Source organism: Abrus precatorius, unplaced genomic scaffold (assembly GCF_003935025.1).
Source record: "Abrus precatorius isolate BTA unplaced genomic scaffold, Abrus_2018 Scaffold1, whole genome shotgun sequence".
NCBI classification, from domain to species: domain Eukaryota; kingdom Viridiplantae; phylum Streptophyta; class Magnoliopsida; order Fabales; family Fabaceae; genus Abrus; species Abrus precatorius.
Window position 1 is genome coordinate 6,662,633 of NW_020874291.1, and position 72,089 is coordinate 6,734,721.

At 34.8% G+C, this 72,089-nt stretch overlaps 1 pseudogene; it reads right to left on the reverse strand.

Moving 5' to 3' along the window:
• Positions 1 to 3,314: 3,314 nt before the first annotated feature.
• LOC113855454 lies at positions 3,315 to 29,476 on the reverse strand (annotated as a pseudogene).
• Positions 29,477 to 72,089: the final 42,613 nt, after the last annotated feature.

A 72,089-nucleotide genomic window follows, 5' to 3' on the forward strand; every position in this document is an offset into this window, starting at 1 on the left:
GTCATTGTTTTCTCCATCGAGTCGATGCGCGTTTCAAGTTCTTTCACTGTCACCATCGTTGCCAGACTAGCTGATACCAATTGTTGAAGTTTAAAACGTAATAACTCCAACTCACACTCACTCTCAACTTGACAAGTTTACGAGGAACTAAAATTCATACTTGTATTCATATCTTTTAATGGGTGTACAAAAGGGACTTATATAAGATTGTAATCAACCACCTATTTCCTCCCATTCTAACAACCTGCGCTAACATATGACAGTTATAATGGTTTTTGACAATTAATTTCTAATTTTTTTCCTAATTAGTCCCTGAATATTTAATCTGTTACAGTAACATCTTTTTTTTTTCCAGTTAAATAATAATAATAATAACTATATTTTTTATAAATTTATTCTAACAATTTTATTTTATTTTTTGTTATTAAAGGAAAGTAAGAGTTCAAAAAACAACACATGTTATAAGCTAAATTGATAATTGAATAGTGACATAAAAATAGAAACGAATGGTTCTATGTATTATGATTTTTAACGTGTTTCTGAAAAAGGAAAAAAAGCTATTAACACCAACAGTAGCAAAAATTACAGAGGCCACAAAAAAAAATGTGTCAAGAGAATATTTAGAGAAGAAGAGTATTGTTCAATCCATCCACAACATAAGTATTTTCTGCAGGTGTCATAAAGTGAAACTAAAAAATTTCTACCAAGTGAAAAATGTGTTAATACTAGGAATAGATAAGTTCTCATATAGCCAATCAGATAAACTTGAAGAAAAAAAAATAAACCCACAGAAGATAAAATGATTTTGAATGCTTCTTGCATAGTAACAATCCATCATCACATACATTAAAGTTTTTAATGCAATATAACATTTAGGATTATCATCTAGATCAATTATGCCCCTCTTAACTCTCTCCTCATTAATGAGAAGTCTATCATAGGAGATTTTCCAAAGAAAGAGGACTACTTTAGGAGGGCTATCTCATTTCCAAATATGTTTACAAGCATTAAAGTAACGAATTAGAGAACTAGGGGACTGAGATATTAATTTATATGCAGATTTGATGGAGAAGAGACCATTGCTAGAAGGGCCCAGGAGACTAAATCTTGCTCCCTGGATAGGTTAAGAGGCTGAACTTTAGCAATTTCCTCACAGATATGCTTAGGAAGTAAAGAATGAAGTTTGTCCCAATCCCAATTACCATGAGTGGAGAAAAAAGTCACAGGGATGTCCAAATCCCGCACAAGAATAAGGTGTAGGGATTGGGATTTCAGGTTAGGGCAACTAGGAACCCATTGGTCCATTCAAAACCAAACAAAAAGACCATTTCATATTCCCTAAGATAGAATCTTACAAAATAGAGGCCAAACAAATGTAATATTCTTTCAAAGGGAAGAAAACATGTGATTAGTCCTATTTTGACTAATAGAAAATTTATTTTTACATAAAACTTGAACCCACAGGTCACTAGGAGAAGAATAAAAACTCAAACAAAGTTTCATAATATAGGCTTTATCAAGCGTGGAAAGAGTGGAAAGATATCTGAAACCTAAACGCCTTAACTTATAGGTCTATAAATTTTACTCTAGCCAATAAAATGACATTTCCTAGTACCTAAGGAGCCCTAGATGAACTTTTTACAGAGGCTATTTGTAACACCTTAATTTAATTTTCCAAATAACTAAATTTCGTAATTTAGAAATAATAAAAATTTTCATTCAGATGGTTCCCAAGTACAGTTCAATAAAATATTTTGAAATCAGGATGGATTACAAATTTGTATCAATGATTGCTATAGGACTTAGTTAATACATCAATTTTCCAAATAAATTCCTAAGCCCTATAGCAGTTTCATCCATCCTTCACTAGGCCCGGTGCTGATCGTCTTGGTCACCTGAAAAATAAATGTAAAGGTGAGTACTCTACACCATTACACACACATAAACAAGCATAGAGTCTCACCTTACCCATTCCACACATTTTCTAATATATTTAAAATCATACATCAACAAGTATAGTACATTTCATTCTCAATCACAAACAGGTGCGTTCACTACACCATTAACTAACCCACACACACACACGTGCGCTCACTATGGCACTGTGATCATAGTTTCTCTTATGCCCTCAATCTCAAGGACTTACTCAGTTCACACCATGGATGGCTGCCGGATAGCCTTCGCTCCACAGATACAACATGTGTGGTATTGAATCCCCCAAGCAAAGGTGTTAGTGAGAGGCCGAGTCAGGAAGAGAGTATGTGGTCTGTGGTGCAACTACGCTCACTGTTGGTGTCACCACCATCCTCTCTTCCCCAAGGTATTTCTACCTCCCCCATCTTCCACACCCCCAATGTATTGTTGAACCATTCATAGTTTTTGATAATGGATGTGGTGGTCAGGGCTTCCTTAAGCATATTAAACGCTTCTTTGCACTTTTCGTCAAAATTGAACTCAGCCTCCTTTTGCAAAAGCTTAGACAGGGGAATGACAATTTTGGAGAAGTTCTTAATGAATCTCCTGTAGAACCCTGCATGGCCAAGGAAAGCATGAACCTCTCGAATGCAAGAAGGGTAAGGCAATTGTGCAATAACATCAAGTTTTGCAGGATCTACTTCAATTCCCTTTTCAGATATGATATGGCCTAACACTACACCTTGCTCTACCATGAAATGGCATTTTTCAAAATTAAGCACAAGGTTAGTATCAATGCATCTTTTCAATACTTTTTCCAAATTATTCAAACATGCAGAGAAAGATGGGCCATACACGGTAAAATCATCCATAAAAACTTCTATACAATGCTCCATTAAATCAGAAAAAATGCTTAACATACATCTTTGAAATTTTCCTGGAGCATTGCATAAGCCAAAGGGCATTCTCCTATAGGCAAAAGTGCCAAAAGGACATGTAAAAGTGATTTTTTCCTGGTCTTCAGGTGCAATGCAAATTTGGAAATAACCGGAAAAACCATCAAGAAAACAATAATGAGACTTACCAGCCAACCTTTCCAACATCTGATCAATGAAAGGCAATAAGAAGTAATCCTTCCGGGTCGCTTGGTTAAGCCTTCTATAATCTATGCAGACTCTCCAACTATTCTGGACTCTGGTGGGTATCAACTCATCTTTTTCATTCTTCACCACAGTGACTCCAGATTTCTTTGGGACCACTTGGATCTGGCTGACCCAAGTGCTGTCTGATATAGGATAGATAATCCCAGCTTGCAGCAACTTGGTGACCTCCTTCTCCACCACGTCTAGAATAATGGGATTTACCCTCCTCTGAGGCTGCCTCACTGGCTTAGCACCCTCCTACAATATTCTGTGCATACAAAGAGAGGGGCTGATTCCAGGAATATCAGCAAGGGTCCAGCCTATAGCTTTCTTGTGCCTCTTAATCACTTCTAGGAGTTTCTCCTCTTGTTCTACATTCAGCTTGGTGGAGATTATCACTGGAAGCTTCTCATTTGCCACTAGATAGGCATATTTCAAATGTTCTGGTAAAGGTTTAAGTTCCAGTGCTGGAGGTTGCTCCACAGAAGGAAGTGGTTTAGCACTCTCAGTAGAAGAAATCTCTGCAACATTCAAATCAAAGGGGTTAGATTCAATTATACTTGCTGAATTCAAAACATCACATTCTTCACCTATCAATTTGTCAATCTCTTCAATATTAGAATTTGCAGAATTCACATTCAAAAAGTCAGAAATACAAGAGTCACACATAGAAGAATTATTACAATATCACAAATGGAAATATCAATACATTCAGTAAAATCAAAAGAAAAATCTGTTTCTAAAAATTCAGAAAATTGTTCATCTATCAAATCATCAAATAAATCAATTTGGAAGACAGAGTGTTCTTCATATGGATGCTTCGTAGCATCAAGTATGTTGAAGCGCACAATGCTGTCCCTAAACTCCATGGTAAGTGTCCCGGCATGCACATCAATTTTCGTTCTTACGGTCTTCAAGAACGGTCTTCCCAATATGATTGGTGCAACACTCTTCATTGACTCTCCCTCTTGCATGTCCAAAATGTAAAAGTTAGCTGGGAAGATGAGATCATTCACCCTGACTAGTACATCTTCAACAATCCCAGCTGGGTTTGTTATGCTTCTATTGGCTAACTGAATAACCACACCTGTAGGCTGCAGAGGGCCAAGAGATAGTGAAGTAAAAATGGACAAAGGCATGACATTTATAGATGCTCCTAAATCTAGCATGACATTCTCAATCCTATTATTACCAATAATGCATGGGATAGTGAATGTTCCTAGGTTCTTACATTTCTCAAGCATTGTGGACCTTTGTTTTTCAAAAAGTGTAGACACATTCCTACCCATATTTACCTTCTCATTACCCTTAAGACGCCTCCTATGGGTGCATAAGTCTTTCAAGAACTTGGCGTACTTGGGTATTTGCTTGATTGCATCTAGTAGAGGTATGTTCACCTCAACCTTCCTAAAGGTCTCAAAAATCTCTTTCTTAGCCTCTTCAATCTTTTTACTTTGCTGAATAACCCTCTGAGGGAATGGTAGAGGAATTGGCCTTTCAACATTTTATGCTAACTTTGGTTGGGTAGGAGTAGGTTCTGGTTGTTTTTGAGTCATTTCCTCTCCATTTTGACCAACTGTAGCTGGAGTACAGCTTGAGTTTCCTTCTCTTTGGGCATTGTTGGCTCTTGCATCACTTTTCCAGATCTCAGGGTGATTGCACTCACATTTTTGGGATTCGCAACAGTTTGTGCAGGAAGGTTCCCTGAGCCTTGAGATTGCATTTGGTTTAGAGAGGAGGCTAACTGTCCCATTTGATTCTCCAAAGTTTTGATACTAGCCTCGGTTCTCTGCTGGAAAGTGATGTTGTTCATGGTCAATTGCTTCATGAGCTCCTCCAATGATGGTTAATTTTTCTGGGATGCACTTGGTTGTGAAGAAGATGGTTGATGATTGATGGTCATATTTTAGTACATCTTTCTCTCCATGTTTTTGGTTTAATTGAGCTTCATTAGTGTATTATTTTGATGTGTTAGTTTAGATTTGTGTAAGTAAGTAATTTAGGATTTAAATATAAATCTTTCTTAATTCCCGCCATAATTTCTTATTTTGACACAGTTTCTTGCAAAGACCATATCGGGAGCTACACTACTCAGAATTGGACAAAATTGGTGTCCCTGAAAAGATAAGACAGAGATCTACAACTTCTCTGTTGGGAGAAAAGCCAAGTTCGAGCATCTTCAGGTCCAAAATTGCGTCAGAATGTTGCGTCCCTGCACTGAAATTTTCAGAATTTGATTTTATTGTTGATTTTACTTAGTTAGGTGTTTAGGAACCTCATTAGGGAATTGGGCCTTAATTAAGCCCAATTATTTTATCTTTAAATAGAGGTTATGACTCCACGTACGAATCCTTGTTTTTCTTTTCCCGCAATTTTTTTTAGGATTCAGAAAGTCTCTATTTTAAATTCTTTCTCCTCCTCTCTTTTATTTTTGTCTCTCTACCTTCCATTTTTTTCGTATTTTTTGGTTTTGGCCGAAGCAAGCATGATCATGAAGCAAGGCTAATCCATCAATCGGTTCAAGGTTTCAAGAACTACATTACATTTGAGTTTCGGGTTAGGCTCTATCGAATTCTCGCTCTTCCTCCTCTTTTTTGATTAGGATAATTACGTTTTTCATGATATTGAATTTTCGTTTGCATTCTAAACAGAGAATGAGAATTTCAGATTTGAAATAAATGAATTCACCTAATTCAATAAATCAATTTTTTTGAATTTCGTTAGAGCATTGGATTTGCAATTGCAGTTCTTGTTTTGATGGAATTTATAATCTAGATTTAGATTTTGGGTTATTAATGTTGTATTGAATTAGTGTTGATTGGAAATTCGTTAGAATTGTATTCATGTAACAATGAGAATTGTGTTGTAGTGATTGAGATCTTGATTTGGTTGAACTTCATATTTCGTTTCGTTAGAATTATTCTTTATTCTTGTCTTTTCTGTTGTTTACAATTTAATTCAAAACAATCCATCCCTAAGCTAATCTGAAATTACATGATGGAACCAGAAACATAATGTATTTTATGTCCTTGTGAGATGACCTAGGTTTACTCCTTTTATTACAAATTTTTTAAGAAAATCTAGTTTATTTGATACCATTGCAACGTGGTTATCAATGATGGTGCTGGGCTTGTTGTGGTTGATGTTGGGATTGATGGGATCTATTTGGGCCAAGATGATGTGCTTGGTATTGAGTGCCTTACTGCTAATTGTGTTGTTGAGAATTGCTTCCCCATCTTAGATTTGGATGGTTCCTCCAGTCTAGGTTGTATCTATTGGAAGATAGATCCCAATTGAGTTGTTGCTGCGAATTTGGAAAAGGAAATTTATTAGTGTAAATGTTTGCAGCATAAGCTTGAGGATTACCTTCTAGTGTGTCAGACTCTTGTAGTGTGGGGCAGCTATCAGTGTAGTGGTCTGTAGTTGAGCAAATACCACACAACATGGCTGGGATGGATGGTGGAGGAGGTGAAGATGCAACAGCACTCTTTTGCATGGAAGCCAATTGCTTCACTATGGATGCTAATTCATCAAGTTTGTGTTCCAGCTTACTAGATTCAGCAACTTTTACTTCACTCACATGTCTGGTAACACAAGAATTTTGCCTTGTTACAAATTGTTGGGAGTTGGCAGCCATGTTCTCAATCAAGTTGCGGGTTGCAACCGGAGTTTTGTCAACCAACGCCCCTCCACTTGCGGCGTCTATCATGCTTCGGTCCATAGGGTGCAGTCCCTTATAAAAGTATTGTATCAACAATTGATCACTAATTTGGTGATGGGGGCAGCTAGCACATAGTCTCTTGAATCTTTCCCAATATTCATAAAAGGGTTTCTCTTTCAAGCTGTCTTATCCCACATATTTCCTTTCTTATGGACACAGCTCTTGATGCTGGGAAAAATTTCTCCAGGAAAAGCCTTTTCAAGTTGTCCCAACTAGCAATGGATCCTGGAGGGAGATAGTAAAGCCAATCCTTGGCTGCATCCATCAAAGAGAACGGAAAAGCCTTTAATTTGACATGTTCCTCAGGCACATCTTGTGGCCTCATGGTTGAACAAACAATGTGGAACTCCTTCAGGTGTTTGTGTGGATCCTCACCTACAAGGCCATGAAATCTTGGCAACAAGTGTATTAGTCCAGTCTTTAGTACAAAGGGAGCATCAATATCAGGATACTGTATGCATAAAGTTTGATATGTTACATCCGGTGCAGCCAGTTCCTTTAATGTTCTTTCATTGTTAGCCATTTTTTTAATTTCAAATTCTAATGAATGAGGTGATGAATAGATAGATGAAGGAGATGAAGACTCCTCAAAATGTTCAAAACTATTCCTATGTGTTCTAATGCTACTATGAAATGTCCTATCAATCTCTAGATCAAGTGGATACAAGTCTCCAGGATTCGATCTGGTCATGCACTAGAGATTAACTATGAACAATGGAAAGAAGTAAACTAAATGAAACAGCAAAATTTGTAGAAATATTCAGATGGCAATTATGCAGAAAACTAATAACTAAGTGCAGTAAAATAAAGCATTAACACCAAACAGTAAAAATAGAACAAAGTTGCAAACTATGACACGAAAATATGCAACACACAAGCACAAATTCTGCAGAATTCTATAGAATTTTGAAGCAAAAACAGAACAACGGCGCCAATTTGGTGAACGATAAGTTTTCATTTCATTTTGCAAAAAGATTTATGGTCAACCTTCATCAAAATATGCAGAAAAAGTTTGTAGTATCTAGGGTGCAAGCCTAGGTTGTCTCCAATGACTTTGGTTTGTAACATACATTGAACATGTTATGAACATTTACTATAAAAGCAATTAAAAACAAGGGGGGTTTGTGTAATTCCAATTTTAATGTAAAGACAAGTGATGAAATTAATAAATCCAATCAATGAAATCTGCAATCCTTAGTTTGTTCATGCAATTCTATCCTTATCCCTCTCAAGATTCAATATTTTTCCTCTTCCTTTGAATTAGGGTAACTCAAAAAGCAAGAATTAACCCTAACATCCCATACAAATTAAGCAATTTACATGGGCTCCAATCTCTTATTCCCAAGATAACGCTACCTTAGAAATTAACTTAGGATTAAGCAAACTAAGTTAAGAATTTCATTAAAATGAATTAGGATTAATTAAGCAATATCCCCCTCATTCAACCATTAATTCAATTCAAAGAGTTGGGAAATGTAAATTCATGAGAGAAAGGAAATTATATTGACATTCATACCCAGGGATTCAAGAACCCATGAACTCACTAAGGATTACAAGAAAGTTTAGCCCTCCATAGGGATGGGTCTTACAAATTCAAGATGGAAACAAAGGGAAATCAACATCATAATGCAAGAATTAAAGGAAAATGAATGGAAATTGTAAATCAAACCCTAAGATTAGCCTTGGCTGTCACCCAAGGATCCTAAGCTCTACAAAATGCTCCAAAAGTGGCAAAAGAATCTAAAGAAATGTCAAAAAGCTCTGTACCCTAATTTCTCAAATTCTATTTATAGTGCAGAAATTTTCTCCCAAAGTGACTACTATGGTTTCATAGTGATAACGCGCAGCGTTCTGTAGTGTTCACGCACACTCCATAGTGATTACCCGTGAGATCTGTGATTAGGGCCTCTCTGGAATTATCACTTTGGCTTCATAGTGATAACGTGCAATGCCCCAAAGTGATTACTCTCGCTCCATAGTGTTTACGCGCAGGTCCTATGTTTTTGCCCTCTCTGGAGTTGTCACTTTGGCATTAGAGTGATAACTTTGGCTGCTCCAGAGTGTCTACTATGGTTCCATAGTAGCTACGCGCAAGTCTTGTACTTTTTGGCCTCTCTGGAGTTGTCACTATGGATTCATAGTGATTACTTTGGTCTGCCCTTCTGGAACTAGCTTGCTGTAGTGTTCACTATGGACTCTAAAGTGATCACTTTCACCTCAAACTTTCTCAAATGCTAAAAATCCATGGAAAAAGTCTAGAACCTCCTGCACAATTATTCAAATGATCAAAATTGCAAACTATATCTATGCAAATCAATGTAAATTAACCAAAAATTAAGAAACATATGATATTTGACCAAAATTATGTTTTTATGTTATTTACAATTCCTAAGTTTACTTTTTCTATTAAGAAACACTAAAATGACAAGTAAAAAACTAATAAAACGTGGACTCATCAGTTTTCCAACACATTCACACACATCCACATTCACATTCAACATGCCATTCCACACACATTCAATCATTTTATATCATTCAACATCAACCAATGGTATATCTAAGCATTTTCAATCAAACATTTCACGTCATATCATAATCAATATCAATCACACTACATTTCACCCACAAGGTCCCGATTACACTTCAATCATAGTCAAGTCACTCCATCACACACATGAACAATATTCGTTTCATCATGCCCAATCAAGTATCCTCTATCAAACACGCCTATCCTACATTATATCTTAACTACATTACATTTTTTATCAACACAAACGGATTAAAGACTCAAAGAGATAGGGTAGAGTCTCCCCTTACCTTAAATTGAAGACCCACAACGAAATCAATCAATAAAAGCGTTCCCTCACACAGATTTCATCCTAAATACATGGAGAAATTCTACGAGAACTCAAGAGAATCAAGAAAGCAGAGAAGATGGACATAAACCGAAACCCTAGCCATTGAAACTCACCTCCAAAAGCCCCAAATGTGATTACCACCTTCAATCTAGCTTGCCAATGGCTTTGGAGGCTGTTTAATCGGTAAGAATAGGTTGGCAATCGAGAGAAATGATAGAGAACTCGAAGGGAGAGGTGGGAAAATGATTTTTCCAAACCCTAGACCCCTTAGAAGAAATTGCATTCTGGTTTCTACAGAATCTCGCTACAGTGAAACTATCTCACTACAGCAAGACAGCACCTAAAAATGCACCCCTCACTGTCGCTCTCTCACTGTAGCGAGGGCCTCTCACTATAGCGAGAAGGTGACAATCTAGCGCCTTCCTCCCAGGGCCCTCTCGCTACAGCGAGACTTCTCTGCCTACAGCGAGAATACCCCTACAATACACACTTAGCCTGTATTTACAATCAGTTCAGTCCAAACACAAATCAAACATTACATTTCATTCCAACCACACTATACGGATTTCTCATAATCATATTTACACATTCATACATGTCCATGTCATTGCACACATATACACATCATCATATACATAAATCAAACATATAACATATGAAAATCTATATATACCCTTACATTAATATATCCAAATATTATTACAAAAATCTAGGGTGTTACACTATTAATTTGCTCAAAGACGACAATAGGAATGATAGTGGTTTGTGTTGTTTGCAATCTAAACACTAGCAAGTGCACTAGGATTGCAGCAAGTAATGAGTAAATTTAAGATCCGAGTATCGTCTCCACAGGGAATTAGGAACTCAATTATCACTTCACAGAAAAATAACCATTTGAGCCATACGAATTTGGGAAGAGAGTTGTATCATATAAAAGCAATAATCAGAGCAATCAAAAGTAAAGAACTTGCAGAAAAACAGAGTATAAGATTTGTGATGAAATGAAATAGCAATGAAGGATAGTTAGGAATTTACTTCACAAGAATATCAATATCAATCCAATTAAATCCTCTGAACATTCAAGCAATTGAATAATTGACAATCAGTTTCACATATACCTAGCCAAAGGTTAATTCCTTAACTTATTGACCCTAACAATCCACTAAACCTCCCTAATCCCTTAGGTGAGATTCAATTTCAGGTTGCATTAAGAATTAGAACTATAAGATTGCAGAATTAGGTCTCCTTATCCCTAAGAAATCCCTAAACTCTGGTTGCCAATTCAGATCAGAGCAAACAATCCAATTCCCATTGGTAAAGATTCCTCTTGATTAATCAAATGAATTTCCATTCAAAGATTGCACGAAAAGCAGAATTAACAACTCAATTAATCCAAGAACTTAAAGTTCAGAAGATAAAGTCGAATCAATACATCAATTCGAGTTCCATAAACCCCTAACTATGGGAAATTAAGCACACATTGCAACAAAAATAGAGAAAGAAGAAGAAGAAGATGAAGAAGAATGCAGAGCAGCCATGGCCACGAGCTCCAATCCGATCCCTCTTCTTGGAGCTTCAAGCTTCGACCCCAATCTTTTCTCCACTCTCTCTCAACGAGAATCTAACTAACAAAACAGAAAATGAGCAAAAGACCCCTAGTTTCGCGCTTCAATCATGTATTTATGAAACCCCAGTTCTGCGCGTTGTCACTTTTCTTCACAAGAGTAACCACGCAGAAGCTTTATGTAGTGTGCGTGTTCACTTTCAAGAGCAAGAGTAACCACGCGCAACTTGCAGAGTTGAAGGCTTCTCTGGAACATTCACTTTAATTCATAAGAGTGGCAACGCAAGAGGGCGAGAGCTACGCGTGATCACTTTCGTGAGTAATAGTAACCACGCGCAAGCTGTCCTGATACAAGTGCCTCTGGAATGCTCACTTTCGTTGGCGAAAGTGACAACGTGCAGCTCATCAAGAATAAAGTCTCTCTGGAACGTTCACTTTCGCCAACGAAAGTGATAACGCACACTGCAACGCTCACTCTTGTAAATAAAAGTGATTACGCACAGGCTCCTCTTCTCATTTAGGCTCTGGAATGATCACTTTCACTAACAATAGTGATCACGCCCAGCCTGCATCCCATAATTCTTGTATTTTGGGGTCCAACATTGCCATTCTTCCTCTTCCTTTCCATTGATAATCCATTTCCATGACTTTTGCTCAGATTATTCTTTCAAAAACAAGATAAATTCCTTAAGAACTAAGCATAAATTCTACAAATGCGAAAATAACTACAAATTGAAATAAAACTTTCAATCATTCTCTTTTTCTGAGTTTTTCTGCTTTCTTCACATATTTTCCTTATTAAATGAGCTAGAATTATGCTAAAATATCAGTAAAAATATGGATTCATCACCACCCCAAACTTGAATTTTTGTTTGTCCTCAAGCAAATCAAACTAAACCAAGGGTAAGTTCCTCTATTTTCAAATTCAGTTCATAAACTGCTTATTTCAGATTTTTCTAATTTCTAATTCTATGTTTTCTGCAAAATTTTCAATCAAGTTGTTCATCCAAATACTCATCATGATATTCCTACTGCATAATCATCATTGAGTAAGAATTGCTACCTAAGTTCATATTTTTCATCAAAATTCATGTGAGTACAATTAATCAATATAATCACAGCTTACTTGGAAGTGTTTCTCTCATCACTCAACAGTGTTTAGGTGCTGTTTTCACTCTAAATCATCAATTTCACTTTAATTGAAGGCTTCTCTGGAACATTCACTTTAATTCATAAGAGTGGCAACGCAGGAGGTTGAGGGCTACGCGTGATCACTTTCGTGAGTAATAGTAACCACGCGCAAGCTGTCCTGATACAAGTGCCTCTGGAACGCTCACTTTCGTTGGCGAAAGTGACAACGTGCAGCTCATCAGGAATGAAGTCTCTCTAGAACGTTCACTTTTGTTGGCGAAAGTGATAACGCACACTAGCAACGCTCACTCTTGTAAATAAGCATAAATTCTACAAATGCGAAAATAACTACAAATTGAAATAAAACTTTCAATCATTCTCTTTTTCTGAGTTTTTCTGCTTTCTTCATATATTTTCCTTATTAAATGAGCTAGAATTATGCTAAAATATCAGTAAAAATATGGATTCATCAGTTTGCATGACATAAGAAGGTATGCTAGCTCATAATGCAAGATTGAGTCAAGACAATCCTACCACCTAAAGATAGGGTCTTCATCTTCCAAAGGGAAAGTTTCTTCCTAACTTTATCAATTAAAAAGGAGAACTGGGACTTTGCAGGTTCGTGGCAACTAATAAGAATGCCTAAATATTAATTTGTAGGCCATAAGCTTGACAGAAAGAATTTATAATATTCTAGATGATAGAAGCTTGAAATAGGTCAGCCCTAGTGATTAGGATAATATCATCAGCAAATAGAAGGTGGGAGATACCCATATCATGGCACTCAAAATAGAAGGGGGCCCACTCATTCCTGATAATACTGTCTTGAATAAGATGGTTGAGTCTCTCTATACATAGAAAAAAAAGAAGATATGGGAAAATCGGGTTCCCTTAGGGAATACCTCTAGTAGGCTTGAACTAATAATACTGTGATTCCCTTTTATTTCCATAGAAGGGGAAGTAATGCAATAATTAATAAGATTAATCAAATCAGGATTAAGGCCAACCTTACCTAAGGTATCAATGATACAATTCCACCAAAGCTTGTCATAGGTTTTCTCTAAATCAAGTTTGACAATCATGTAACCATTATGCTCTTAAGGTTACGGAAAGAATGAATAATTTCTTGAAGAATAAGGGCATTGTCAATTTCATGTCTTCCAAGAACAAAACTACACTAGTTGGTAGAAATAAGATGATACAAGGATTCTCTTAACTTATTAACTATTATTTTAGTTACAATCTTATAGCTAATATTGCATAGAGAATTAGGTCTAAACTCTTTGATGGACTTAGGGTTATCAATTTTGCAAATTAAGGTGATGCAAGTCTCATTAACATCCCTAATTTTCCTAGCGTCTTGAGAAACAACTATAACAATATCATAAATATGTTGACCCAAAATGTGCCATTGGTTTTTAAAAAATAAGGCATGATATCCATCAAGTCCTAGGGACTTAAAATTGTCAATGCTAAAGAGCGCAAACCTAACCTTTTCTATAGAGACATTTAAAGAGTGAAACAACAGCTTAGAATCTGATAAAGGGGGAAAAGTGGTTAGGGTATTAAGTCTGAAAACCTAAGGATTAGGATCAGAGTAAAGAGTATCAAAGTAATAACAACCAGAGATTCCACCTTAGAGGTATCATAGCCCAGTTCTGATTGTCATATTTAGGAGCTTTAATCATATTTTTGGTCCTCCTACCTATGGCAGTTCTATGAAAGAATCTAGTATTCCTATCCCCTAGAGACATCAAATTAGCCCTATAATAGTGATACCAAAAAACTTCCTCTTAATCAAGAAAGAGTTGATAGTCCTTCCAAAGAGTTTTCATCAGATTAATAAGGAAGAGGTTAAAACTAGACCCCAATTTCCTAGAGATATCTTCTATTCTACAGAGCAGACATTTTTTCTTATGGAGGATATTTCTAAAGACAGATTTGTTCATCAAAGGTGTTCACTCTAAAATTAGTTATATTGTTAGCCTAAGAGTTAGAAAGCAACCATGAATTCTTCACTTGGATAAGGAAGTCAGGGTGGGACAACCAAGGGGCTAGGAATTTGAATCTGCTATTATTCTAAGTATGGGACTGAGTATCTCCAATTTTGACCCGAAGGCCAGAGTGGTCAAATTTTAAGAGGGGAACGTGGATTACAGAACTATTAGGAAATGATAGATGTTAAGAGTCATCAGAAACAACTTTGTCCAACCTCTTTTTGAGGTTTTCCCTATACCAGGTGAAAAGGTTACCCTTGAAACCTAAATCAGAAAGGCCACACTAAAGGAGATAGTTAGCAAAATTAGCTAGAGTCCTAAGATTAGTGGATCTACCCCCCACTTTCTAGAAATTAAAGAGAATAGAGTTAAAATCACCAGCCAAACTCTAAGGGCAACTAAAAGAGGAACTAAACTCTAAAAGTTCCTTCCAACAACTAGCCCTAAGGTGCTCTTGGGGACTGACATACACAGAGGATAAAATCAATCAAACTCTCATCCTATACATACATACTTACATACACACACACACAGATATATATATATATATATATATAATTTTCTATTGTTCTATTATATGATTTAGTAAGCTATAATGTGCTGGAAAATATTTATTTATATTCATTTTTTATTATTTGATTATTTTTGAGCTTTTATGGACTATGAATGATACCCAATGTATAGATGTTCATTAATGATAAAGTGCAATTTCATTTAACAATGTATAATGCTGTAGCAAATATTTAATCATATTTTATTTTCTTACCATTTAAAATATCATCAATATGTGGCCCAAGTATCATCCATAAGGATCTTATTTTTTAATTACCACTTCACAATTTGACAATTAGTTGAGTTAAACAATTCATTTGATAGATTTGTAACATTAAAAATAAGAAATAACAACAATAGAAAGTAATAAAGGTGTTGTAAAAGTAGAATACAAATTTGTATTAAAATGCTATATGGAAAGTAGTTAGGAATCACTTCACCAAATTTTCAATTGCAATATAGTCATGTTTTGGACTCTTAAGATTTCTAATTGATTAATAATCAATTTCACTTATTTAACTAAAGGACAATTCCTTGCCTCATTGATCCTAATATCTAACTAAACTACCCTAATTCCTTAGGTGCAATCCAATTAAACATTGCATTAAGTTCTAGAAATTATAGGATTACTAGGTTATGAATGCTTATTCCTAAGATATCAATAACCTAGGTATACGATTTAGATCTGAGAAACTAACTCAACTTCCATTGATGAAAATTCCTCTAGGTTCAATTCAATTGAATGATCAGTCCAATAATTGCATTAAAAATAGAATCAAATGTTTAATTCAATTAAAACTTCAAGGTCCAGATCCAAAATTAGGATCCATAGATCCCTAACAAAAAAAGGTTTAGAACAACATTACAAGTTGAGAAGGAAAAGCAAGAGGAGAAGAAGAAGAGGAGCAGGAGAAGATCTTCAAAAATCTAATCTTCACCCTGATTCCTCTAGAAATGAATGTTGAAAGTTGCTCCCAATCTCTCTCTCTCTCTCTAGCTCTCCTAAGAATTTAAAATGAATGGAAATGAAAAAATGACAAAAGATTCCCAAATCTAAACTTCCAACTGCTATTTATTTTTTTCTACCACTCTCTGCGTTAACACTTTAATCACTTGAAGTTGTAATGCAGAAGGCTTGCTAGAAGCTTCTAAGGCTGAAGTAGGAACTTTAAACGCCCTAAGTTGACACTTGGAGGCAGTTTCCCTAATTCTATTATTGCGCATTAACATTTTAAGATTATGAATTGGGATAAAATCTAAAATTCTAAACTATTTACACAATTATGAATATAAATGCAATTTTTATTGTATTTTCATGTTTATTTATTATTTTAGTACTTATTTACTACTAAAAACTAAGCTAAAAATGCTGTAAAATGTGGATTTATCAGTTATCTCATTTCATTAGACCATATGCTTATATCATCTTGTAAGGTCTGATGTCAACTAATCTCAAGCCTTTGTACTTACTTCATCTCATAGATTCCCATGCCTTCTTCATCTCACAGGCTTTTGTACTTACCCAATTCATAGGCTCTCATGATTTCTACTCTCATAAGTCCATATCTTGCCTATCTTATAGGACCTTTTGCGCCAACATAGGACCCATGCGTAATTATGCCTCTGTGCTTATGCACTCCTAAGCTTGCACACCTCATCGTTTTCATGCTTACACCACTTGATACGCCTCACCTGCTCACATTATAGGCCCTTATACCTATTATGCTTCATAAAATATCGTGCTTTCTTCATAGACTTTCATGCTTGTGAGATTTCACAAGCTTTTGCACGTATATATCCTATAGCTTCATGCTTGTTGTACCTCATAAGCTATCATACGTGCACTTGTTCACCTAAGAGGACAACATATCTATATCATTTCATAGGCTTTAGTGTCAAGTCGTCATGCTTGCTTTAATCCATAAGTCTCTGGACCTTCTCCATCTTACAAACTTTATGTTTCTACATAGACCTCATAGGTTCTCATGCTTTTTAAATCTTATAGGTCTTTAAGCTCGTGGCATCTGATGGAGTTCTACCTACCCACCTTATAGGATTTCATGCTTGTTGCTTTAAAAAATTTATCTCTTGCCTATCATAGGTTCTATGCTTATGGACTCCTAAGCTCATTATACCTCATAGGTTAGCATGTCTATTTTTACCTGCTTACCAACTAAGTCCTCATGCAAGTTCATCTTATAAGTCTCTACGTATGCTTCATCTCCAAGGTCTTAGTGCCTATTTTAAGTTTAGGCATAGTGCCTATTTCACCTTGTAGGCTTTTTAGTGCTTATACATCTTACAAGTATCCATGTTCACACATCCCTGGGGCCTAAGCCAACATATGTGCTTTCACAAGCTTTATGCATTTTGTGCATCAAAGAATCTTGTGCTTGTTGCATCCCACAAGTCTCATGCTTCACATTTCAGAAGCACTTGTCCCTATTTTTCTTAAAAGCCCACAACTCATTCAATCACTCATGTCTCTTATATCTCATAAACATCAACTCTTATTCTAGTTAGATCTTGCGATGCTTTACATATGCATTATCTCACATACCTATGTTCTATGCCTCATTTTGTAAGCCTTGTGCTTATTCATTTCATATACTCTCATGCCTAGCGTGTCTCATAGACCTTTGTTCCTACTCCCTTTCCAAAGCTCTCGTGCCTTTCCTTATATCCAAAATCAAAACTTGCCCCTCTTTACTTTCTTATTAAAGCTCATAATCTAGTTGGCCTCCATTTACTTATACAAACATCCAAAAGTTGACTAGCTGCTATACTTTCCTCCAGAATCAGACGACACCTTTATGTTTTTTCAAAGTCCAGAACCTGACTAGCACATTCACCTTTATCAAAAGTCTAGAACCTGACTAGCACCTTTACTTTCATCAAGAGTCCAGAACCTAACTAGCACATTTACTTTCATAAAAAGTCTAGAACCTGACTGACACTTTTACATTTTCCAAAAGTCCAGAACCTGACTGGCACCTTTACATTTTCTCAAAGTCCAGAATCTGACAAGCACCTTTACATTTTCCCGAAGTCCAGAATCTAATTGGCACCTTTTACATTTTTCTAAAATTCAAAACCTGATTGATTTCCCTTTCCAAAACCTGATTCGTGTACAATACTTGTGTTACATAGGACCACAGATAAAATCGATTCACTTCTTTACCTATTACTTACTATAATAATATGAAAACTTTATTATTCATATTATTTAGTAAAAAATGATTAAAGAGGGGCAACTGTGAATAGCCTATTTTATATGGGTACCTTTCAAAAATAAATTTCAAGATTAAAAATTAAATATAATGATTCAATTTTGTAGGAAGTTAAGAAAATAGATAAAAACTAATTTAAAATTCAAAATTCAAAATTTCAACTTTTTAAATTTAAAATCAGATTTAGAAATGGTCAAAGTAGTTAGTACATTTTTAGGAGAGTGGATGAGAAAGGAAAAAAAAAAAGCTGATTACTGGTCATCAGAAAATAAGGAATCATGAGATGTTGGAGCCCTTATTAAATAAAATAATAATAATTGCATATTAAATGGGATCTAAGGTTTTAGAAAATGTCTATAAATAGGAAGCTTAGGTCTTCAGAGAGGGAAAGTTTTATCTTTTATGGAAAACAAAAAGAGATAGAACCAAACTCTCTTGGAAAGAACGAGAACATTGACCGTTTAGGAAACAAAGACAGAAGAACATAGAAAGAGAATTGAGGGAATTTGGGAGACAAAAAATAGTGAGAATTTAAGGGAGCACGACGAGACAAAGAGGAGAGAAGAGAAAAGGAACCAACGGAGTTGATAACGTGTTAGAGGTTGAAGGAGACAGCTCTAATAAAGAAAGCCTAAGCCACCACAAGAGAGTCGACAAAACAAGTAAGGATTTATTTTATCTTTTTTTAATTCTTCTTCTTTGTGTGTGTTCTTTCTTTTTTTCTTCTCTCTTCTGCTTGCTTTCAATTCTTACTCGTTCATGCAAAATTCAAAAAAAAAATCTAATCTCGTGAAACCCTAAAAATTATTTTTCCTTTGTTCCTTTCTTTTTAATAAAAATTATATTTTATCAAACCCTAAAAAACCTAATTTGTAAAAAATCATCCATTCTTCTTGTCCCAAAAGCCATAAAGTTTTTTTTTTATGCTAAAAGGTCATTCCTTTTGCAAACCCTAAAAGAAGGCCTAATTTTTTCTTTTCAAAAATCACTTTTTGCAATGATAAACCCTAAATATTTTTTAACCCTAAAGCCTTAATTTTTCCCCTAAAATTCATCCTTTTTGAAAAATCCCAAAAAACCCTAATTTTTGCTCCAAAATTTTTTCCCTTTTTTTTTTCTTCTTAAAAACCATTCTCTTTGAAAAACCTTAATTTTTCCCTAATATCCTTTCTTTTTTTAAAAATATCATCCTTTTTGTGAAACCATAAAAAAACCCTAATTTCTTTTTCAAAATCCTTTCTTCTTTTTTTTTCTCTTAAAAATCCCTTTTTTGCAAACCCTAAAAAACTTACTTTTTTTTTAAAAATTCCATTTTTTGCTACCTAAAAAAAAGTCCTTTTGAGAAATCCTAAACCCTAAATTTTTTAAACCCTTAAAAATAATCCCTTTTCACAAATATAAAGAAAAGTATAATTTCTTTGTAAATCCTACAAAAAAAATGATCCCCAGACTGAGCAAGGGTTATTTCCTCATTACTTTTGTTTGCGTATTTTCGTGCTCTTTTGCATTTATTCCACATGTTGTTCTTTATTTCCTCTTTAATGCTAAAATTATACCTTTGTTATATAAAAAAAAAATCTTTTGAATCCATGCAACGATGAAGCAATTTTGATCAAGTAGTGGATCCACCTTCAACGTTATTTGGATCATAAAGATTTATTAAGTAACTTGTGCTAACTTGAACCCTGTGCAAGATTTGATTAACTTAAAAAAAAATCAACAACAAAGTAAAAATTAAATTTTCAAAAAAATAAATTTGCAACTTACCCAAAATTCAATATAAAAAAAGTTTCACTAAAAAAAAAAAAAAAAAAAAAACTAAGTTTCGCAAAAAATCCTTGCAACATTTACAACTTATACTAAACTTAATTTCAAAAAAATACATGGCTTTGATTCCTCCATTGTATGCGACAGGTACGTAGAAGTGGGAACCTGACTCGTTATGTCTAAAATAATTTTAAATTTTTTTCCCAAATCTAAAATTAATTTTTTAAAATTTTTTAAACTAAGAGTAATTTCAAATAATTCTCTTAAAAAAAATAAATTGTTATGTTTATTTCACAAAAAGAAAATAAATAAAATACTAAGATAATTTTTTTTTAAGATACATTTCTTTAATACAAAAAATGTAAAAAAAACTGGAATAATATTTTATAAATAATCTATTTTGCAAATTTAAATTAAATTTTTTTAAATGTGTTTCTTTGCTTAAAAATAAATAAAAAATATATAAAATCAAATTTTTACTTTAAAGAAAATAAAATATCAAGTTGACATTTTTATAAATTTCATTAATACAAAAATACAAAAAAAAGAATAATAGTTGATAAATAATTCATTCCTTCAATTCAAATTAATTTTGTAATTGTTTCTTTTTATTAAAAAATTAAAAATGAAATTATTATTATTTTTTAAATAAAGTTTCAAGACAAGTTCCCTTTTTAAATACATTTCTTTAATACAAAAAAAAAATTAACATTTTCGTAAATAATTCATTCTTTTAATTCAAATAAATTTTTAATTACATTCATTATGTAAAAAAATATAAATTTACAAAAATCAGAAATAAAACAAAAAAAAATAATGACAAATTTTAAAATAATAAAAAATTTTAATTGTTTTCTTTTTGAGTGAAATAAATATTTTAAAAGTTAAAATAATTTTTGCACGATTAATTACAAGGTAATCATTTTAAACAATGGTCGTCATAAGGTGCTAATACCTTCCTTACGTGTAAACGATTCCAGAATCTAAATCTGGTTTCGAAGATTATTTTTTAAATTTTTTTTGAATGTTTTCTTTAATAAACTTTGGTGGTGACTCCCTATCATCAGTTTTTTAAACTGATTACATCCATGTTTCTTCATATTTCCTTTTCTCTAAGCAATTGTCGTCGCGTCATGACCTCAGTTGTGACAATTATGATGGTCAAAATCAGCAAAATCTTTGGCTGTTTACACCTTGTCACTTGTCTCATCTAATGCTTACCTAGTCATATCAAATTCCACATCATGCAATCATTTTTCATGCATTGCTGCCCTAAATCTTTCTTTTGCATTTTTGCAAATTTTGGAAAAATGCTGGCCAAAAGCTATGTGCACCCTTGCTTGTAAATCTTTCCAATTTTCATTTGCAAACAAAAGGAACCGTGTGTACACTTAGGCATTTGGCACTTAGCACTTTAGCATTCCATTTAAAAGGAACAAAATTCATTTTCTCTCACTTTACTTCCAAAAAATTGAGAGCCTTTAAAGCCATTTTCTCTCATTTTCTCTCATGTTCTCTCAAGGAAACCAAGAGCTTCCAACCCCTAAAGCCAAGTCTTCTTTCATCTTTATCCTACTTTCTTTCAATCAAAGCGTTCCTCCATCCTTCTCTTCAAGAATCTATGAGGAACAATTTAAATTTGGCAGACGATTCAAGCACTTTTGGTGGACTTCTTGCTCGATCCCGCGATGAAGCCTTAGAGATTGTAACACCCTAAATTTCGTCAGCTTAGCTAATGGCTCTTAGATCTTGTTTATTTGCTATTTCCAACTTGCTAGTGTTGGAATAAGTAGCTTTCGGCCAACCATGTTTTGCTAGATTGCCAAAGCAAGACTTTGTCTTTTAATCTTCCTAACTCAATTGATTTAAATAATCTTGAAGTTGAGAATTTGAAGGTCTCAACTACTCTAGCAAGTGACTCATTCTCTAGAAAGGTACAAGCATATGTAATATTAGCTACATTATATGCCAAGGAAGGCATTAAGGCTAGATAATCTTCCTGTAGTTAGCGAATTTCCTGAAGTGTTTCCAAACGATATTCCTGGATTACCTCTGCTGAGAGAGATTGAATTTTCGATTGGTCTAATGCCTGGAGTAGGTCCAATCTCTGTAGCACCTTATAGAATGGCACCTGCAGAATTTTCTGAATTAAAGACACAACTAGAAGAACTTTTGGCTAAGCAACTAGTGAGACCTAGTTTTTCACCCTAGGGAGCTTAAGTTTTACTTTTTAAGAAGAAAGATAGAAGTCTGAAACTATGTGTCGATTGTAACACCTTATGTTTAATTTCAATAAATCTTAATTTTGCAAATTATGATAAAATAAATTTCATTTCAAATAAGATTCTCAACCCTTGTTTTCATTAAATATTTTAAAATAAGAAAAGGGGTTACAATTTCTATCAAGTCACTACTACAAGATCCATTCAAATACATTAGTTTTAAATTAAAAATTCTAGTCCTATAGCAGTTTCATCCGCCCCTTTTCACTGAGTCCGGTGCTGATCGTCTTGATTACCTGAAAAATGAATGTAAAGGTGAGTACTTTACACTACCAAAACATACAATAAACATAGAGTCTCACCTCCAGAACTTTTTCTAATACACTAAACAAACACAATCATGAGTAGCATTCGTAAGTATAATTCATAAACCCATCCACATGCACGCCAGCCACATTCACTACAGCACTGTGATCACAGATTTTACATCATCAATGGTCGCCGGTTAACCCCGCCTCACGGATACCACGTGGGCAGTCACGCGTCGCTCAACAAAGGTTGTGGTCAGAGGTCTAGTCAAGAAGAGAGTGTGTGGCCTGTGGTGCACCCGTTCCACAGTCAGTGTCACCACCACTCCCTCTTCCCCAAGGTATTTCTACCGTCCTTATCTCCCACACCCCCAGTGTATCACTGAACCATTCACAGCACATTACAACGGCGTTACACCCCCCATTCACATACATTTCATTCACGCATGCAATAATCATGCTTACACATGGCACACAGCCCACATTGCATTCAAATATACGGCACTAGACCCACATTCATTTCACATTACACGGCACATAGCCCACATTTTATCCAATATCATTAATTCACCAATCAATGGCATTCCATCACACACAATCATCCTTACAGTCCAATTATTCTATCACACATCACATTGCATATCAATTTCCATCAAACACATAATTTCTACTCCCTATCTTAGCCACATAGCATTAATCATCAAAACACACAAGAATTACAATACATTGAGATATGGTAAAGTCCCCCTTACCTTGGATTGATGACCCACGTCCGAACACAACCACGGAAATGCTCCCCACACGGCTTTCGGCCTAAATACATGGAAGAATTCCATGAGAACCCCGAAAATCACCAAGAACAGAGAAAGGGGAGGAAAACAAAAACCCTAACCGTTTAAAACTCACCTCCAAGCATTCCCCACACAAATCCAAGCTCCAATCTCGCTCCCAAACGGCTTTGGAGGCAATTAATCGGTGGAATAGGGCTTTGGGAATGAGAGGATCAAAGGGAGATAGAGAAATAACTCTCCCCGAACCCTAACCCCTTTTAAATCCTTTTCTGGTTGCGACACTCTCGCTATAGCGAAAAAACCAGAGAAAACTGCACTCTGGTTTCTGCAGAATCTCGCTATAGCGAGACTGCGCCCAGAAATGCACCCCAAACTATTGCTCTTTCGCTACAGTGAGAAGGCGACAGTCCTGATCCTTCCTCCTAGGGCCCTCTCGCTACAGCGAGAATACTTTCGTTGCAGCGAGAACAAATATACATATTCACAACATGTATCTGAAACACACATATGAAAATACATTTATTTTTATATAATTATCAATAATTAAGATTATAAAATTTGGGACGTTACATCGATTATTGATAGTTGAACAAGGTTACTATCAAGAACAAGTACCCATTGCCTCAGATTGAGGATTTGATGGACCAGCTTAAAGGAGCAGCTGTATTCTCAAAGATAGACTTAAGATCCAGTTATCATCAAATTCAAGTTAAGGAGGAAGACATACTGAAGACCGCTTTCAGAACTCGGTATAGACATTACGAGTATCAAGTTATGTCTTTTGGTGTAACAAATGCGCCCGCAGTTTTCATGGACTACATGAATCGTGTATTTCATCCTTTCCTAGATTAATTCATTGTAGTGTTCATCGACCATATCCTCATCTATTCCCGCAACCACAAGGAACACTCTGAACACCTGAGGATTGTTCTTCAAATCTTGCGTTAGAAGCAATTGTACGTCAAGCTCTCTAAGTGTGAGTTTTGGTTAGAGAAAGTTCAATTTCTAAGGCATGTGATTTCGAAAGAAGGCATTGCTTTAGATCCTTCTAAGGTTGAAGTTGTCTTGAAGTTAGAGCCACCTAAGACAGTAACCAAAGTTAAGAGTTTCTTAAGACTCGCAGAATACTATCATCGTTTCATTGACGGTTTCTCGAAGATAGACATGTCTTTAACTTGCTTGACCCTTTCGAGTGGAATCAAAAGTGTGAAGATGCTTTCCAAAATCTAAAGATGAGGTTGACTTCTGCACCAATCTTGATTCTTTCCGATCCTCAAGAGAAATTTAAGGTGTATTGTGATGTTCGCATCATGGACTTGGTTGTGTGCTGATGCAAAATAGGAAAGTAGTAGCCTACGCGTCTTGTCAGTTACGCCCACATAAGAAGAATTATCCAACCCATGATCTTGAACTTGCGGCTATAGTTTTCACACTCAAGATATGGCGACATCATCTCTATGGAGTGAGATTCAAAGTATTTAACGATCACAAGAGCTTGAGATACTTGTTCAATCAAAAGGAGCTCAACATGAGCCAACGTAGATGGATGAAATTTCTCAAAGATTATGATTTTGAGCTGCATTGCCATCCTGGCAAAGTGGATGTTGTAGTTGATGCTTTAAGTCGTAAGTCTCTTCACATGTCATCCTTAATGATCAAAGAGTTAGAAATGCTAGAATCATTTAGAGATCTTAACTTAGCGAGTCAATTTACTCTTACTAGCGTGGTATTGAGAAATCTTAAGATCACTAATGAGTTCTTAGAGAAAGTAAGATTAGCTTAAAGGGATGAAAAGTATTTGCTAGAAAGGTTGGAAGCAAAGAATAAAGGAAAAGAATCTCATATTTACCAAGATGATGAAGGATTGATCAAGTACAAGAAGCGAATTTGTATTCTTGATAAAGAGGATTTAAGAAAAATGATCTTGGAGGAAGCTCATAAAAGTGCTCTTAGTATTCATCCTAGATCCACTAAGATGTACTAGGATTTAAAGAAGAGTTTTGGGTGGCCTAGAATGAAAAAGGCAATAGCTGAATTTGTAGTTGCATGTCTAACATGCCAAATGGTGAAAGTGGAACACCAAAGACCAGCTGGACAGTTGCAACTGCTAAGCATTCCTAAATGGAAGTAGAGTGACATCGCGATGGATTTTGTCTCCAGATTCCCAAAGAATAGAAACAGATGCAACGCTATATGGGTTATAATGGATCGACTCACTAAATCAGCCCATTTTCTCCTGATAAACTTGAAGTACTCTTGGAGCGACTGACTCAGAGATATATCAAGGAGATTGTACAACTCTATGCTGTGCTAGAAAGTATCGTGTCAGATAGATATCCTCGTTTTACTTCTAGATTCTAGCAGAGTCTTCATCAAGCTTTAGGGACAAAGTTAATGCTTACCTTTGAGAATCTTGTTCAAAAAGACAAATTTTGTCTTATTTAAAATATTGGAGAATCATAATTATCTGACTTGAAAAAAGTGAGATTTTATAATCATTGCACTAGTTTTTTAATTATTTATTAATCGCCGTAATCATTACACAAAATCTCACAAAATCTAGTAATTATTACTCCATATCTTTCCAAATCTAGTATTGGCCACTAGATTTTCATGCAAGACATTCTTGTCCCCTAAATTTCAAACATCATGATTATCCAAATCTTTTCAAATCTAGCATCAGCCACTAGATTTTTATGCAAGAAATTCTTGTCTCGCGATTTGCAAGCATCATGATTCATAGAACATTCTTTCCTTGTCTTCCAAATAGCCAACACCATGATTACCCTAATTAATTGCATTTCTTGAAGTTTGCACCATGTCAAGTGTCTTGTCCACATGTCAACCAGTTATGACACGTTCTGTAATGCCTCATATTTCTTTTTCTAAATATATGATAAATTTTCATAAAAATTTAAATGGTAAAGTAAATTTTCTTTCAAAAACTCTCTAATGGAAAAGAAACAATGAAATGATATAAGGTTTATAGAGTAAAATTTCATTAATTCATAAGTACTTTAGAAAAATAAAGATTCTAAAATTTTCATCAGCAACAAAAAGAAATAGTAGTTTTACAACTGTTTCAAAAGAATGCTATAGAATTGAAAATATCCATTACATAACTCAAAATAACTAAATCCTATAGCAGTTCTCATCCATCCATGCACTGTGAGCTTGGTACTATTCGTCCTGGTTTCCTGAAAATGTTATGTAAGGGTGAGTCTTTATCCTACCACTCATACATAACACATATTCATCACAAAACACATCTTATCACGATTGAAGGAAACATCATGGCGTTACATATCACAGTGTCATATAAAGCATGTTCTCATCTCAACACATATTATATTCCACAGATTCACAATTTCTTTTTAATATTTTACCCCGCGCTTACCGTGCCCTGTGGCCACAGATATCCGATGCCTCTATCCCGAGGTCTTACACATTCATGTAAATAGTCGCCGGATGACCCAATGCAATACGGATACAATGCATGCAATAGACAACCCCTTAGCAAAGGTAATGGTCAGGAGTCAAGTCGGGAAACGAGTGTGCGGCCATGTGGTGCATTCGTACACAATATTCCGTGCACAATCCCGATTGTCACTCACCACCCTGCATTTCCCAAGATATCCCATATCGTCTCCATCTTCCACTCCCCTAGTGTATCTCTGTAACTATTTACATCATATCCTTTTTCCATCTCATATTTTTCAAAGTATGTTCACATATGCCATTTCTCATGTTCACACATATTTTTCATTATATTTCCACATACTTTTCATGATATACATCAAACCATGGCATATTCACAATACACATCATTTTTACATGAAACACAATATATTCAAACATGAAACATCCATCTCTTTGTATATTTCATACCACAAAATCATATCATCCATCCTCAAAATACCTTATCATGCACTATTTGAACATAATATTACATTTTCACCAAATATTCATCATAAAATCACATAAAAAAACCAATTATTCTCACTTTTCACCAATTATTTTTCATAAAACAAGGATTATTCCACATATAATCACATACATGCCAAGATCTATGAGAATACAAGTAATAAACATAACAAAATGGTAAAGTAGAGCCCTGCTTACCTCAAAATAGAGCTTTTACAAAGACTTAACTGAAGATTTAACTCTAGAACGAATTTTTTCCTAAGAACACCATGAACATCTATAAGAAAAAGTGATGAACGAAAGATTTGTCGCGAATCCTCATCAAAATATAAATAGACTCTAATGTAATACTAGGGTGCTAACCTAGGTCGTCTCCCATGAATCATTGGATGAGTAACCAAATATCAAACATGTAGTGTGCAATGTATTCAGAAAGCAAGTAAAAAGAGGGGTTTTGTGATTTCAAGTTCAATCTACTTAAGCAGAAAATTAAATTGCAAACTTCAATCAGGAAAATTTAGTAACTCCCTAGTTCATTCATGTAGACTTTATCCCTATTCCTCTCAAGATTTAATACTCTTCCTCTTCTCCTAGAATTAGGTTAATTTAACAAGCGAAAATCAACCTTATGTTTCCATACAAATTAAGCAATTCAATGGACTCCAATCTCTCATCCCACAATTACGTAACCTTAGAAATAAACCCAGAATTAAGCAATTCAAGTTTAGAATCTCATTAAAACGAATTAGAGTTAATTAAGCAATGTCTCCCTCATTCAAAAATCCATATGAACTCACTAAGGATTACAAGAAAGTTTAGCCCTCCATGAGGATGAGTTTCACAATTACAAAATGAAAGTAAAGAGAAATCAATAACATCAAGATGAAAAATTAAAGAAAAGTGAAGAAGAAATGAAATTCAAACCCTAAGTTGGACCCTTGGCTGTCACCCAAGACCACCCTAGGCTCTGCAAGTGTTCCCCAAAATGGCAAAAGAAGCCAAAAGTGTGTAAAAAACTCTGTACCCTAATTTCTCAAATTCTATTTATAGTGCAGAAATTTTCGCTCATAGTAACTATTATGGTTTCATAGTGATAACGCAGTGCTACATAGTAGTTACTATCACTCCATAGTAGCCACACACATGTCTTGTGCTTTTGGCCTCTCTAGAGTGTTCACTTTGGTATCAGAGTGATTACTTTGGCTACTCCAGAGTGTCTACTATGGTTTCATAGTGATTACTTTGGTCTGCTCTTCTGGATCTAGCTTGCTGTAGTGTTCACTATAGGATCCAAAGTGGTCACTTTATCTCAAACTTTCTCAAATGCTAAAAATCCATGGAATATGTAACACCTTAAATTTTATTTAATAGATAAATAAATTTCATTGCGAATAAAAATTAAGTTCATTTTGAATACATATAGATTTAAAAATTTCACTAAGGATAATTCCAAAATGTTCTTTACAATCGAAATTGTTCGAATATTTAAATTCTAAAACCTGACATTGAAATCATTTACACAATTTAGTTGTTCCAAGATACAATTTGAACAATTAGTATAATTTTCCAGACAATTCTAATCTTTATAGAGCAGTCTTCCCTCCAACACCCTCGGATTATGAATCTAGAACAGCTGCATATCTTTATTGCTTCACATCCATTTCCTGAAAATATTAGTAAGGGTGAGTATCTCTCACCCCACTAAATCTCAGATCTAACATAAATAATTACACATGCATAACCAATACTCCATATTATCAACCAACGAGAACTAATTCAACAATAACACTCAATCACGCCACTTACGTACACTTAAGTCACACAGTTCACTAGCACAGAATAGTTCATACATAACAGGCAACCAACCATATTCATAGACTTTCTCAATCATGCATTATACCACGTCGATCGATGTGTCATAATACATGTGTCCTAATAGCACCTGTCGATGCATTACAACATGTATATTGTAACAACGTCAATCGACATGCTACAATGTATATATTACAACTATACAATCTCAATACTACACCATGCACACCACACTTTCACAATTATTTCATAATCATATTTAATGCCCCTGGGATCCTTGAGGACTTCACAATTTAGATAGCTGCCGGTTAGTCGTAGCAACACGGATACACGTCTATCGACCCAGCCCCTTATAGCAAAGGTATAGTCAGGAGTCTCGTCAGGAAATAAGTGTGTGGCCTGTGAATGCTTTTCATTTTCAGCAAATCATTGTGCACTATCCACACAAGCATTCATTACCCTCATTTTTCCAAGATTTCCCAAATCTTCTTCGGGCTTTATACCTCCAGTTGTATCACTGTAGCTATCTAAACTCACCACCATATTTCTCAATCTTTTCCACACTCTTTTATAGAGTGACGTGTTATGATACTTGAGTCTTGACCAATAGCTTGGTGTATTACAATACATATATTATGGGTACACCCCTTGGGTTGTACCGCAATACCTGTATTGCAATCACATCTATTCATTTACTCTGACTCCTGTATTATAATCACTTTTTTAGCATTCCATTTTATTCTTTCACATGTGCGCTCACTGCACATAGCCACGCTCACTGTGGCACTACAATCACATTATATAGAAAATTCTTTCTTTATTTAAAATATTCGCTCACTTGCATGCATAACTTATTTTCACCCATTTATCATACCTAATCATCCAATATCATAAATATACCATGTCTCAAACGTTACAATACTCAGCCATTCATAGAATATTCATTCAACACAACAAAATCATCACACAACATACAGTTAATACAATGTGCCGGAGGTCGGACACCTCCGGACTCAGCCCAACCGTACATTCCATCATCCACACTTTCCAATTCATCAATAATAGTATCGTTTATCCTAGGGTTTGCATATCCCCGTCATTCCCAGCCATGTTTGCTTATTGAAATCATAATATTTCCTTGAAAATAATTTCCTTTATAGTCTTTGTTATGAATTTCATTTAGTGAGTTATTTAAATAGTCATGGATTCCCCCATTTCGACTACCCAAGAGAGGTTAGGGTTTGGGATTTACTCCCCCTTACCTTAAATGATGACCCACCATGAAATCAATCGGTAGAAACACCTCTCACATGTTCCTTTGCCCTAAAAACATGAAATGATCCACGAAAAATCGAGATAGATAGAGAAAGAGGTCAAAACTGAAACCCTAGCTCAAAATACTTACCTTAAAACGTTCCAAATGTGAATCCAACCTTCAATCTGAGCCACGATCGGCTTGAGGGGCACTTTAATCGGTGAAAAAGGCCTAGTAGTCGAAGAGGCCGACGAAAGAGAAGAGAGGAAAGTGGGAATCCCCCTTTCCAAACCTTAGCCCCCTTAAATACACCTCTGATCATGACACTCACGTTACAGCGACACACTCTCGCTGCAGCGACGCACCCTGTCGCTACAGCAAAAATCTCAGAGAGAATTACACTCTGGTTTTTGCAGAATCTCGCTGCAGCGAGACATTCTCGCTACAGTGAGGCGGCAACTAGAATTGCACCCCTCACTGCCACTCTTTTGCTACAGCGATAGACTCCTTGCTAGAGCGAGAAGGTGACAGTTTCACGCCTTTCTTTCAGAATCCTCTTGCTACAGCGAGAATACTCTAGTTTTACATACTTTACTCATTTCTCATGCACTCGCACCATTAACCAACACACACTATTATCATACAATTTAATCATGCGACACATGGAAAAACCTCATATACATATATATACATAGTAATAAAATATTATTATAAAATCCTGGGCGTTACAGAATAAGTCTAGAAATTTCTGCACAATTATTCAAATGATCAAAATTGCAAACTATATCTATGTAAATCAATGTAAATTAAGAGAAAATTAAGAAACCTATGATATTTGACCAAAATGATGTTTTTATGTTATTTACACTTCCTAAGTTTACTTTTTCTATTAAGAAACATTAAAATGACAAGTAAAAATCTAATAAAATGTGGATTCATCAAAAAGAAGAAGAAGAGAAACGAACGATAAATCTAACTTCAAACTTAGAGAAACTTACTTGAAATCCTTTAAAACGGATGTAGAATCAAAGATCTGAAGAGAAATATAAGTTTATGGGGGTTTAGTATGAGAGAAAATGATGAGATATAGCCTTAGAACCTTTCGGAAACACTGTGCACGTGTATTGTACATGTATGTGACGTCAGGCATGACGTCATGATGACGTCATCGGTCAATGTACATAGGTGGTTTTACTATTCACTGACAGTGTTCATAGGCGGTTTTATTGTTCACATTTTTAAAAAAAAAATATAAATTCTATTCAAATCTATTCCAATTATACTTTAATAAACCTTGTTCTATTTAAATCAAAGTACAGGATGTTACACGTTCCTTATCAACCAATCATTTTTATGCAATGTTACCCAAAATCTTCCCTTTGGAATTTTGTGCAAATTTTGGGATTTATACCACCGAAAACTGTGTGCATGATATTTGCAAACCTTTTCAATTTCTTCATTTTTCTTACCAAAAACCTAAGTGTGTTTGCTTGCATGTTTTTCTAAAAATCCCTATTCCAAGACAAGGATCCGTGAACATTTTCTTGTGAGCTTTCTACCCTTTTCACTTCATTTTCAAATTTTAGAACCATGTGCATTTTGAACATATAAGCCTTGTGTCTCCAAAATTCCAACAAGTCAAAACCATGTGTGCATCTTGCATTTGGCACTTTGCATTTTACACTTCATATAAATTAAACAAGTTACTTCATTCTCTCACTTTTGCTTCAAAAAATAAGACCCCTCTCTCTCATTTTCTCTCTCACCTTTGCTCTCTATGGACCATGAGCTCTAAACCTTTCACTCTCTCAAAATTTCCCATTTTTCTCTAACTTCTCTCAAGCAAACCGAGAGGTTCTAGCCCAAAGACTCCACACTTTTCTCATCCAAACCTTGCAAACCCTTCACCATTTCTTCACCAACATATTCCTCCATCTTCTCTTCAAGTTTTTGTGTTGAAAAAGCTTGCTTTAGGGGAAGGATTCAACCCTCTTGGTGTATTTTTTCTTAGTTCAGTATTGTTTCCTTGGAGATTAAGTGTTTCAGCCCTTTCTTCTTCATTTCACGTTCCAAACTCAAAGGCAAGGAAGAGTTCTCACTTAATTGTCTCTTATTTGCTTTCCCTTGGCTGCACTTTGTGAAACCTTTGAAAAGTTTGTGTTTTTCTATTCAATAACTCTTGATAAGGTGAAGTTATTCCTTGCATGTTAATCTTTTCTTTTGTACTCCATTTTTTTACTCCTTAATGCTCGGTTTTGCTTTTGGATGAAATGATCTCTTGGAAAGCTTGAATCTTTGGTACTTGCATGTTAATTTTCCCTTGTGCATGTCTCGGATTTACTCTTCAATGTTTGATTCTTATGTTTAAATGGCTTTCTACCTATGAAATGATAAATCCATGAGCTTGCATATCAAGTTTCTCTCTTTGCATGTCCATTTTATGCCTTGAATGTTTCAGTTTTCCCTTCCTTCAAACTTGATCTTCATTTCTATGTAAAACCTTGTACTTGAATGATGAAACATTATGTTTGCATGTTGGTTTTCTATTTTGCATGCTACGGATTCTAGTGGAAAGGAAAACATAGTGCTGGACATATTTGAGTTCTACTAAAAAGACTAGAGTTTTCTTAAGCTAATGCCTTGAGAAGGTTGGAAAAAGTTTGCATGAACTAGGGAGAGGAATTACACAAAGAGGAAGGCTAAATCTAATTGGACTGCCTCAGTATTGACCTTAAGATATAATAAAAATCTGAATTTCACCTTGCATGTCTTGTTTTGTGTAAGGAAGTTAAATAAAAGTGAAAGAGTTTCACCCTTGGTTTGATTGATTGAATCCGTGCTGGACTATGCATGTTTGAATGGTTGTTTGTTGCTTGTAAACTTGGATGATTGACCTTGTATGAAAATGAGTGCATGTCTTGATTTTTACCTTCGTAAAATGTTGGGAAAATTCTGAATTTGCTTGTGTGTGATATGCTGGAAAAGTGTGAATGATGTGAACTAGAACACTATTATTCTTGGTTTTTGCAACTAGAAAATCGTGAGGAGACATGATGTGATGCATGGCTGAAAAATCTATGTTACTTGCTATTTGCTATAAATGTGCCATTTAACTACTATCTAACTAGAATCCCATGCATACATCATTTCCATTCTACTATGAAAGACTTAATGATCTATGCTAATGTGCAGCTAATTTGATTCTAAAACTCTATGAACTTGATGATCTAGTGCCCTTGGGGCTGTTTGAACGAAAATGGTCTATGACTATGTATGGACTTGATGGAAACTCTATGATCTAGCTATATTGTGAGTAATTGAATATGTGGAAATAAAAATCAGCATAAATTCTATGAAGAAAAGAGAGAAAAATCGAGAAGAAAAAACCTTGTGGGTTGAGAATTAATTCAATCATTTGATGGTTTAGAAGAAGTCTAAGTTTGATTGAAAATTCCCTAATGGAGAGTGAAAAAATCGAGAAGTAATAACCTTGTGTGCTTGAGAATTAATTCAATCATTTGATGGTTTAAAAGAAGTCTAGGTATGATTGAAATCCCTTAATGGAGAGTGAAAAAACCGAGAGGTAAGAATTAAGTGAGTTTGGATCTATTTTGATTATTTATTGGTTTAGAAGGAGTTAGAGGTTAATGAAAAAGGGTAGAATGATTAGGATGAACTTGGATGGCAAGATCACATGAATTGAGTGATGAAATTGGACTAAATTAAAAGGACTAGACTTGTAAATATGAAAGGAACATAGTGAACCGAAAAGGAGGATATCACTAATGATAGGATGGATTGCTTGAAGGAATGATGAATTGTATGATTTGACTAAGTTATGATCTGGATTACTAAATGTTGCACTAAAATGTCTTTGAATATCAAACAATGAAACCCATGGAACCTATCCATGCTACTCAATGAAACTCATGAAATTTATATCCATGCTACTCAATAAAACTTATGGAATCTATCCATGCCACTACATAAAACTCATGGAATTTATCCATGCTATTAAGCCCTATGATGACTTCTATTCTACTGTGCCTTAGCCTCAAAGCAGCTACATGAAACGAGAAAACTATCAAAGAAAACTAAAAAATACTACTTCATGCATCATACTATTTTTTGAACGGCTTGAAGGTAATTACCGTGGAACAGCTTGGAGGTGTTTTAGGTTTAGTCCTGAGTAGACCTACTGGGGTGGCAAAAAGGGGGAACAGTCTACCTAAATGGCAACAGTGAAGCGCCCTTGTGGCCTGGTCATGACCCATTGTAAACCTTAGCCAAACTTGACAAGGACTGCACATTATATGGTCATTGAGGTCCATTCCCGAAGAGACCTATCTTGTGGGCTAAACACCATGGTGTTCTACTAAAGCTAAATGTTATTTCTATTCTATTCTATTTGTGCTAATCTAAATGCAAGGATCAGAGTCCTCCAATCACCTTACGACTTGAATATATCTATCTATCTATCTATGAGACTCTATGGTAAAAGTTGGGCAAGTCGCTAGTCATAATGGAATGGGAATCCCTATACATCATTGCATACTATCACAACATGAGAGACGATATTGGGTGAGTTGAGACTTGCATTCATGCATCATATGCATTACTACTAGGAATGATTGATTGATTATGAAATTGGTAATGAATATGAATATTGCTTATTGCTCTACTATATTACTGAATACTTGATGATGATGAATGCTGATTAGTGGAATTGTTTGTGTTTGTGACGTCGCCTTCCTTGGGGTATGGCAAAGTGATTATTATTTGTGTATGGACAACTTACCCCTTTGAATTGTTTTTACATTGTGTCATTCTTTCTCTTACCTAGATAGATAGAGAGGAACAAGGTGAAGGTATAAATCCTTCCTTTTGAGGAAGACAAGTGGGTATTCGATGCTGCAGCTCAGTAAAGTATATTTCGTGGACTAGCTCGTGTGATTCATGGACCAGAGAGTGAAGGCTCATGGATCACTTAGTTTGTTGCTGATACCCCCTTAGAGATAGTGTTTTCTGTTCCTCCTAGTGACACTCAGTTACCCTACCTTGCTAAAGCATGAATTAATGCTGGGAATAGTTTTATGTTAGAAGTATTTTTACATGAAAATATACATGTTAATGAGAATAATCTCACTGGTCTCATGTATTTTTGATGAGAATTGAATTTATTATGAATTTTACAATATGCTGGCTGTTTAGTGAAATAATCTGAGAACAACAGAGGGAAACTGAAACTTGATTAATTCTTTGGAAGCTTTTGTATTTTGAATGTAATTTTATATTATAATAGGCATTTAAAGGAAGAAAACCTTGGTGATTTCATGATGTTTTGACTTGTATCGAATTAGTTATGAATTTTACAAGTTAGTTCATGAAATTTGGAAAATTTTGATTGTTAGCCATGTCCATGTGATGAATCCACATTTTACTAAATTTTTATACATCATTTATTACTTTTTATAGAAAAGAATAGACTTAGATAGTGAAAATAAGATGAATATTCCAATTAGGCTAAATAATATAGGTTTCTTAGTTTTTGGTTAATTTACATTGATTTATATAGTTTATTTTACATGTTTTGATCATTTGAATAATGTGGCAGGAATCCCCAAGCTTATTTTGAAGAATTATTGGAATTATTGGAATTTGAGGTGAAAGCAACTACTTTCAAAATTGATAGTGACAACTACAGCAAGCCATTTCCAGCAAAGGGACCAAAGTGATCACTTTCAAAGCTTAAAGTGACAACTACAGCAACCCAGAATCCACTAAACCTGCGCGTGGTTACTATGAATATTCATAGTAGTCACTCCAGAGCATGCAGAATTGAAGGTGCTGCGCGTAGTTACTATCAAAATTCATAGTGACAACTCCAGAGAGTCCAAATTGTCCCAGTGCTGCTCCAGAGAGGCAAAACGAAAGAATGAGAGTAACTACTTTGGAGGGCGCCAGTTTTAGTATAAATAGATTTTTACCAAATTAGGGTAAGGGAGTTCTTACACTTTTTGAACTTTTTTTTTCTTCTTTACTCAATTTAGGATATTTTCCAGAGCTTAGGGCAACCTTGGGTGACAGCCAAGGGTCCAACCTAGGGTTTGGTTTCTCATTTCTCTTGCTTTTACATTAATGTTAATGAGTTTTCTGCATTTCCCAACTGCGTTTTTGACCCCCATTTCCATGGAGGGCTAAAATTTGTGTAATCCTTATTAAGTCCACATAGATTCTTGAGTTCCTTGAATTTAATGATAATATAACTCCTTTCTTTTCATGAATTACTTCTTCCTTGTCTCTTGAATTGAATTAATGGTGAATGAGGGGGGTATTGCTCAATTAACCCTAATTTCATTTTAAGGAGATTCTAAACTAAGGATTGCTTAATCCTAGGTTTAATTCTAAGGTTGCGTAATTTTGGGATGAGAGATTAGAGCCTAACAAATTGCGTAATTTCGTTGGGACCATAAGGTTGATTTTCGCTTGTTAAATTAACCTAATTCATGGAAGAGAGGATGAATGTTAAATCTTGAGTGGAATGAGGATAGAATCTTTGTGGATGAACTAAGGATTGTTGCTTTCTATTGTTTGAACTAATTAAACTCGTTTGTTTGTTACTCTTTATTTTGATTTGAAACCACAAAACCCCGCCATTTTAATTGCTTGTTCAATTAATGCCTTCAACATGTTTAATGAAGATTAATAGCCAATGTTCACGGGAGACAATCTAGGGTAACCCTAGTACTACATTAAATTGTTTAAATTTTGATGAGGATTTGCGACAAATCTTTTAAACACCTCAAAAATAAACCATCACCACCATGTAATTGATTGTTCTCTTGAAATAGAGATGTTATAATGTGCCTGTTCGACAATTAATGGCTATGATATTATTTGTGTTTGTGATTGTGAAAGAGGTTGAATACGCCACGGTACGAGCGAGGAGCAAATAGTGTAGGTCTTACCATAGGAGATAGGAGAGTGCCCAAGACTTACAGGAGACCAAGTCTAGCTAACTTGTGTCATAAGCAGTGGGAAATTTGCTAGCTTATCCTGACAGACACTAGAGCATACCAAGATTGGTTTGAGTGTGGGCTGCTGGTAGTGATCATAAAATGAGAATTGTGCACTTATGTTCTGTCTCTGGTAAAGGGAGAAGATGTACCTATGACACTAGCCGAATTCAGACACGAAACATCCAATCTCAACCTGAAAATAAAATGTTGGATAATTATTTAATTACTCCATGGATAATTCACGGACAAAAGGTATTGAATGATTGTTTCTTGATGCTTGAATGTTGTTTTGTTCATTTAAGCACAAGTATGAGGATGCTTGTTATCGTTGATGCCTGAATGATGTTTTGTTCATTTAAGCATATGTATTGCCTTGTATTATTATTTATGAATGTTTGTACTCACCCCTTTTCTTTATTTTGTGTCTTTTGACAATGTTATGGATACAGAATGACTCTCCTCTAGATGGACCAAAGGAGTCTATACAAAAATAGAGATAAAATAACGCCACAGAGAGAAATTAAAACGAAATTGAATCAAGGAACACTGCTCCTAGAATACTATTTTCATGTAGCAGAAACTTAGAAAAATCATAAATAAATCAATTTAAATCCAAAAAAAGTAAAACCAGTGGGAAAAGTTTCAAAATATAATTGTTTAGGCATATTTGTGAATAAAATACTAACAAAAATTTTTGCAAAGGTTTTCTTGTATGTTACATTATTTGTAGTTTAGTCCTTTTACTTTATTTTAATTGCAAAAAGGTCCTTTTCTCAATCTTTTTGGTAATTCTTAGATAGTCCAGAATATTTCTAATCAGCTTATGGGTCTTAAATCACGTCTCCACAAGTTCTAAAATATTCTCTTAGTTCTACCACAAGTGTGGTCAAGCGCCTTCCACTTTTAAGGTATATTTTGGTCCAAAATCTTAGTCCATCATCATGTCAAGGTTCAATCTTTCAAATTTATTCTTAGATCTTTGTTTTCATCATATTTCTCATATAGTCCAGAGGTTCCAAATATGTTCAAGGTTCCATAGGTCCTTCTTATAGTAAATTTCCAATTTTAGTCCATTTCTTATTAAAGTTTCATATGAAAATCTTCAATAATGTCCTAAAATAACTTTTTAACTCCAATATAATCCAAACCAAGGAGAAAATTATATATCTTACTTAATTATCCTCAAATAAAATCACACAACATAGTTCAAAGAGAAAAATTTCAGAATACACCCTTAGAAACAAATTTTACAGAAAACCCATATTTATCCATGACAGAAAATATGCAATTTCGTAGAAAATACCCAAAGTCCATCTAATCAATTCCAAAGCATAAATCCACATGAATATATCATGGATTCATGAAAATAACACATAGCAAACAAAATCATTAACAAAATTCTATTAAAATATTATTTTACATTTAATTTTGATTTTTCTGCAAAACTTTCCGTTTTTGCTATTTTAGTGGTTTTCTTATGTATTCTTTCTCCAATCAATTTTTATTTCATATGTATACCAAGACCACGAAATTTTCATCATACAAAAAGGGTTAAAGGCTCCCCTTTGACTCAAAAGTTCATTTAGCAAAGTATTCCCTTAATTTATGAAATAGTACTCCCCCCTTACTTGATTTTTGGTTGATTCTTGGCTTGATCTTTGGGAAGTCCTCTTTCTCTCCTTCTCTAACTCTTTTACTCCTTTTGGAATTGATCTTCCACCGACTTTGGTCTCCTCTTCCACATGATCAAGGCTTCCATCACAAAAGTTGATTGCTTTGTTGATTTTGTGGGGTTTATTGTCTACTTTAGAATTTTTATGGTTAGTTGATGGATGATTCAACTTGGTGGAGTTTAAGAGACAGGTGTGGAACTGATTGTAGAAGTGTTTGAAGGTTGTTGAAGATTGTTAAGTTTGGAAACTCTCTCTCTCTTGCGTGGTTGCTCTATTCTTATGTGAAATGGCACTTTACTTTGAATGGGTTTCTAAAATTTTGTCTTGGCTGAATTGTTGTGGGTGGCTTGTGACTAAATAGAAGAGTCTTAGGAAATTATTTTTATTTCACAAGGTGGCCTCCTTATCGCTTCCCATCTATATTCAAATTGCTCCCAAAGTTTCAAAGCATGGTTAGAAAATTTCCAAGTCATAATGTCATGTTTTATGACTTTGTACTTATCCAATTTGATTCTAGTTCTTTGGTTTGCTAAGTCTAGTTTATTTCCTCTTAATTCCTCCAATTATTAGTTTCTATGGAAGGATTTGGTCATGATTTAATGAGGAAATTTGGCAAGGGATAATGTATTGACTTAAGTCAATATTCCTTCATCATTTCTTGAAAGTTTAGATGACTTAAGCTCTTCTCTTATTGGCTCTTTCTCTCTCTTCTTTGGCCCCTCATGGTTACTCCCTCTTGTAACAAGTATGGAGATTTAATTTGGGGTCCAATTAAAGCTTCTCTCATAAGCCTACATATTGACATCTTTCCTAATGCCAAAATTGCCCTCTGTCATGATTCTTGTCCTTAGATTCCTTATCCAATTGTACTCAAATCCTCTTGGTTGCTTTCTAATTCTTTTAGTTACTTTAGAATGTATCTTCTAGTCCCATTTGGCTAGGTAGTCACAGTTCCTAAGTTCAAAATTAGATGGAAATTGAGTCTTGCACTTATTCAAAATCTTAATCATGAAACCTTGACTTGCTTGACTTGCCTTTCTATCTTATTGGCTACTTCCTTCCAGCTTCTTTCATGCTTCATTTACTGGTCAATTGGCTTCTCTTTCAAGCCAAGAAAATGTGCAAATTAAATTGGGTTGGGTATGTTACAAATTTTACAAGTTTTTGGTACAAAATGGGTCATTTTCCACATCATATGTGGGCTTTTTTGTGGAATTTGGTTTGAATTTTGTACTTAAATTTTTGGCTTGATTTTTAATGTACATAACCCTATTTGGTCCAATAACTTACCATAAAAATTTCAAAATTTATCTCATTCATTTGCTTGCCCAAAAGGGGCCTCCATTCTAGGTGTTTTTAGAGATAGTTTGGTCATTTTGGTCAAATTTTGCAATTTTATTTATTTTCTATTTTTGGATCTTTCTAACCCTCTTATAAATCATATAAAACTATTCTAGATTATCTAAAAAAATATACATATTTATTTCCTTTTTATATTACGCGATTCTTTACCGATCAGACTCATTTCGGTAAATTTTGTTAAAAAAAATTTTAGTTCTAGAGTCTCTATGTTTTACTTGTATTTTATTCAATGAGGTTGATATAATTCAAAAATTATTTATAGAGTGAAGGAAATTTAGGGTGTTACAGTTAACAAGCATATTATATTCTACATTTCATCATTCCATAGATAGGTCATTATCCCAAACATCTCATTATTAGTAACATAATAGAGCAAGATTAATCACGGTTTCATAATCTGAAAATACTCCCATATATTAAGATATCAGTTGATCCAACTAGTCAAATAGTGATAGCTTAAAATAAGATAATATTATCAAAAAACAATAACATAATATAATTAGACTCCCTAAGAGTAGTTCCCCTAATACATAAACATATAGATCATATCAGTTGTAAGGAGAGTAATCCTCAATGGGATCAGACTCCTCAAAAGAAGTAGGGGAAGCAGAACTAGAAGCAGTAGCAGCAATAGAATCTCCATCGTTCTTCTCAATCCATCCAGTAGTGCGAGGAGGTGAACGAGTAGAAGTAGAGGGTGATAAGGTAGATGGATAAGCAGGGTGTATATAAGATGGCATAACTTTGTACCTAATAGAGGATTCCACCACATGGACATCTTTCTCAGCTAGTACAGGTGGGGAAACAGGGTGCATAAAAGGAAATGACATAGGTGCAGGAGTTGGCCTAGAAATAGGAGTACAAGGATCAATTGACATAGGAGTCAAGGTAGCAGACAAAGCAGGGTAGGGTAACTTAGTGTCACTAGGAGGAACAGAAAACACTATCTCTATATGGGTATCAACATCAAACTGAGTGATCAATGAGCCTTCACTCTCTAGTCCATGAATCACACAAGCTAGTCTACGGAAGATACTTTACTGGGCCATGGCGTTGAATACCCATGTGTCCTCCTCAAGACGAAGGATCTATACCTTCACCTTGTTCCTGTCCATCTATATAGAGAAAAGAAAGAACGACACAATGTAACACAATTCAAAAGGATAAGTTCTTTATACACAAACAACAATCAATTTGCCATACCCCATGGAAGGCGGCATCACAAACACAACAATTTCAACAATCAACATTCACCATCATCAAGTGCTCAGTAATATAGTAGAGCAATAAGCAATATTCATATTCATTATCAATTTCATAATCAATCAATCATTCCTAGTATTAATGCATATGATGCATGAATGCAAGTTTCAACCTCGCCCAATATCGTTTCTCATGTTTTGATAGAATGTAATGATGCATAGGGATCCCATCACTCTATGACTGCCAACTTGCCTAGCTTTTACCATAGAGTCTCATAGATAGATAGATAGATTCAATTCGTAAGGCGATTGGAGGAATCCATTCCCTGCATTTAGATTGACATAGTATAATATAATAGAAATAACATTTAGCTTTAGTAGAATACCATTGGTGTTGGGCCCAAGATGGGTCGCTTCGGGAATGGACCTCAATGACCATAGAATGTGCAGTCCTTGTTAGGTTTGGCTAAGGTTTGCAATGGGTCACGACCCAGCCACAAGGGCATTTCACTATTGCCACTTGGGTCAACTGTTCCCCCTACAACACCTCCAAGCTGTGCCACGGTAATGCTGTCAAGTAGTGCAAAAAATAGTATGATGCATGAAATAATATTTTTCAGTTTTCTTTGATAGTTTTCTCATTCAATGTAGCCGCTTTGAGGCTAAGGCACAATCAAATATAAGCCATCACAGGGCTTAGTAGCATGGATAGATTCCAGGAGTTTCATGTAGAGGCATAGATAGATTCCATGAGTTTCATTGAGTAGCATGGATAGATTCCATAAGTTTCATTGAGTAGTTTCATAGTTTCATATTCAAAGACATTTTAGTGCAGTATTTAGTAGTCTAGATCATAGCTTATTTAAATCATTCAATTCATCATTCCTTCAAGCAGTCCATCCTCTCATGAGTCATATCCTCCTTTTCGGTTCACTCTATTGCTTTCATATTTACAAGTCAAGACCTTTTATTATAACCCAATTTCATCACTCAATTCATGTAATCCTGCCATCCAAGTTCATCCTAGTCATTCTACCTTTTTTTATCAACCTCTAGCTCCTTCTAAACTATTAAATAATTGAAATAGATCCAAACTCACTTGATTCTTACCTCGATTTTTCACTCTCCATTAAGGGATTTCAATCATACTTTGACTTCTTATAAACCATCAATAATTGAATTAATTCACAAGCACACAAGGTTATTACCTCTCGATTTTTCACTCTCCATTAGGGAATTTTCAATCAAACTTAGACTTCTTCTAAACCATAAAATAATTGAATTAATTCACAAGCACACAAGGTTATTTACCTCTCAATTTTTCTCTCTCTTTTCTTCATAGAACATATGCTATTTTTTATTTCCACATATTCAATTACTCATAATATAGCTAGATCATAGAGTTTCCATCAAGTCCATACATAATCATAGACCATTTTCGTTCAAACAGCCCTAAGGGCACTAGATAATCAAATTCATAGAGTTTTAGAATCAAATTAGCAACACATTAGCATAGATCATCAAGTCTTTCATAGTAGAATGCGAATGATGCATGAGATTCTAGCTAGATAGTGATTTTACGACACATTCATAGCAAACAGCAAGCAACATAGATTTTTTAGCCATGCATCATATCATGTTTTAATATTAGCAAAATAGAACTTTTGCGTGTTTCCTCATGGTTTTCTAGTAGCAAAACTCGAGAATGAATAGTAGTATTCTAATTTCACATTATTCACACTTTTCCAGCACCTCACACAAGTAAATTCAACATTTACCAACACCATGACAAGACAAAATCAAACAATGCCTGAAAATTCACACAAAGTCACTTCACCAAACTTGTAAGAAACTAGCAACCATTTAAACACACATAGTCCAACATAGGTCTAATCACATCAAAGCCAGGGGTAATATTTTTCACTTTCATTCAACTCTCTTACCTAAGACTAGCATTCAAGATAGAATTCAGATTTGTAATACTTTTTAATAGTTAAAACTGAGGCAGTCCAAGTAAAATTAGCACTTCTCTTAGTGTAATTCCCCTTAATAGTTCACACAAGATTTTTCCACGTATCTCAAGGCATTAAAATAGAAAACACTAGTCTTTTTAGTAGGAATCGAATCTATCCAGCATTATACTTTATTTCTTACTAAAATCTATAACATGCAAGATAGAAAAACCCACATGCTCACACATTGCTTCATCATCCAAGGGCAGAATTTTGGTTATAAGTGAGAATCAAGTTTGAAGAAGGGAAAACCAAAACATTTAAGGTTTAGAATTGACATGCAAAGGAGAAAACTTGACATGCAAGCTCACGGTTCCATAGTTTCAAAGGTAGAATGTCAATCAAGCATAAAAATTAATTAGAAAAGGGCAAATCCGTGACATGCACAAGGAAATCTCAACATGCAAGCACTTAATCACTGATGTTCCAAGAGTTAACATGTTTTAAAGTAAATTCAAAAGGAAGTAACCGAGGCATGTAAGGGTGGAGAATGACATGCAAAAAGAGAAACTTCAATATGCAAGGAAAGATTTCATATTACCATGTACCATCTGTAATGCCCCAAATTTTTGTAATATTGATCACTGTTATATATATGTATATAAATGTGAATGGATGTTGGAATTGCACTTAAATGGGTGATGAGTATTGAATGGTGATATATATATATATATATATATATATATATATATATATATATATATATATGTGTGTGTGTGTGTGTGTGTGTGTGTGTGTGTGTGTGTATGATAAATGTGGATGTTGTTGTCACCTTCTAAATAGAAGTAATTTGGCTAGCAAGTCTACTAGTGTTATTATAGCAAGTTATAAAAATGTTAGAACTGTGTTTGAGTCCTAAATATCGTCCTCAGGGAATAAAGTTCTCAATTATCACTTCACAAGTCCACAATTAGTTGAGCTTCACGAATTTCAGATGAAGTTTGGAAAGAAAAGTAATTGATATTAAACACAGAAGAGAAAACAAAACAATGAACATGAAAATGTGTGTTTGACAGAGGTAAGAAATGTAGCTAGGGATTTGTTTCACCAAAACTTCAATGTCAATTCAATAAAGCTCTGAACTTTCAAGTATTTAGATGGAATGATAATCAGTTTCACGTTGTACTAATCAAAGGTTAATTCCTTAACTCAATGAATCTAACATTCAATTAAACCATTCTAATTCCTTAAATCTGGTTCAATTGAATATTGCATTAAGCATTAGAAACCAGAAGATTGCAAAATCAAGATATCTTATCCCTAAGAAATCAATAATCTTGGTACTTGATTCAGATATGAGAAACAAGTTCAATTTCCATTGATAAAAGTTCCTTTGAGATTAGTTAACCGAATTTCTATTCAATCACTACATGAACAGCAGAATCAAATACTTAATCCAATCCAATACTCAAAGTTCAGATCTAAAATTGATTCAACACATTCATTTTGGATTCACAATCTCTAACTAGGAAGAGTTCAAGCAGCCATTACAACAGAAAAAGAGAAAGAAAGATAAGAAGAGAATGAATAAAGAAGAAGCATCTTTAAGCCAATCTTCAATCTGATTCCTCTAGATTTGAAGCTTGGTGTTCATTCCCAATCTCTCTCTCAGACTCTCTTAACACCAGAAAAACAAATGGAAAGTGAAAAATGAAAATCCCCCGAAAGTTCTGAACTAATATGCAATTTATAGATTTTCATGCCTTTCGCGCGTTACCACTCTTCTGCACTAAAGTAGTCATGCAGAGGCCTATCTGATGTTCTTCAAGACTGGAGTGATCACTTTTCTTCACAAAAGTAACAACACTGAAGTTTAAAATATGCGCATGTTCACTTTTATGAATAAAAGTAGACACGCGCAGCTTGCTGTGCTAGAGGTCTCTTTGGAACAAGCAATCTTGTGAACAAAAGTGATAACGCGCTCCTTGCTGTGATTGAAGCTTCTCTGGAACGTTCACTTTCACCAGTGATAATGATCACGCGCACCTTTGCTATGTTAGGGAACTCTCTGGAACAATCACTCTTACCAGTGATATTGATCACGCGCAAATTTCCTTTCACTTTTTAGCTCTGGAACGATCACTTTCACAAATAGAAGTGATCACGCCCAGATCAAACTCCATTAAGCCTTGTTCCTTGATTCCAGTTTTGCTACTTCTCTTCTATCTTTCCTTTGTTCTTCCAATATCATGAACTTAGCTCAGAATTTCCTACAAAAACATGATTGAATTATTAATTTCTACACAAAAAGTTCATAGGTTCTAAAACAACTATGTATTTAAAAGAAAACTTTAATCATTAAGTTTTTATGAGTTTTTTTACTTTTTCCAACATATTTTCTTTATCTAATGTATTAAAACTAAAGTAAAATACTAGTAAAATATGGATTTATTAGTTGTGCATCGAGATTGACTATACTGAACTGTTTGGAATAGGCTGAGTATAGGGTATAGGGTGTTCTCACTGCAGCGAGAGATGTCTCCCTGTAGCGAGAGGGCCTTGGGAGGAAGGCATGAAACTGTTGCCTTCTCGCTGTAGTGAGAGGTCCCTCACTGTAGTGACAAAGCGATAGTTTGGAGTGTAATTCTGGGAGCAAACTCGCTATAGTGAGATTCTGCAGAAACCAGAGTGCAGTTTGCTATGAGATTTCCACTGTAGAAAAGGTTTCACTGTAGCGAGAATATTTCGCTGTAGCAAGAGTGTCACAACCAGAAAGGGATTTAAGGTTGCAGAATTTCATTTCTCGTATCTCCCTTCAATATTTCTTTAATTCTCTCAATCTTAAACCCTATTTCACCGATTAAATTGCCTCCAAAGTTGTTCGTGAGCAGGATTGAAAGTTGGAATTGTGTAGGGAACGCTTGGAGGTGAGTTTTAATGGTTAGGGTTTCAGTTTCTCATGCCCATTCTTTTTTTTCTCAGTTTCCCATGGTTCTCATGGGATTCTTCCATGTATTTAGGACTAAGTTCGTGTGGGGAGCCTTCTTGTTATTGATTTCATGCGTGGATCTTCAATTTGAGGTAAGAGGAGACTCTACCCTATCTCATTATACTTGAAAATCTGTTTATATTGTTACTTGTAGAGTTGTGATTGAATAGCACATAGAAAGGTGTGTTTGGATGAAAATGACTTGATTGTAATAGGGTATAATGGAAATCTTGTGTGGAACCTAGTATTAGTGGCATTGAGAAATGTGGTGTATGATGAGCAAAATGATTGAAGGAAAAGTGTGACGAAAACTATATGATTGAACCTAGTGTAGTGAATGTGGGCATCTGTGCCGTGTAATATGACTGAATATAGGACTTTGTGCCATGTGTAAGTGTAATGTGAATGAATACAGGCTTGCGCGCCGTGTGCAAATATGAATGTTGTATGCAATTGAAATATGTATGAATAAGACATGTTAAATGAGGTTGTGAATATACTATGAATGGTTCAGCGATACACTAGAGGTGTGAAAGATAGGGATGGTAGAAATACCTTAGAGAAGAGGGACTGGTGACACCAACAGTGAGCATGGGTGCACCGCAGGCCACATACTCTCTTCCTGACTAGACCTCTGACCGACACCTTTGTCGAGCGACTCATGACCGTAGACGTGGTATTCGTGATGCGGGGGTAATCGACAACCATCCATGGTGTGAATCTGTTATCACAGTGTCACAGTGAGCATGGCTACGTACAGTGAGCGCATGTGTGTGTAAAAATATTTTGGTGCTGTGAGTGCATCGGTTGTGAATGAAAATGAAATGCTTGAAAGTGTTACGTGTGATTGACTATAATTGAACAGAATATGTGAGAATATATGTGGAATGTGCAAGGTGAGTCTCTATTTTATGGGTGTGTGTTGGATAGTGTAGAGTACTCACCCTTACATTTATTTTTTAGGTGACCAAGATGATCAGCACCGGACTTAGTGAAGGATGGATGAAACTGCTATCGGACTTAGGAATTTATTTTGAAAATTTGATGTATTAGTTAAGTCTTGTAGCAATCATTGATACAAACTTATAAATCATTCTTGTTTTTGAAATATTTGTTTGAACTTATACTTTGGGAATCGTTTCAATGAAAATTTTTATTAATCCTATTTTCTTTGAAATTTATTTATTGAAAATTAAATTTAAGGTGTTACACCATCAAAGCAAAAGACACAAACTTTTCAAGATTTTCATAAAGTGCACCCAAGGAAAAGAAAATAAGAGACAAGTAAGTGAAAACTTCCCCTTGCCATTGAGTTTGAGACGTGAAATGAAGAACAGGGCTAGAACTTGTGGTCTCCAAGGGAACAATACTGAACCGAGAAAAACTACACCAAGAGGGTTGAATCCTTCCTCCAAAGCAAGATTTTTCAACACGAAAACTTGAAGAGAAGATGGAGGAATGTGTTGGTGAAGGGTTTGCAAGGTTTGAATGAGAAAAATGGTGGAGTCTTTGGGCTGGAACCTCTTGGTTAGCTTGAGAGAAGTTAGGGAAAAATGAGAAATTTTGAGAGAGTGAAAGGTTTAGAGCTCACGGTTCTTAGGGAGCAAAAATGAGAGAGAGGGGTCTTGATTTTTTTTGAAGCAAAAGTGAGGAAATGAATAAGTGAATCAATTTATATGAAGAGCTAAAGTGCTAAATGCCAAATGCAAATGCACACATGCATGGTTTTTGACTTGTTGGAATTTTGGAGACAAGGCTTATATGTTCAAAATGCATATGGTTCTAAAATTTGAAAATGAAGTGAAAACTTAGAAAACTCACAAGAAAATGTTCTCAGTTCCTTGTCTTGGAGTAGGGATTTTTAGAAAAACTTGTAAGCAAGCACACTTAGGTTTTTGGTAAGCAAGATGAAGAAATTGAAAGGGTTTGGAAATATCATTCACATAGTTTTAGGTGTACAAATTCCAAAATTTGCACGGGAAGATTTTGGGCAGCATTGCATGAAAAATGATTGGTTGATAAGGAATGTGACATGACTAGTTGACATGCGGACAAGACACTTGACATGGTGCAAACTTCAAGAAATGTAATTAATTAGGGTAATCACAATGTCGGCTATTTGGAAGACAAGAAAAGAATGTTTCATGAATCATGATGCTTGCAAATTGGGAGACAAGAATTTCTTGCATGAAAATCTAGTAGCCAATACTATATTTGAAAAGATTTGGGTAATCACGATGTTTGCAATTTTGGAGACAAGAATGTCTTGCATGAAAATTTAGTGGCTGATACTAGATTTGGATAATGATTACTAGATTTTGTGAGATTTTGTGTAATGATTATAACAGCTAAAAAATAATTAAAAATCTAGTGCAATGTTTAGGAAATCTTTGCAATGACTACAAAATCTCACATTTTTTGAGGTAGCCTTCATCTTCTCTCTGATCATCTTGATCTACTCATTTTGCTTTTGAACTATGTCTGGTGCACACAAAGTCGCTTCTCCAATCTCGTACCAGCACAAAGGAGTTCTACACATCCATCCATACAGAGCCTCAAATTGCGCCATCCTAATACTGGCATGGAAGTTATTGTTGTACACGAACTCTACTAGGTGTAGGCATTCGTCCCAAGTTCTCTGCTACTCAATCACACAAGCCTCAACAAATCCTCTAGGGATTGAATAGTCCTCTTAGTTTGACCATCGGTCTGTGGATGATAAATCAAAATAAGCTTCAACTTAGTACCCAGTGCTTGTTGTAGACTCTCCCAAAACTTTGAAGTGAACCTCGAGTCTTTATCAGATACCACACTAGTCGACGCTCCATGCAGCCTGACTATCTCCCTTACATATATATATGCTAGCCTCTCCAATTTGTAGTTCATGTTGATCAGAAGGAAATGTGTAGCCTTGGTCAATCGGTCTACTATCACCCAAATAGCATCATAATTGTTGCTAGTCCTTGGAAAATCAGAAACAAAGTTCATGGAAATGCTATCCCACTTCCACTTGGGGGATATCCAGAGGTTGCAATAACCCAGGTGGACGCTGGTTTTCCACCTTTGCTTTCTTACAAGTTAAGCACTTGGATACATATTCACCTACATCCTTCTTCATCCTATTCCACCAAAAGTTCTTACGAAGATTCTAATACATCTTGGTTGCACTGTGGTGGAAACTCATTCTACTTTTATGTGCCTCCTCAAGTATCATTTGCTTCAACTCTTGGGAATACACACTCGGTCTTGGAACTTGATCACTCCATTCTCATCACGATGGAACTCTAAGTCCTTCCCTTCACTCTTCAGTTTCATCATATCTTGCAAGAATGCATCCTCTTGTTGAGCATCCCGAACTTGCACTAAGAAGTTGTTATGGATTGTCACCGTCCCAAGGTATAAACTCCTTGTCCTTACCTCCTTAGCTAGATTCATGTCCTAAAACTCCTCAATTAACTCTATCTCTTTCACCATCATAGGTGCCACACGCAATGACTTTCTGCTCAGTGCGTCAGCCACCACATTCGCCTTGCCAGGATGGTAAGACAATGTGAAATCATAGTCTTTGAGAAACTCCATCCACCTCCTCTGCCGCATGTTCAACTCTCTTTGATTGAATAGGTACTTCAAGCTCTTGTGATCACTAAACACCTCAAATCTTGCGCCATAGAGATAATGTCTCCACACCTTAAGAGCAAAAACCATCGCGACTAACTCTAAGTCATGAGTCGGGTAGTTGACTTCATAAGGATGCAATTGCCTCGAGACATAGGCAACTACTCTTCCGTCTTGCATTAAAACACATCCAAGTCTATGCCCAGATGCATCGCAGTACACATCAAACTTCTACTCTGGATCGGGCAGAACCAACACAAGCACTAAAGTTAACTTCCCTTTCAGCTCTAGGAAACTAGCTTCACACTCCTTGCTCCATTTAAACTCCTCCCCTTTTACGGGTTAGCTTTGTCAAAGGGAAAACTATTTTAAAAAATCCCTCAATGAATTTCCTATAGTAGCCAACTAGTCTCAGAAAACTGCGAATTTTTGTCACATTCATAGGTCTCGGCCATTGGGCTACTACTTCCACCTTAGCAGGATCCACCCTAATTTCATCCTTCGAGACTACATTTCCAAGAAATTGGATTTGCGATAGCCAAAACTCGCACTTAGAGAATTTTGCATACAATTGCCTCTCCTCCAAAATCTGTAAAATGATCTCAAGTGCTCGCAATGCTCTTCCTGAGTCTTCAAATAAATTAGGATGTCATCAATAAATACTACCACAAACTTATCCAAAAACTCATGAAAAATTCAGTTCATGTAGTCCATAAACACAGCAAGTGTAATGCTCCAAATTTCGTCAACCTAGCTAGTGACTCTTAGATCTTATTTGTTTGCTATTTCCAGCTTGCTAGTGTCGGAATAAGTAGCTAGGTGCTAATTTTTCTATTTTATTCTCTGAGAAGAATAATGACTAAAGCCTCTAGGTTAACTGCATGTAATACACTTGTCTTTGATATCATCCAAAATTTTTCTAATTATTTTTAGTTATGATTGCCCAAAATACCCTTGAGAATCTTGTTCAAAAACCCAAATTTTGTCTTATTTAAATTATTGAAAAAATCATAATTATCTGTCTCAAAAAATGTGAGATTTTGTAATCATTACACTAGATTTTTAATTATTTCTTAGCTGCCATAATCATTATACAGAATCTCACAAAATCTAGTAATCATTACCTTAAAGATTTTCGAATCTAGTATCGACCCCTAGATTTTTGTGGAAAATGTTCTCGTCCCCTAAATTGCAAACATCATGATTACCTAAACCTTTCTAAATCTAGTATCGACCAATAGATTTTCATGCAAGAAATTCTTGTCTCTCGATTTGCAAGCATTATTTTAATTGGAACATTCTTTCCTTGTCTTCAAACTAGCCAACATTGTGATTACCTTGATTAATTACATTTTTGGAAATTTGTACCATGTCAAATGTCTCGTCCACATGTCAACCTAGTCATGTCAAATTCCTTTCCGACCAATCATTTTTCATGCAATGCTGCCCAAAATCTTCCCTTTGGAATTTTATACAAATTTTGGGATTTGTACAACCCAAAATCGCGTGCTTGCAATTGACAAACCATTCCATTCATTTTGCTTACTAAAAACATACATGCAATTTCTTGCAAGTCTTTTCAAAGTTCTTATTCTAATTTAAAAATTGTGATTCACCTTTTCTTGTAAGACTTTTACCCTTTTCACTTTCCTTTTATCTTAATTGGACCGTGTACAAATTTTTGGAACTTCCAAAGCTTGTCCAATTAACAAGCCAAAAACCGTAAGAGGCCAACTATCTTTGGCATTTGGCATTTGGTCCTCATATAAATTGAAACTCTTAGGACATTTCTTCACTCTCTCATTTATCTCTCTTACTTTTGCTCCCTAAGAACCGTGAGCCTCTAAACCTTTCACTCTCTCAAAATCTCTCATTTTTCCTAACTTCTCTCAAGCAAACCGAGAGGTTCCAGCCTAAAAACTCCATCATCCTTTCATGTAAACCTTGCAAACCCTTCACCATTTCTTCACCAACATATTCCTCCATCTATCCTTCAAGTTTTATGTTGCAAAGGTGTGCTTTGGAGGAAGAACTCAAGCCTTCTTGGTGCTATTTTTTCGGTCCAGCCAAGTTTCCTTGGAGATCAAAGTGTTCTAGCCCCTTTCTTCTTCATTTCACGTCTCAAACTCAAAGACAAGGGGGAGTTCTCACTTAGTTGTCTTTTATTTGCTTTCCCTTGGCTGCACTTTGTGAAAACCTTTGAAAAGTTTGTATTTTTCTTTTCAATAATTCTTGATGAGGTGAAGTTATCCCTTGCATGTTAATTTTCCTTTTGTACTTCACTTTTCTTGCCCCTTAATGCTCAGTTTTGCTTTGAATAAAATGACTCCTTTGAAAGCTTGAATTTTTGGCACTTGCACATTGTTTTCTTTGTGCATGTCTTGGATTTACTCTTCATTGTTTGATCTCTATGTTTAAATGGCTTTCTACCTTTGAAATGATAAATCCGTGAGCTTGTATATCAAGTTTCTCTCTTTGCATGTCCATTCTATGCCTTGTATGTTTCGATTTTCCCTTCCTTCAAACTTGATCTTCATTTCTATGTAAAACCTTGTACTTGGATGATGAAGCAATGTGTTTGCATGTTAGTTTTTACCTTGCATGTCTCAGATTTCCTATTCTTCAAGCTTGATTCCTTCTTGATATAAGTCTATCTTCTTGGATGATGAAAGTTAAGTGTTTGAGTTCTGAAAACCTTTGTATATGCCTCGATTTTACCTCTTTTAACTTGAAACCTTCTTGAAATAAAAATTTTGCACTTGGATGTCTCGACTAAAGCTTTGAAAAATGCTAAAAACTTCACTTTTATCTTGAAACTTACGACCTTGATAAACCTTAGTACATGCAAAATAAAAGAATGGAAGTTTTGGCCTTGGAATGATGAGAACTGTGTTGGATTATGTGTGGTATTGTGTGATCTACCCTTGCTTGTAAGTTTGGTTGATAGACAGTGAATAGTGTTGTGCTTTATCGATTTTTGTTCTTGGAATGTTGTTGATTTCTTGCAAATTTGGTGAATTGACTTATGTGAACTTTGATGCATGACTTGATGTTTACCTTGATAAAATGTTGGGAAAATTCTGAATTTACTTATGTGTGATATGTTGTGAATTAAACACTATTCATTCTTGGTTTTTGCTACTAGAAAACCGTGAGGAAACATGATGTGATGCATGGCTGAAAAATCTATGTTACTTGCTATTTGCTATGAATGTGCAATGAAACTACTATCTACCTAGAATCACATGCATCATTTGTGTTCTACAATGAAAGACTTGATAATCTATACTAATGTACAACTAATTTGATTTTAAGACTCTATGAACTTGATGATCTAGTGCCCTTGGGGCTATTTAAGTGAAAATGGGTTATGACTATGTATGGACTTGATGGAAACTTTATGATCTAGCCATATTATGAGTAATTGAGTATGTGGAAATAAAAATCAGCAAATGTTCTATGAAGAAAAGAGAGAAAAATCGAGAGGTAATAACCTTGTGTACTTGTAAATTAATTGATGGTTTAGAAGAAGTCTAAGTTTGATTGAAATTCTCTAATGGAGAGTGAAAAAACTGAGAGGTAAGAATCACGTGAGTTGGAATCTAATTCAATTATATAATGGTTTAGAAGGTGCTAGGGGTTGATGAAAAAGGATAGCATAATTAGGATGAACTTGGATGGCAGAATTATATGGATTGAGTGATGAGGTTGAACAAAACTAAAAGAACTAGATTTGTAATACGGCAGGAATAGAGTGAACCGATAAGAAGGATAAGAATAATGAAAAGATGGACTACTTGAAGGAATGATGAATTGAATGATTTGACTAAGCTATGATCTAGACTACTAAATGATGCATTAAAATGTCTTTGAATATCAAATAATGAAACTCATGTAATCTATCCATGCTACTACATTAAACTCATGGAATCTATCCATACTACTCAATAAAACTTATGAAATCTATCCATGCTACTAAGCCTTGTGATAGCTTCTATTCTATCTATGTCATAGCCCTAAGTGGCTAAATGAAACAAGAAAACTATCAAAGAAAACTGAAAAATACTACTTCATGCATCATACTATTTCTTTGAACGACTTGAAGGCATTATCGTGGCATAGCTTGGAGGTGTTGTAGGTTCGGTCCTGAGTAGACCTACTGGGGGTGGAAAAAGAGGGACCAGTTGACCTAAGTAGCAACAGTGAAGTGCCCCTATGGCCAGGTCGTGACCCACTACAAACCTTAGCCAAACCTAACAAGGACTACACATTCTGTGGTCGTTGAGGTTCATTCCTAAAGAGACCCTAGTGGGGCCAAACACCAGTGGTGTTCTACTAAAGCTAAATGCTATTTCTATTCTATTCTATTTGTGCCAATCTAAATGCAGGGAATGAAGTCCTCCGATTGCCTTACGACTTGAATCTATCTATCTAGAAGACTATGGTAAAAGCTGGGCAAGTCACCAGTCATACAGTGATGGGATCTCCATGCATCATTGTATACTATCAAAACATGAGAGACAATATTGGGTGAGGTTGAAACTTGCATTCATGCATCATATGCATTACTACTAGGAATGATTGATTGATTATGAAATTGGTAATGAATATGAATATTGCTTGTTATTTACTATATTACTGAGTACTTGATGATGGTGGATGCTGATTGTTGGAATTGTTTGCATTTGTGATGCCGCCTTCCTTGTGGTATGGCAAATTAATTGTTGTTTATGTATAGAGAACTCACCCCTTTGGATTGTGTTGTATTGTGTTGATCTTTCTTTTATCTATATAGATGGACAGGAACAAAGTGAAGGTATGGATCCTTCCTTCTGAGGACATGTGGGTGTTCGACTTCACGGCTCAGCAGAGCATCTTCCGCAAACTAGCTCGTGTGATTTATGAATAAGAGAGTGGAGGCTCATGGATCACCCAGTTTGTAGCTGACACCCCTATAAAGATAGTGTTTTCTGTTCCTCCTAGTGACACTCAGTTACCCTACCCTGCCTTGTCTACTTCTCTGACTCCTATATTAGTTGATCCTCTTACTCCTATTTCTAGGCCAGCTTCTACTTCTATGCCTTTTCCTTCTATGAACCTTGTTTCCCCACCTGTACCAACTGAGAGAGATGTCCATGCGGTGGAATCCTCTGTTAGGTATAGTACTATACCATCTTATATGCATCTTGCTTATCTGTCTACCTTGTTACCCACCGCTGGTACTTGTTCACCTTCTCGCACTACTGGATGGATTGAGGAGAACGATGGAGATTCCATTGTTGCTGCTACTTCTAGTTCTACTTCCCCTACTTCTTCTGAAGAGTCTGATCCAATTGAGGATTACTCTCCTTATGACTAATGTTTTATTTGTTCATGTACTAGGGGAACTGCTCTTAGGAAGTCTGGTTACATTATGTTATGTTATTTTATTTGGATAATGCTATCTTACTTTAAGCTATAACTATTACTAGACTGATCAACTGATATTTTAATGCATTGAACTATTTTCAGATTATGAAACTGTGACTAATCTTATTCTACTATGTTACTGAGACTGAGATGTGGAATGATAATTATCAAATGATGAAATATGGAAACCATATGCATGTTAACTCTCTCTCAGAAAAAGAACTTATATTTGTATGCATAAAGAAAAAAAAATTTCTAGGTTTTGGTGTTTTTTGAGTTACTATATTATGATGTATTGGTATCAGCGATAGAGTAATTTAGAGTGGTGATAACAAGCGCATTGGTCACGCCAAACGGCATCACCAAATAGTGACCATAGCACGTCCTGAAGGTTGTCTTGGGCACATCCTTATTCTTAACCCTAATCTGATGGTACCCTGATCTCAAATCAATCTTTAGAAACACTGTAACTCCCTTCAACTGGTCCATTAAATCATCAATTTTGGGACGAGGATACTTGTTCTTTAACATCACCTTATTTAGTTGCCTGTAACCAACACTTATCCTCATGCTCCCATCCTTCTTTTTCACTAATATCATAGGTGCTCCCTACGGCGACACACTCGACCTTACAAATCACTTTTGCAGTTGGTCCTCCACTTGCTTCTTGACCTTAGCCAACTCCACCGGTAACATTCTATATGGTGCAGTAGAAATCAGACTGTTCCTAGAATAAGGTCAATGGTGAATTCTATATCTCTCTCTGGTGGTAGCTCAGAAACATCATAAAGGAAAACTTCCAAGAAGTCTTTCACCACTATACTCTGGTTCTACTCCACTTTCAGCTTCTAGTAAGAACATGACCATAAGGACCTTAGTATTAACCGTGTTCTCCCATGCATTTTGACTTAAAAGTCTACAATTTTTTTATGTCAATGCACCAAAAATCAAAGTCTTCTCTTTACAATCTAACAAAACATGGTTGGCTGATAAACAATCCATTCCTAAAATCACATCCAGTTGGAAAAGAGGCAAACAAATCAAGTCCACCTCAAAGTCCCTACCATATACCATTATAGAATACCCCAGACACACGCATGAGGTTACGACCAATTTACCCGTAGGGGTATTCACCACAACGTTACATGACAATTCAGTTACAAGAAAATCCAAGCATTTCACACAATGGTTTATGTTTGGATAACTCACCCCTTGGTTTGTTTTGTATTGTGTTCATTTCTCTTGTATACTTAAATACAGATGAACAGGAACAAGGTGAAGGTGTGGATCCTACCTTCTAAGGAGGATATGTGGGTGTTTGACGTCGTGGCTCAACAAAGTGTGTCCCGTGGACTAGCTTGCATGATTCATGGAGATGAGAGTGGAGGCTTGTGGATCATCCAGTATGTTATAGACACCCCATCGAGATTGTATTTTTTATTCCTCTTGGTGATAGCCAACTACCTTACCTTGCTTTATCTACTACCTCAATTCTTATGTCATGTGACCCTCGCACCCTTATATGGAGGCCGATCTTTGCACCTGTGCCATTTCCTTCTATGCATCCTATTTCACCTCCTGCACCTGACTGGAGAGATGTCAATGTGCTGGAATCCTCCATTCAACCTAAACCTACACTTCGTAGTGACGAGGATATACCTCCTTACTGTATCCTACTCATCTATCTTCCTTTTCACCTTACCCGCCATCTCATTCAACCCTTCGCACTACTGGCTCGATAGAGGAGGAGGATAATGACCCCGAGCCCACTTCTACTTTTCGTCTTGCTTCCCTCTTTTTTTTTCGAGGAGTTTGATCCTATCGAGGATTAGGGGTGTGCATGGATTGAATTTCTAAAAAACCAATCTAGATCCATTTAAAATCTATTTATATGGATTGGATTTTGAACCAATCCATTTTAATTCTTTTTAAAACCAGTATAAATTTGATTTTAAAATTTGGATTTGATTTAAAACCAGTTTTAAATCAAATAAAAATATACTATAAATATTTTTATATTATTATTAAATTATTATATTAAAAAATATTAAAATTGTATAATAACTAATATAATTAAATTTGCATATATTTTAATCTACTAATAATATAATATAAGTTTTCTTATTTTTATATTGCATTATATTAATATATATTTACATATATTCTACTTTTTACTATCTGTACACCACACAACCTAATTATATAGATTAAATTTTAAACTTTTTTATTTTATTTTAAAATCAATTTAAAAATAGTTTTAAAATTTGAATTGATTTTAAAATTAATTTTAAATTTATTTTTATTTGTTGAAACTAGTTTTAAATTTAGTTTTACGTTAAATTAATTTTAAATTCAGCTTTAAATTTAATTTTTAAGGCAAAACTAGTTTTTAATACATTTGTAAATTTATTTTTTAAAGTAAAACTAATTTATTGTATGCAGTGTTGCATTAAATTAGTGTGTTTTAAGAAGATTTTAGTAATACTTATTAATTATATTATATTTTATAGCAGTTTATAAAATATTTATTATTATTTTTAACTTAATTTTAATAAATGAAGTTTATAATAAAAGTTTAAATTAAAACTTATAAAAATAAAAATTAATAATAAAATTATTTTCTATAATATTTTAAAAATTAAAAAATAAATATAAATATATAAAATAATATTATATATATATATATATATATATATATCTAAATTATATGTATCTTTCACTAAAATTATGTTGGGGTGTCACATTATATTTATTGGGATTTAACTCGATATCACAAAATAATATATTACTTTCAAATATAAAAATATTAAACATTTTAATTAGTAATTAAAAACATAAAAAAGACAAAGATCTAAAATTATTTATTACAATAATTTAAATATTATTTTAATCTTTGTACAATTTTTTATTTTTAATTTATTATTTATATACGAATTATAAATAAAACTTAAAATATTATTTTTAAAATAGTCTTCTCTATTACTTTTTGCAGTTATATTATCATCACATATTGTAAAAAAATCCATATATATATATATAATTTTATTTTGCCTGTACTTTATAATATTTATATATTTTTTCCATGGTATTATATACATAAATTATATTTTTTTTAAATATGCATTCTAATTTATTTAATTTTTATTAATATGTTATATGTGATTACTTTTATGATCACATGAAATTGTAAGTTTTTGTATCTTTAATTTTTATAATGTATTATAATGTTTTGAATTTATAATCTTATTTAAAATACTCATTTTCTCACACAGTGAATGTACATTCAATATTTGAGAATATAATTTGAGAGAGACATCTTGAAATTAGGATGGTTGGCTCAAAATCAACGTGGACGGATCCTCAATTATTCCCAACTGCATGTTGTAGTCCAAGCTTGAAGTGAATATCTACGTCAAGAATGAGATTGGACCTATTGGAAAGATTACATAGAGGAGGGACTAAAACCGATTTTGATAGAACTAAATCATGTTTTATAAAATGAAATTAAAATTATGTCTAAACAAAAAATGTGGATTGAGTATCTTAGTTTTTTTAAAATTTAGATTTTTTAATCTAGTTTGTTTAGGTTTTAGATTGGATTTCTATATCCATATTTTTTTGCCCACCCTTATCGAGGATTACTCTCCTTACGACTGATGTAGTTATTTTATAAGTCTATATTATTAGGGGGAACTACTCTTAGGAGTCTGACTATGTTATATTATGTACTTCGTTTATGTTTTCTTTAACTTGTGTCTAAGTTACTAAGACTATTTCTCATGCTGGATTAAATGTTTCTTATGATATAATGGAAGTACTTTCAGTCTATAGATTATAAGCATTACTGCCTTATTGCTTTGACTAATTGTGGATTTGGAAACTGTAATTAATATCTAAAGTAATGAGATGTTGAATATGAATTAGATATGCATGTTAACTTTATCTTCTAAAAAGGGTATGTGCTTGTATAAAAAAAATGGTATCAGAACTTTGGTATTTTAGGAGTTGTTACAGTATGAATGATTGGTATTCATAAGAAAATTGAATTTAGAGTTAAATAGAAGAATAACATAGAGGATTGAATGAGTAAACTCAAATGTCTTAGGTTTCTCTCCGATAAGTTCAACCAAGACGTGCATTGTGTTCTTTATTCTATTTTTTAAATTGACTTTATAAATTCTTGTTTTAATTTATCTCGCATCTTTGAAGCTCAAACAATTGAATTAAGAAATTCTTAGTAATTAGAACTCAATCCTTGTGGAATGATATTTCAAAAACTTATTTTAAAAACCTCTTTATTACTTCTCGGTGGATACACTTGCTCACCGAACATAGATTTTGTCAAGTCACATATTTTCTGTATGTTTGGATTTCCTAAAGCATTGATTAGTGACCTGGGATTGCACTTCTGCAATTGCACCATGGATACCTTACTTGGGAAGTTTAGGGTTATCCATAGAGTTTTCACACAATACCATCTCAAACTAACGGACAAGTGGAGATCTCCAATCTTGAAATCAAGCTAAGCCTAAAGAAGATTGTCCAACTTAACAGGAAAGATTGGAGTTTGTGCTTAGAGGAAGCTCTTTGGGCCTACAAGACCGCTTACAAGACACTCAAAGTGTAACACCCTAAAATTTTCCTCATTTCATAAATGATTTTGGATTATGTTAACCTTATTTAATTAGAAGTAAGTAGTACATAGAAATTTGAGAACTAGAATTTTTCTTAGTAAAATTTATCGAAACAAGTCCGATCGATAAATAATTAAAGAATATAAGAAGGAAATAAAAATCTAAAAAAAAATTATTTAACATTTTAAACTATCTAAAATATTTTATATGAATTATAAGAAATTTAGAAAGATCTAAAAAGGAAAAATAAATAAAATTGTAAAATTTGACCAAAATGACCAAAATACCCCTAGAAACACCTAGAATGGAGGTCCATTTTGGACAAGCAAATGGAAGAGATAAATTATAAAATTTTTATGATAGATGGATCATGTGCAGAGGTTATGGATGTGCAAGTATGAAGCTGAAAGAGCAAGTATAGAAATTACCCAAAAATCACCCAAAAAAGAGGCCCAAAAATCAAGTGTACATGAAAGAAAGTAAGCAAGGAATAGAAATAAGGAGTCATGTGACCCATTAGAGACATGTGAGACTAATCATGATAAAGGGATAAGGTCATTTATGGCTTAATCTCAGCTGGATGACCATATTCTATAAGAGCCAATGAAATCAAGTCAAAACAACAAGGTGAGCATTTTTAGAAAATAAGGCAAATGATGAATGATTTTCGTGGACTAATCCCCATCCAATGGATATAATTGGACCATGACTATGACCATTGGATTTGAACTAAATAGGTTTCAAAAAGTAATTGGAATGGTTGAAATGGAATTAGAAAGGTTAAAATCTAACTAGAAGTACAAAACTATCTTGAGAGGGAAATTTTGGACATTTACAAATATGCACATGGGTAGGCTTGTGGAATAAGCCAAAAAGGAACCAAAATTGAAAACCAAGACTTGTGAGAGAAAGGGTGGAACCGTGAGATGCATGAGAGTGGGCCACTATCAAGAAATTTTCTATATAAAGCCATGCATGAATTAGAAAAAGACCCTTCATATGAATTCTCATGCAACCTAAGAGCTCTTTACTTCCTTTTCATCTCAATTCTCTCTATACACATCTAAGTTCATCTCAAACACTTTACTTGAACCCCACAAGTTAGATCACCCAATTTTCCACCATAAGGATCTTGAATCAAACCTTTAACCCTACCAAAAACACCAAGATACCCCACATAATCCACCAAGCCTCCAACTTTCTTTTTTATATACTATTTGGCATTTGAGGAAGTAGGAGGCCAAGGAAGGAGATACTCACTTCCAAGAGGTGAAATAAAGCAAAAAGGGAAGAGGAGGAGGATCACCCAAAGATCAAGGCACGATCAACCCAAAAACACCAAGTGAGGGAGAGGGTATTTTTCATAATTAAGGGGAATACCTTGTTTAAATGGTTGAGTCAAGGGGAGCCTTAACCCTTTTTGGTTGTGATTGAATTTGCGTGTGTTGATGAATCCATGATTAAAAGCATTAAAATCACTAAGAATCATAAAGTGTATTGTATTTGATGATGACTTTGCTTGTTATGTGGTTGGTTACATGAAAATCTTGCATGTTTCATTTTGTGACTTATTTTATGGTATCTAAGTTGGATTCATGATCTTCTTTTGGATTTAAATTATTTTGGAAATTAAAATGAATTTCTAAAGTATTTTTAAAGATTTATGAAAGAAACTTCTAAAAGGAGATGGATTAAGAATGGAAAGTGACCATGATGAAGACCCTTGGACTTATGGACATATTTGGATCTATGGACTACATTGAAAAATGATGAGAACAAACTTTGAAAAAATAAATTTGAAACATTGAACTTAAAAATAGAAAAATATCGTGGACTTGGACTACAAATATCTTGGAAATGCAAGACACTTGACCACATGTGTGGTAGGACCACGAAAATGATTGGGACCATATTTGGACATGAATTAATGATCTTGCACACATGAAAGACATACTGGAAAATTTGAGACTTACCAAATTGGAGACAATGACCTTTTTGCAATTAATATAAAATATAAGGATTAAAGTGTAAATAATGTAAAATATGAGAAAATCTTTGAAATTATTTTTTTAGTATTTTATTTAGGAAGATAGTTAAATTTAGATTATTTCCCTGCTGGGTTTACTTTATTTGGATTTATATTTAATTAGTTATGATTTTTATAAATTTTTGTTGCATGAAAATGGTATTCTGGAGTAATATATCTTGACTTATTTTCATCTTACTGTGTTTGGAGAGTTACTTTATTGATATTTTTGTATGAAAATAAACTTCTTAATGGAGGTATACTCACTGGTTTCACTTGATTTTGAATTGAAATAAAATAGTTATAAATTTTTGAATATTCGGTTATGTGTAAATGTTTTCCTGAGAACAGCGTACTTTAAATCATTTTCGTCTTAGAATTCAAGTATGATTGTATTTTATTTATATTTGTTTATGAAATTAGAATTTATAAGGAAAATATGCTTACTGAGTTTGATCAATTTGGAGTTAAAATGAATTACTTATGATTTTCTCAAGGTGTTGTTGTATAAGAGTAATCTTTTGTGCATGCTACTGAGAAACTTTATTTTTGTTTTAAAATATATAAGTGAAATTATTTTATTATTATTTTATTATTATTTTTGTATGAAAATATAGATTATAAAGGAAATATACTCACTGGTTTGATGAAATTTGGAATTAAAATAAAATATTTATGACTTTTCTATTTAATTGATTGTGAGAAGTATGTTATTGTGAGTGACAGAGAATGTTTAGGACTTATTCTATAATCTGGAGGCTATAATTTTTTAATTATATTTTCATGTGAAACTATATAAATAAAGTGAAAGAATGCCACCGATGTCATGAGTTCTGGTGATGAAGCGAATGGTTTATGATTTTTCCAATATGCTGTTGTTGAATTATGCCATTCTGTGACATGAACTGAGAAACTAAAGCACAATTAATGTCTGCGAATATTTTTATTTTGAAATTATTTTTACATAAAAATAGACATGTTCAGAAGAATAACCTCACTGGTTTCATGTGTTTTGGATGAGAAATGAATTTATTACAAATTTTCTAATGTGTTTGCTATCTAGTGAATTAATCTAAGAACAACAGAGATGAATTGAGGCTTAATAAATTTTTTGGAAGTGTTTGAATCTTGAATTTAATTTTATATTATAGTATACATTTAAAGGAAGAAAACCTTAATGATTTCATGATGTTTGAACTTGTATTGGATTAGTTATTGTAACACCTTATGTTTAATTTCAATAAATCATAATTTCACAAATTCAGAATAAAACAAATTTCATTTCAAATAAGGTTCTCAACCCTTGGTTTCATCAAATATTTTAAAATAAGGAAAGGGGTTACAATCTCTATCAAGTCACTACTACAGGACCCATTCAAATACATTAGTTTCAGATTAAAATCCTAGTCCCATAGCAGTTCCATCCGCTCCTCTCACTGAGTCCGATGCTAATCGTCTTGATTACCTGAAAAATGAATGTAAGGGTGAGTACTCTACACTACCCGAAAACACACAATCAACGTAGAGTCTCACCTCCAGAACATTTTTAATACATTAAATAAACACAATCACAAGCAGTATTATCACACAGCTCAGGCCAATTTAATATTGATGCACTCACGGCATCGGCAGCATTTCACATCCATAAGTACAACACATAAACCCATGCACATGCACGCCAGCCACACTCACTGTGGCATTGTGATCACAGATTTCTACTATGAATGGTCGCCGGTTACCCCCGCCTCACGGATACCACGTGGGCAGTCATGGGTCACTCAGCAAAGATAGTAGTCAGAGGTCTAGTCAGGAAGAGAGTGTGTGGCCCGTGGTGTACCCGTTCCGCAGTCGGTGTCACCACCACTCCCTTTTCCCCAAGGTATTTTTACCGTCCTCATCTCCCACATCCCTAGTGTATCGCTGAACTATTCATAGCACATTACAGCGGCGCTACTACGCCCCAGTCACACACATTTCAATATACGGCACATAGCCCACATTTAACAGTACAAGGCACTAGGCCCATATTTGTTCAACTATACGGCACTAGGCCCATAATTCATTCATGCCACACGGCCCCTAGCCGATTTCCATTCATATTACACGGCCCTCGAGCCCACATTTTCACAATGTTCATTTAGATATACACACATGTATAAACGGCACAAGTGCCCACTTCACATATCTCAGCAATTTCCTACCTTCTACTCAGCCACATCATAATATCACACAAAATATCAGCAAATCACACATAAAGGAGTAAGGTAGAGTCCCCTCTTATCTTGGATTGAAGACCCACGTCCGAACTCAACTACGGAAATGCTCCCCACACGACTTTCGGCCTAAAGACATGGAAGAATTCCATGAGAACCCAGGGGAAACAGAGAAAGGGGATGAAAAACCGAAGCCCTAACCATTAAAACTTACCTCCACGCGTTCTCCACACAGATTCAACCTTCAATCAAGCTTCCGAACGGCTTTAAAGGTAATTAATCTGTGGAATAGGGCTTTGGGAATGAGAGGATCAAAGGGAGAGGGAGAAATAACTCTCCCCGAACCCTACCCCCTTTAAATTCTTTTCTGATCGCGATACTCTCGCTACAGCGAGATATTTCATGCTGCAGCAAAAATCTCAGAAAAACTGCACTCTACTTTCTGCAGAATCTCACTACAGCAAGGCCCTCTTGCTACAGCAGACTGCATCCAGAAATGCACCCCAAACTGTCGCTCTGTCGCTACAGCGAGACGTCTCTCGCTACAGCGAGAAGGCAACAGTTCTGGTCTTTCTCCCAAGGCCCTCTCGCTACAGCGAGAACTGCCCAGTACCACGCCTGCACTTAGGTACTTAGCCCATTCAGCCCTATCCAGTCATGCATACACCCATCTATATATATATATATACACATATTCACAACATATATCTAAAAAAATACACACATGAATATATATTTAGATTCTATAATTATCAATAATTAATATTACAAAATTTGGACGTTACAGTTATGAATTTTACAATTCGCTTCATGAAATGTAGAAATTTTTTACTGATAGCCATGTTTATGTGATTGATTACTCTCTTTAAATAGAGATGTTACAATGTACCTGTTGGACAACTATTGGCTATGAAATTGTTGTTGTAATATCTTAATTTTTACTCTCTCCATGTTCATGTATGTTAGCACGATTTAATCTTTTTCAAAGATAATTCAATACATTTTGCAAAATTTTATGATGTTGATTAAATAAGTTTTGAGATAAAAGTGCTTATTTTTATTGCGTTAAAATAATTTGTCTTTGAATACATGTTTGATTTATTTTTGAAAGATGAGATTTTCTAATACTTTGAATTATTTACAATCTCTGAAGTATAATTGATTTCCAAATTTCTAACACACCAACAAAGGTGGTGTAGTGGTGGATAGGCTACTCCTTTCTCTTGGACATAAAGGACTTAGGTTCAAGTCCTACTAAGTTTAATTTTGATTTCAGATTTTTAGTGTGTGAAAGGTCCGTGATGCCCTTGCATGCAAAACATAGGTGACAATTCCTTGGTCTTCTTACGAACATGCATAACATGTAGGTGGCAAAATTATGTTATGCATGATATAGGTGGCACAAAATCTCATTCCAAGTTCTTTTGTTTCTCTTCTTCCTCCCATAAGCTCTCTCTCTCTTTCTCACTCTCAGTTTCTCTCATCTCTCCCAACTTTCCTCTTCATTTTGCAGCAACTTTGTGTTGGAAATCACCACCATCCACAGCCAAAACCTTAGACACTTTCTTCTCCATGACACCTACTCCTTGAAAAAGCATGAAGCTTTCTGCGTCCAGCCACTGTGTGAGTCAATTTTGACCATCTGAACATATTTTTTTGAGCCTAACCTCTGCATATTTGGATTGTATAGTGAAAAACCTTTCCAACCCAACTTTTTTCACCCAAAACGGACATCGGATCATTGAGTTACAAGGAAAACGGTACTCCTTTTTCTGTGTTTTCTGTGTTACAGCGACAAGAGAGACTGATTTTTATTTTTCTGGCCTCTGAACCTTGCACGTAATCATTCCTTTATGATCCTCATGGAATTTCCTTTAAAATGCAACTAGTTTCACTCAAAACGGACATCAAAATCACAAGTTATAGTGAAAATGGTGAGACCTTTCCTTGTTTTGCGTTTTTAGTGTTTCAGCAGCAAAGGAGATTATTTTTCTCATTTCTGTGATCTCCAAAATCTGACATGCAATATCCCTATGTGTTCCTTGCAGCATTATCTTTCCAACGGTGTATCTTGAGCTCAAATCCGATATCGTTTGCCCCTTTAATTGATTAGAATATGTGAGGAACTTCATTTTTACGTTTTCTGCAGAAACAGTATAAAGAAATATTTTTTATACCCTCTGTACAGAGTTGTTTCAACCAAACAAATTTATTTTCATAAACTACATGAAAACAGCTTTCCAACGCATATTTTTATGTTAATTTTGGACTTCGTTTGAATACTTTACGAAATGAATTACAAAAACGGTGCAAAGCTGAAAAACCTACGTGAATAGCAGCAAAGTTTGATTTTTCTGCACTTCCCTATGCATTAAAACTCGATTTTTAAAATATGATTTTGATCCATAGGATATTATCTTTCTAACAAATTTTGCAGATCATGATTTGGACTTCGTTTGACTCCGTTACACTTAATTTTACAAACATTACGCAAATCTGAAATTTTCCAGTTTTCTACAACAAGTGCATGGCTGTTTCTGAATTTTTAAAAAATACTAGCTCTTGGCCATTTTGGCTCAAAGGATTTTGATAGACTCCTCTCTGAACTAGGAATACAACAAATCAAGAAACTGCAAATTCTAACACTAGGAAGTCCAAGAAAAAGAACTTGTAGATTACCTTACCCACCAAGGTAAGGGAGAGGAGGTATTTCAAGTAAACAGTAAGAAAACAAATAAATCAAAGAGGGTTGTCCCTTAACCCTGAGGTCTAGAACATATGTATTAGGAGACATGTGCTGTTTGAATTACATGTTGACATTTTTGAATATTTACTTGAGACTTTTGATGTTTTAAAATATAATTATGAGTATACTTTGATTTTGACGAATTTCGATCTTTGAGTGAGAATTATTTTACACTTGATGTTTGAATAACTATTATTTTGTAAAAATTGTGAATGATTTCAAGTGAACTATTTACCCAAAGCTTGTCGAAAACCAAAGATCAATTAAAAGAAATGCTTTATTGAAATGTCTAATATGAGTAATATGCCAAGTGTATTTGAACAGGATATCTTATGTGTTGTGCTTTTTGAAAATATACGGTTTGGCGCATGTGTTGTGTAAAGCACTAAGAATATGCATATAGGCATATGCAGGCTGAGTGGGAACCATTGTGAACTTGATCCCTTTGAGGGTGGGAAATGCGTGATGATACGCTGAGAGTAAATTGGTATGTAAGTATATGCGCTTTAATGAGTTTGGTCATGGTTTCAACTCCAACCTTGAGTTCAATAATTGAATCTAATGACCAAAAGTAAACCTTTATGAAAAATTTGTTGTCTTTCTTTTTGAAAATAAATGACTAGTGTAACTCTAGTCGGGTAATGGTTGGAACTCAAGGAAAGAGACGAAGCTAGTGAGCTTGGAACACTTAGAGAAAGTGCATTGAGGCACGGGTATAAGTACTTGCCAATTCTCTACATATATATGGTTCTGAATAGTTGATGAAATGATGTGAAATCTTGAATTTGGCCAGCGCCTATGTGCGTGATTAAGGGAGTGAAACTTCAAAAGTGTGCATGACTATTCAGAAGGCAAATGTGTGTGAAATCCCACTCCCCTGTGAAGGAAGTCACGAGGTTATGTTAGAACTGCTGTTGGTGAAAGATAGGGAAGACCTCGACGTCTAGGGGATTTAATGGAGTTGGGGTGACTTACCAATAGCCCTATGAGTGTCCTAGGCCCCGTAACTCTGGCTAGGAGTCTCCACGCGATGCTTCGTTATCCTGACCTTCTCCTGAGGCTTATCTTGTTGGTCGAGCTAGATCAGTCGGTGGAGGTTCGAGTCCCCACCATACATGCGAAATGTAGGCCAACTAGTGAAACTCCCAACAACTTCCGAACAATAGGATTGTTATGGATCCAAAGTCGCATAAGCATAAAAATGAGATTTTGCCAAACCAAGAATTATCACTTGCATTAATCATGCATCATGTAATTAGACTTGCATTTTGTTAGATTGTAAAAGTTACAATGGCATTAATGTGATGTATAATCATACTTACTTTGTTTTGTTTCTTTTCTGAAGGATATTTACTTGGAAATATATCTGACTCCTTCTTTTCTTTGCCTTTGTTGAGATATGTTGTGGTGTTGGACATTTTCTTTTAATGGTCACAGAAGATGGCCTTTCTTCGTCTTATTCTCCACGTTGAGCTTAATTTGAAGAGGATCCTTTGGATACCAAGGAGATAGAGCAGGACCTTTCCAAGGATTCATGACTACTAAATAGTCATTTCTTTTGTTATCCGCTGCTAGAGGACTCCACTTGCTATAGGGTGGAGAATTTGATACTTGATATTTTATTTTGGTAGCTTGGGTGTAATGTACTTTGTTTTGGTACTCTGATGGTCGTGGATTGTGTTTTAAGATTCTTGGATAATTTATGGTTACTTTGGATAATTATGGGATTATTTATATGACCAGGTTTATGTTATCAGTTATCTTCTGATTTTTATTTGGATGGAATTAAATAGGCAGGAAATTGGTTCTTCAATGCATACAGGTAATGAATGTGAACTCTGTGGGTTTGTCCCCTAAGAGAATTCTAGTTGATGTGATAAACCATATGTTGTATCTCATATTATTAGTAATTGGCTCATGAGCAGGTGAAAAAGATTAGAGTCCACTTGTATAGTTATGTCAATACATGGTATGACTATATTATTCAAGTGGTACTTACTAATATTATGATTTTCTAAACTATAAGTAAATGAAGAAAACAAAATCTCATGAGTAATTATTAGTAATAAGAGTATGAAATGAATCTTTATAAACTGTTGCCTATCAGGTGCATGAAGAATCAAGATCTATGTCGTGACCGCATGTCACCTTAAAATATATTAAAAAGCAAGTTTCTCAATACTCAAGAGTGATATTGGTATCCATAAACCAGGTTGAATAATCCTATACATATGTTAAAAGAAAAAAATAATCCCATTTGATCCAAGACTCTTAATAACAATCTATATACATTACACATCAAGTTATATAAAAGTAGTAGGATTGTCAAGTCTCGGTCTTCATAGCAGTTATAGTTGTGTCTGTATTTATGCTTGTGAAAAAGGTTGAATACGTTACGTTACAGGCAAGGAGCAAATAGTGTTGGTCTGACCATAGGGGACAAGAGAGTACCCAAGACTTACAAGGGGCCAAGTCTAGCTAACTTGTGTTGTAGGCAGCGGGAACTTTGCTAGCTTATCCTGACAGGTACTAGAGCATACCAAGATTGGTTTGAGTGTGGGCTGTTGGTAGTGATCATAAAATGAGAATTGTACAATAATGTTTTATCTCCGGTAAAGGGAGAATATGTACCTTATGACACTAGCTGGATTGTAGACACAGAACTCCCAATCTCATCCTGAAATTAAAAATGCTGGATAATTAATTAATTACTCCATGGAGAATTCACAAACAAAAGACATTGAATAATTATTGTTTGATGCTTGAATGTTGTTTTGTTCATTTAAGCACAAGTATTGTTTGATACTAGAATGTTGTTTCCTTCATTTAAGCATGTGTACTGTTAAAGCTTGGTATTGCTTGATGCTTAAACGTTGTTCTGTTCATTCAAGCATAGATATTGTTTAACGCTTGAATGTTGTTTCGTTCATTTAAGCATAGCTATTGTTGATGCTTGGTATCGTTGATATCTGAATGATGTTTTATTCATTTAAACATGAGTATTGCCTATTAGATTGTTTATGAATGTTTGTACTCACCCTTGTCTTTTTCTGTGATGTGTCCAATATATATATATATATATATGGATGCAGAATGAGTGGAAGTGCATGATAAATCCATATTTTACTAGTATTTTACCTTAGTTTTAATACCTATGATAACGAAAACATGTTGGAAAAAGCAGAAAAACTCATAAAAATAATAGAATGATTAAAGTTTTCTCTAAATACATAGTTGTTTTAGAATTTATGAATTTTCTGTGCAGAAATTAATGATTCAATCATAATTTTGTAGGAAATTCTGAGCTAAGTTCATGAGGTTGGAAGATCAAAGGAAAGTAGCAAAAATGGAAATCAAGGAACAAGGTTTAATGAAGTAAGAGCTGGGCTTGATCACTTTTCCTGGAAAAAGTGATCGTTCCAGAGCTTGAAAGTGATGTTAAAATCTGCGTGTGATCACTTTCGCTGATAAAAGTGATCATTCCTGAGAAGCTTTAATCATAGCAACACGCACGTGATCACTTTTCCTGGTAAAAGTGATAGTTCCAGAGAAGAGCTCCAACATAGCAAAGCGCGAGTGATCACTTTTCTTGGCAAAAGTGATCATTCCAGAGAAGCCTCTAGGAAAGCAAGCTACGCGTTATCACTTTTGTTCACAAAAGTGATTGTTCCAGAGAACCTTCCATCACTGCAAAGTTACGTGTGTCTCCTTTTGCCAGCAAAAGTGAACATGCGCAGATCTTAACCTCAGCGTGGCTACTTTTGTGAAGAAAAGTGATCATTTCAGTTATGAAGAACATCAGAAAGGCCTCTGCCTGACTACTTTTATGAAGAATAGTGATCATGCCAGAAAGGTGGGAATTCTATAAATATGAATTAGCTCAGATATCTTGGGATCTTTTGTTCATTTTCACTTCTCATTTGTTTTCTGGTGTTAAGAGAGTTTGAGAGAGAGATTAGGGATGAACACCAAGCTTCAAATCTTGAGGAATTAGATTAAAGATTGACCGAATAGGTACTCAGCTTATCGAAGAGCCTACGCCCTAGGATAGTCAGTTTAGTAAAGATCACATTAGGATTTCAAATTTTTTAGGGTTTCCTCGAAGTGTGTATATGAAACGAAAGGGTGGTTGATCTCAGCCATAGATCTTGGAGAAGATCTGTCAGTCTAGAAAGGGCGCGACCCTTTGCATGCCCGAAACTACTAGTTCTATAAATTTATGGTGGACCAGGCCTCTCTTCGTGCTTACTTGCTCTAAACCGAGGGGTATATACTATTGCTCTAGAGTGAGGCGTACTCATTGTTCTTAGAAGCCTGCTTTCTTTCTTTCAGTGACTGTAAGGTACGCTTTTAGTCATCCTTTCTTAATCTTTTCCTTGGTTCTTTGTCATGGCCGAGTCGGTAGAATGGGAGGATTCTCTGTCAAACTCATCAATGCCGACTACTATTGGGGAGGTTGAAAATGTTAGAGGAACCGAAGAGGGGGAGATTGCTTTAAGACCGAGTGGGGGGGAGGGTGATATGGTAAGGGAGTGTAACGAGGGAGCTGAACCGTCTGGTGTTGCTGATAGTTCTGATTCTACTCAATCATTGTCGAATGCTAGCCCTCATAGGGAAATGCCGACATTCCCCCCTTGCTCAATTCCTGGGTATGAGTGGGTTCAGGGTGAAGTGGCTGCCTACTTCTCGCATTTTCAAAGGAATAGCAGTCTCTAGTCTTTTGTCTATCATTGTGATATATCGTTATGGGAGGCTTCAGATCCCTATCCGATAACTATCAGTACCTGCCAAGGCAAAGACATAGACAACCCCGACTTTGTGTTTTTAGGAGAAGGTGTTGGGATGGTTAACACTTTTTTTGTGTATGAATATATGTTCAGGGAATTAGGTATAAGGATTCCCTTTGATGACTTCCAAATAGGAGTGTTGAGGGTTTTAAACGTAGCGCCGACACAACTTCATCCGAATGGGTGGGAGGCGATGCAGGCCTTTAGGATTTTATGTAAATTTCATTACATTGAGCCTAGTGTAGGTTTATTTCTTCATTTCTTTTGTACTCGT